The following is a 60948-nucleotide window of genomic DNA, read 5'->3' on the forward strand; positions in this document are numbered from 1 at the left end:
GACGGCAAGCTTCTGTTCCTTGATATGCTGATTGAAAGAAAGGGGCCTACTTTGTCGTTCGCAGTTTTCAGAAAGCCAACTCACACAGGACGCTACTTGCATTTCGGCTCCTTGCAACCTGCTTCTCACAAAAGGCAGTGGTTTCGACACTTGTACGACGCGTGGAGAAAATCTGCACGAGACAAGAAGACTACGCAGCCGACGTAAGCGTGGTACGGCGGGAACTATCAGCCTGTGGTTACCCGTGCTCTTTCTTGAATGCTGTCGAACGACAAATGGCACGTCCGCAGTTACCCTATGCTGCCTCTAGTCAAAAGCGCGCCGGAATACCATATAGCCCGTCCACAAGTGAAGCTCTAAGCCGTATTCTGCGTTAATACAATGTTCAAGTGGCACACATTCCAAACCAGAAACTACGGCAATCACTCGTCAATGTTAAGGACAAATTACCAAAAGAGAAATTCCCAGGTGTTGTGTACGTTGTCCCACGCGCGGATTGCGACTACGTGTACATTGGCGAAACTGGTGACCTTGAAAGGCGTCTTAAACAGCACAAATATGACTTCAAAAAAGAAAACGTGAAATCCAGTGCTTTGGCTGCGCATGCCACTTCAAGCGGCCACGCAATCGACTGGGGAAAGGCACGTGTCCTTGCCAGGGAAAAAGGGCTATCTCGACGCCTTTATCTTGAGTCCCTCATGATTCAGACTACGCCACACACTCTGAACAGGAGCGATGGCAATCTGCCGTCAGTGTATGAGCGCTGCCTGCCTCACGTGTTCAAGACTATTTAAGCGAGCTGCTCGAGCACCTTTGTTTATTTTACCTGTGAACAAGGCTCCCGTGTGGGAGCCGAAACGACTTCTTTTCTTTTAAATCTTTATTTGGTCGGCGAAGTGCCCCGGGTTTTTGTTTACCTTCTAACCACGTAGGCAAAAATTGTTAAAGCTTACTTTAGTAACACTTTGCGTCCGTATGATGTGGAATGTCCAATATATTGGACACCAGGACTGAACTTGGAATCTTGCATCCAATGCTCCGGCAGTAACATCCTCCAAGATTTGCTAAGTGTTTGGTTCAAAATAAAGTTGATGCAAAGCACAGCATTAAAGCAGGCAGAACGTATTTATTTAGTGCACGATAAAGAACACAAAGGCCCTAGCAGCTATTGTGACAAAAATAGTTCGCCTTTGCGTTGGCGTGTTAGAACCACTACTTCCTCATGTGTGCACTCTCAAAACACCGTCTGTCTTTTGTGATGCAGAAAAAAAGATCGCACTTGATGCAAAAAAATTTTGTTTTTCTCTGACATCCTTGTAGCCTGCACCGAGCACCATTCGGAATGTCTGCCAACCTCGGCAAGTGCTTCATTGAATTTCTCATAGCCTTCATTGGCTCTAGAGGTTTTCGCTTCATTGGAGGGCTCCAGTTTTCTTCTTCCTCTGTTGATGCCTGCTCGGCCTGTGCAATGAGCATATGACCTACTTCACTGCAGAAGTCGAGAAACTTGAGGATGTCTGTAGGCTTCTTTTTCATGGCCTTCATATGCCTGGTGTATTGGATCCACGAGTTACTGAGCACAATATCAAATAAATGAAAAATGCACCTGACGGTCCATTTTTTAACGCGCGCTCTGAGGCGATAATAGCTAATCATTCGATCGGCCATATCTACACCACCCACGAAGGCATTGTATACTTGTACGATGTGAGGCCTTGGTACTTCTATGTACTTTTTTTTCTTTGGCAGACCATCTGCGGCATGAGTCCAGCGGCTGCGTTCCATGTTGTGACGACAGCAACGTGACTGCTTTGTTGTCGTACCACCTCACAGCAATTTGCCTGTCATCACTACGGATGCACATCTCCGAAGTACCCCGTCCAACTGCCTTCAGCTGTGCATCTGAGGACAACTTGACACCTTTTGGAAGGCGATTGTTCATGATAGGGCCTGTAGCTCCAATTCCCTTTTCAACGAGTCTATCCAGCAGAGATGATGATGTAAAGTAGCGATCAAAGAAGAGCTTTGTGCCTGGACTAAGACTTTGGGAAAGCTTCAAGACTGTTGACTCACCTATTCCAGAACAGCCTGGGAGCAACAAGGTCTTCTTTCCCTGGTAAATCTCGAAATCGAGAATAAGACCATCTGGAGCTGCCAAGACAAAATTTTTAAGTCCTATTGGATTCGTTTTTCTTCAAACAAACTGTTTTAACTGCGTCGTTCCGGTAAACGGGATCATTTGCTCATCGATGCTGAGAAATTCCTCTTGCGGAAGTTTGCGACATCCTTCCAGCACCTTTTCAGTTAACGGTCGGATCCTCCACAGCCTATCATCCTCTTTGTCCTTAGGAAGTACTAAAAGGTCGTTGACGACCTTCAATCGTGACCTAAGCTGAAAAAACCTGTCTCTCGTCATACTATTCGCTATGATTGGCACTCGTGTATTCTTCATCCAATACATCTTGATCTGTGGATACCCAAGGCCTGACATAACAATTTACATGCCAAAAAACATTTTCAATTCATCAGCTGACGTGTTGAGACTCCTCCCTGTCTCAGCTACGTATTTTGTGTTCATTGCCAGGGCCATGTGTTCATACACTTCGTTGTCAATGTACGTCTCAAAGTGTTTAGCTGGATTCCACGAGGCTCGCTCATCGGCGTCATCCGGCATGACTTGAAACTGCGGCACCCAGGACGGTACTGACCTGTAATTACAAAACAAAAACAATTGTTTCGCCTTCCTGTACACGAACAAAATGCTTATTAGCGGATCCTGCAAAGTAAAAAACAAATGTAATCTGCAGCAGTCATCGTAATCTGTTCCTTTGACCAATAAGTGCAGGCCAAGTCTCACCTATCAGCTACCTTCCATAACAAAGGCCTTTTGTTAGTGGACGCTACATGGGTTTCTTCTACATCGCCATCGCTGTCATCCTCTGAACTGAGTTCCGTGCTGAGATCCGTAGCGGGAATAGGAGGAACATACTCAATGGTGTCATCATCACTGTCCGAAAGGTCAGACAATTCTGACGTGTCCTCTTCTGCAATTTTCTCCAAAACACGGTTCGTGGTCGCATCGCTTATCCTTGGTCGGTCTCCTGAATCGAGAAATAAAAGGCTATAGGCTATAGGCTATAATATTCACGAGAAATAAGCAACTTATCGATTTATGCAAAGCAGCGCACGCACACATCCAAGTGCCACTTTTGGCAGGGAAACACGAGCCGCGTTCTGTTGTCCAATATAATGGACGCAACAAATATGCGCTCGCCAAACTAAAATAAATGAAGGCACCTTGGCGAAACACTCATTAAAATGTGCCTGTAGTACTTAAGATTAATAAGCAAGTTAAAAAACTACACAAGTACACGCTATATATTTTAAATAACACTTACTTTGACGGGTGGTGCTGTAGAACACGCCACTGGTGAACGCTGCCATTTTGGACTTGCCTTACAGGCGCGTCGATGCACTGATTTTGCCCATACTTGATAGAGGGCGCTAGTAGATGTTTAAAAAAACTAAAAAGTTGTTTTCAACGGCAAATAGTGGGCGCTGCGTTCGGAGCAGACGACGACGTGTTGTCCAAAATATTGGACAATTCCCCATAGCCGGGACTCAAGAGATAACAATAAGCTTAACTCAGTGGACTCGATAGTTGCCAGCAGTGGCCACGCATCAGTAAGTCTACAGGCTAGCGTACCTGTTAAGGCTGTTAAGGCTGTTAAGCTGTAATAAAAGTTCATGTATGTTATCCTAAACTTTCTTAAGCGATGGTGCTAAGCGTTGTGTGTTTTGTGCATGACGCTGCTCATATGAGTGATGGTCTATACTCTATACAGGGCAAGAGATGTCTAACCCGTCATACACCAACATCTGCGTTGACAACAGCGTCATCAACGTGGCTAGGAACATCATCCAACAACAGGTAAAAGCAAACAAATGTGACATCATTTTTCGGAGTATTATTGCTAAGTATATTATGGTTCATCCCAGGTAGTTTGTGGTATGGTTTCTGACCTCTTCAATAAAAAATAAATGAACGTGTCCGATTGTGGGATCGAAACTCTGCCCCCTAGCACAACAGCCCGGTGTTTTAAGCAATTACATTACACTTTTTACAGCGAAGCTGTATATAGCCTACGCGTCGCGTCGAGACGAAAAAAATTTTCGTCTCCAGTTTCTCGCGAATGCTATGTAGCTCTCAATCTAATGTAGGTGTCTTGGAACAAAATCATACTGAAATCGGCCGCTAAGACGACTCTATCATTATGCCGAGTTTCTTTTACTTATCGTAATTAGTTTGTTGACAGTGAATTTGTAAACGTTACAGAATTCCCGTCTTCTGTCAAGACATGGCCGCCTAAAGAGGGAGTATGGTTACAAAAAACGGCTGTAACTCTTGTTTTATGAAAACTACCCCGAAACAAATTATGCGACAATTAGCCGCTAAGACGACTGTGACAGTACGCCGAGTTTCATCTACTTTTCACAATTATGTAGTTCCCAGTGAAGTTGTAAATATTGTGGAATTCCCGTCGGCCATGCGGTGGTACTTGCACATGTCGCTACTTCATAAGAAAATAATAATCAATCGCTCCACAGTCAAAAGATGTATTATTTGTCCTTGTCCTTCAATAATAATAATAATAATAATAATAATAATACTTATATTAATGGTGTCCCAGCTAACTTTAGCCAGTCTTAAAATATGCGAATGCCACGTAGCTGGACAGAACCAAGATAATGTTCCTTGCCATCGCTTGGAGATACTCAAATTATATGTTTCATTCTTTCTAATTAGATAATTAGCCTTGCTTAATTAATCAACTTCTGAAATATTATAATTCGATGAAAAGTGTCAGTGAGAAAATTGTAGAACGACATGAAAAACTCCCGTACAACTGCACCAGGTATTTACAGATAATATGCTATAGCATTTTGCATACACAGGATGTGATCGATATAGGACGATAATTTTCGGCACTTGATCTATCTCCAGATTTATGTATCCGTACAACGCTTGCCAACTGAAATTCACTCGGCACAGCACATTCATCCAACGAAAGCGAAAATATCTTAACCAAAAACAATTAAATTCATTCGCAGTACCTCTTTAAAAATTCGTTTGGAATCCTGTCTGGTCCTGCGGACTTCTTGCTATCTAAGTTTAAGAGCAGGGAGATAACGCCTTCTTTTGATACAAATACATTGCTATCACAGTGCATCCGACATGGCGTTTCTGCCGATGCTCTATCAAGTTTCGGTGTAAATACAGAGGCAAAGAAACGATTGAATTCTTGGGCTATCTCTAGTGGATTGTTACAGATATTTCCATTTACTGTAATACTGCTTACAGTAGAATTATAACCAAATACCTCCAAATTTTTTCCAGAGAATTCTGTAAGTATTCAGTCAGTGCTGTGGAAAAAAAATTCTTCTCGCGTTTTTTAACTCTTTTAGGACTTGAGTACTAAGAGTGGCTAGCAGTGTTGTATTCCTAGGGAACCTTTGCCGTGCGCGTCGTAGGTGTCGTTTTAGATGGATTATATTTCGGCTGACCCAAGGATTACGTTTCCCTAATCTCTTTTCTTTCTGTGGAACAAATCGGGACAAACATTCTTTCACGATGACTGTAAAGTAATTCCACATTTTATTTATGTCTCTATCTAAAAGCATTTTATCGAGAGAGAGTTCCAAGTAGTCTAGAATAGACGTGTCACCAGCGTGGTTAAAGTCATAAACTTTAACGGTTTTGTTTTTAGTTATATATTTCTTGCTGAATGGCAACGATGGCCTTGTGATCTGAAATTCCTTCTTCTATTGCGACTTCATAATCAAACATGTCATCGCATATAAGTAACAAATCCAGAACTGTTGAGCAGTTTTCTTCTATTCTCGTTGGCTCCCGAACAATCTGAATAAGGACATGTGTAGCCATCGTTTCTAACATACTATCAGCATGACGCCTATCTAACGGCCCTGGGATCCTTGCCTCCCAGTCTACGCCTGGCAGATTAAAATCGCCCAAAATGACTACTCGGCTTCTGGTATTCACGACGGTCATAAGATATTCGCCAATTTTTGGCATAAACTCGATCGGACTTGATGGCGGCCTATACGGTACGCCACCTGTTAGTGTTGTCTCATCAAGAGATAGCTTGTACCATATACTTTCATGATCATCAATCAGAGGTGGTTATTCATATTTCAGAGATTTCTTTATGAGTAATGCTACGCCGCCACCTTTCGCCATCCGGTCTCTCCGAAGAACGTCATATGCAATGGGAAAAATTTCACTGTTTTGAATCTCGGAATGTAACCGAGTTTCTGTTATACCGATGATATGAGGGTCATGAATAATTGATAAATATTCAAGTTCTTCTGTTTTATTAATAATGCTCCGAGCATTCACATTTATTAGCCTTAGTTCTTGTGATTGCTTAAGTCACTCAGTCTCTCAGGGAATCTGCTGTTCACTGTTGGAGAACTTTACGCGAGCGTTTGTGTGCGGTAAACGTTTCAAGTTTCTCTTCCATGTCAGTAAATCTAGATTCTAACTGGGTTTGTTTTTCTAGAATGAGCTGAAGTAGTTCTTCTGTAGTTGGACCTGAATTGGTTTCCACAGCTCCAGAAAGCAGAACAAAACGGGACAACACACTCAAGAGTTCCACATATGGAGATTTCACTTATACTCGGCAAGAGCTCAGTGAGAGCTCGGATTAGAAGCACATTCCGTCGCCACTGTTTTAAAGGGCGCAACACTCTACGGTGATTTAGCTTGAGGAATGTCCCGAGCCTGGCACCGATCAAATTCAGGAAAGTATGGCTGCAGCCACACTCAAACGACGACTCGTTTCCGGTCGCTCCAAGTGGCACAAGATGAACGAATCAAAGAACATCATTAACGGTAATTAATAGCTATCGTGTCTTTCTTTTATTGCTTTCAGTATAAATAAAACGTTATATTTCTTTAGAATGCCATTTTTGCCATTGTATGTTATGCTTGCGCAATGAAATTTATATGCTGGGACGCAAGACAGGCGTTGTTTCTTGCCGACTATATTTCAGACCGCGATTTGAATTTCCAATTATATTTAGCGGCGTTCCTAACTTTGCATTGCATCTTTCATCGGTTTCTAAAGCTTCAACTTGCGGGCGATCTCGTATTCAGTTGGCAGCGCTAACAAGTGGTGCGTCAGTACTAAAATATAAATCTTTCTCTTTTACACAAAATCTTGTTACAACAGTTACTGCGTATCTATTCGCCTGACATCGTTCTTTATGATACGACCTCACCGTAACATTCCGCAGCTTCACCAGCTGCTTCCGATGCCTGGAAGTCATTCGTCAGGACGACACCGGACGCAAAATTACTGCTGTGTATCATTCCATGATTGAGGCTCTCCAGTTTACAACCGGTATTCCGGTGTGAACGGCCATGTGTAAAGCACATGGAAACAGTTGCCAAAGCTCAAACATCGCAACGGCATACAAAAAGACACCTACAAAGTACGAAACATACGATAATTATGGTACGATCACACAGTTCTTTGTTCGTAATTACTCCACTCTTACTAACAATTATACAGTAAAAGATTTTTGTGAACATAGGCCCTGGTGTACAGTAGAAATCGTGCCGTGCGTGCATGCATGTGTGTGTGTGTGTGTGTGTGTGTGTGTGTGTGTGCGTGTGTGTGTGTCTGTGTGTGTGTGTGTGTGTGTGTGTGTGTGTGTGTGTGTGTGTGTGCGTGTGTGTGTGTCTGTGTGTGTGTGTGTGTGTGTGTGTGTGTGTGTGTGTGTGTGTGTGTGTGTGTGTGTGTGTGTGTGTGTGTGTGTGTGTGTGTGTGTGTGTGTGTGTGTGTGTGTGTGTGTGTGTGTGTGCACGTGCGTGCGTGCGTGCGTGCGTGTGCGCGTGTGTGTGTGTGTGTGTGTGTGTGTGTGTGTGTGTGTGTGTGTGTGTGTGTGTGTGTGTGTGTGTGTGTGTGTGTGTGTGTGTGTGTGTGTGTGTGTGTGTGTGTGTGTGTGTGTGTGTGTAAAGTTTCTCATTAACTAGACCGCCAATTATTTGCTCTACGCATCACATGGCTTTCCCAACTCCACTTTTTCATCGTAATCCTAACTACAATACCAGCTTCATCCGTTCGCTCTCTATAATCCATACCGCTGGCTCACTGTCTCCTAACGTCACGCCTATCATTTTTCGTTCCATGGCTTGCTGTGCGGTCCTAAGCTTCTGCTTGAGTTTCTTCATTATCAGCCATGTTTTAGTCACATAGGTATGTCCAACAGTACTCCCTGATAGTACTTATCATCGAGGGGCCGTCGTACTAGCAATGGTCGCTCCTCAGTCATAACTTCATTAGATGCAACACGGGCTGTATATAGTTTCCAAATATATGGTTAAGTGTTTGTTCATGACTCAATGTCAAGAGTCCTGCCAGTTCTCCATAATCATTGAGAATTGAGAATAAAATGTCTCGTTTCTTCATTCGGTTGTTTCTATACATTGGAATCCCTTGCCTATTTTCTGTACTGACGCCTTATCCTGAACTGCGGCCTTTGAAGTTATTTCATTAACTTCTCATTCATTATCTCCATGCTCTTCCAGTAATGGAATTTGCTTACTGTAATAAATATTACGGAAATAAATATGCATGTGCTTAAAAAATTAAATTGTGGGGTTTTACGTGCCAAAACCACTTTCTGATTATGAGGCACGCCGTAGTGGGGGGACTCCGGAAATTTAGACCACCTGGGGTTCTTTAACGTGCACCTAAATCTAAGTACACGGATGTTTTCGCATTTCGCCCCCATCGAAATGCGGCCGCCGTGGCCGGGATTCGATCCCGCGACCTCGTGCTCAGCAGCCCAACACCATAGCCACTGAGCAACCACGGCGGGTGTGCATGTGCTTGTCGAGCCTTTATTTTATGGGAGAGAAAATTCTTAAGTTCTAAACCTATTGCTGTGCTCCTGAGCTTCCATCTTTTACAAATATTTTATTGTCAGCATGGCACGATGATGATTCATGTTTAGAGAACTACCACCGCCTCCGGCAACGACATATTATACCGCGTGCTACGATGACGCTGGAAATGCTGCAGGAAATTTCCTATAACAGTTGTAAAAGGCCCAAACCGCCTTGTTGCGCTCACCGCGCAAACTGCACTTCTTCAGTGATCGCCGCCGAATTTTTTCATACAGGCATGTCAGTAAGAATCACAATGATGAAAGAAATGTGCCTGATGTGAAGCTGCATTTATGAAAGTACAGATTCTTGATCAATGCGACCACATGAGCGCGAGTTTTCCTCACTGCTAGTTTGTAACGTTTCGTGGTTTTACAACTGTTGATGAGCTGGTGGTCTGGCGATAATTTCCAAACGTATAGCGCTAGGGAAGCAGAAAATTCTGTCAATTCCTTTACGACCCCTAAGCACACATACGAAGATTAGGTGGCACGCGTAATCAGCGAAGGGCTCGGAGGACAACGGACCGGATATTTCTCTGCTTGCTTCGTCCTTTGTACGTAAGTGACATGTGACAATGACGAAGTGCTGACATCAAATACATGTCCAAGTTTCGTCTATACTTCAAATTGGTTGCCCTAGTGGATTTGGGACAGCAGCAGCTGCGGTGCTGCGTAAGTACTATATGACTGGTAATATAAGAGCGCATATGCGCGTAAACGCCAGCGATAAGAACAACGCTACTTTATGGTCTCTGCAGATGTGGGGTCAGTGACTATAAAAACCGAGCAGATGTTTTTGACTGGCATAGACAGCGCCGTTTCAGCCACCATGAGCAACCTACAACAAAAGGCACCGTTAACGAAAACACAGCAGTGTGACCAGTGGTTTCGTTGTAAACATCACAAAAACTTATCTGGCTTTCTATATGGAACAACCCCCTCCCCCGTTTCCAAAGGCTGTATGCAAATCCCACAACTATCATTCTATTATTATTCTATATTAACTACTATTCGCTTCGACTTTCCTTCGAACGAAAAAAATTCATATTCGCACAAGACCACCTGTAATATTGTAATCGACACCGCAGTTTCTGCTCAAATGTTGTTGTCGTTTTCTGTGTGCGAAAATGCCTCTAACTTTGGACCCTTAGTCATAGGCTCCCGTATTTTAAAGTTCAACACTCAATCTGGAACTGCTATTTTGCCGCGAAAATAGATAATTCCACTCACGTGGAATGTAGGACTACCGTATATAATAGATACCGTACATATCGTTTTAAGTGATGGCCTTTGCGATTAGTTATTATCAACAAATGACGCTTTCCCATTGAAACCACGCCTGTTTCCAGCTCGCGGCCGCTGGACACGCTGACTGTCAATGTCCCTGATAACGCGAAGATGTAGGAGAAGGTTTTTAGATGAAGATGACTCGGTGCATAGCGTGTGGAAATGGTGCACAAGGCAGTGAGCATTCTCTTAGAATGTTACAGTATCCATCCAGCGATAAATGTGGAAGTAGTCAGCCCGACGCCTAGTGCTTTACGGACAATATATCGGCGAAACGTGAATGAATGTGCGGTGGAAAGTATAGCACGAAACGGCTGGAAGATTGGTGCACGCGAAAGGGAATACAATAAATACGCGAAAATGAAACAAACTTTCCATTTAGAATATATAGCTTAGTGTATAAATGTATTTAAATACTTAGACACACCAGGAAGGTTTCTAAAACAAGCTCTGTGACGTGCGTCAACACCACAATTCAAAGGAAGTGCTGGAATCGTCGTCAACAGCAGCCTAATTTGTCGTCTTATATCTTTTTTCAACGATTACTAGTATTTATCTCTCCAGAAATTCCGACAGTCCTTGTGGTAGCAGTGGTGCTCTGAAACACTTAGTGCACCGTGACCCACTGTAACTGATCTGTTCCTGTCATAAGTTCTGTGAACTTAAGCCCAGGGGGAAAGATGGAACTGAATGACGCAAGCTACCTTTTTGAAGCATATATCCCATATTTGAAGGCATCATTCTCAAAATGAAATTATATTATAAAATTGCACTTTACACATGCCAAACGCATACGAAAGTGCACTAAGAGCGAAAGACGAAAAGAGAAAGGCAGGGAAGTTAACCAAACAGATAATCAGTCCGGTTTGCTACTCTATACATTGAGAAACGGGGGAGGTAGATGTAGAAATATAAGAAGAAATTGGGTAGGGACAGGGAGCGCAGACACACAATCACAGCCGGTCACGATCTTCGCACACTATCACGGCACAGAACCACGCGCAGCACAACGAAAAGCAAGTCAGGCTACAGCCGCTTGTGCAGGTCTGTTGTTGAAAACTGCAGCGGAGCCTTCGTCTCCCTCAGCTGCGACGGCTTACGAGGTCGGCATTCCAGCGGGGTTTGCTCTGATAATGGTCTGTCATTAAAGCGAGCTACCGCAGTTGTGAACAATCTTCTCCGTACACTTTAGCGAGGACAGTCACACAGAACGTGTTAAATCATCCCCTCGCGACCACAGTAATCACATGTAGCATTGTCGGCTATTACAAAGCAAAAAGCAAAAGGCTTCGTAAAAGCCGCTCCTAGGCATAACCGACAAAGCAAGGTGGCCTCGCGTCGGCAGAGTGCACATGACAAGGGAAAGCGGAGCTAAGATTCCAGGTGGTGTGGCAGGTTGTCCTGAAAAATTAAGATGCCCACATTGAGAACGCGATGCTTCGTGCAAGCATTCGAAGTTTTCTAGCTGCATCTGACCTTGATAACGGTATATATTCATGTTTGCTGTCATGAAAGGCTGAGCAAGCGACGTTATCGGCGTGCTCGTTACGTTTGACACCACTGTGACTTGGAAGCATCCGAAATGCGTCGTGGATCCCTTTGTCAGCCAAGGCATGGATAAGTTCTCTAACTTATAACAGCAGTCGTTCATGTGCTCTGCGTCGCACGGCTGGTAGCAAAGATTGCAACGCTGCCGTCAAGTCGCTGAATATCTACCACCTCCAACGGTTGTTCATGGTTGACGAGACGAAACGCTGCAAGTTCCGCAGCCGTCGATGTCGTCGTGTGAAATGTCTTAAAACTGGCGGTGGTGGCTCTCTTTGGGCTCCGGACGAACACTGGTGAGTTGCCGAGCCATAAGTATAAATAAGTACGTGGTTGGCGCACCGCTTTTGCAAAATAAGCAGAGCGGTTGTTTAAGAAGAGGACATGACAGCTCAGGTTTACTTTTCTTATTAGTGGTGCGGTACACTCTAAGAAAAAAAGGAGTGAACCTTGCTCCATTAAGGGAGAAACAGCGATGTCCCCTATGTTCGCCTTGAAATGGAGCAACTTTCCTCCTTCATTCATGGGAGGAACGGCTTCTCCCTTCCAAAACCAACATGGCCGACTCCGGGCAAGGGAACCGAAGCGATGGATGCGACTAGGCCTACCAACTGTGCTAGTTCGCAGCTGGAAAAGAACGTACACGTCATAAGCACAGTGTACGTTACTGATATTTGAAATAAAGATCTCGCTATAGCTTTCTTTGGCACATACAACGAATCAGGTGCAAGTACGACACGATATTGTGTCGTTGCCTTCTGCTCGTCTGCCACTGACCCCCCCGTTCACGGCCAGCTGATCATGCTAATAACGCGAGCGGAGCGTCGGTCTAACCACTGAAGAAGCGCGAAAAGGAATGGCATCGCTAGAACATCGCGGCCTTGAACTTACGTAAACGTAGGGATATCCATACATCAATCCGTCGCGCACACACGTACACACACACGCACACACACATGCACACGCACACACACAAACACACACGCATGCTTCTGTGAATGGATGGATGGATGGATGGATGGATGGATGGATGGATGGATGGATGGATGGATGGATGGATGGATGGATGGTTGGATGGACGGATGGATGTATGCTGTGAGCGTCTCCTTTGGAACGGGGCGGTGGGTTGTACCACCAAGCTCTTGCTATTATACTGCCTAACGCCCTACCTAGGTTAAAAAAGACAAAAAGAAAAAAAAACACTATGAACTCCTACAACCAAATTTTCTGATCCCCTATTGCAAACCTTGCTTTTGTACGTCTCCGTTTTTTTTTTTTTTTTTTGTAAACAACGCGCTTAGCGCCACCTGAAGAGGCTTCAAATTACTAAACAATTTAGGTTTGTAATTTAGTATTAGAAAATCAGGTGTTATGGTATTCAGTGAAAACAGTGAACAGACAGTGGCAATACAGGGCCAGGAAATACCTCGAGTAAAAGAATATAAATACCTTGGTATATGGATAAACGAAGGCAGTAGATATATGGAAACACAGGAAGAAACAATAACAATGAAGGTGGAGATAAATGGCAGCCATAAGGAAGCACAGAGCGCTATGGGGATACAATAGGTACGAGGTATGTGGAAAGGTGTAATGGTTCCAGGACTTACTTTTGGAAATGCGGTTGTTTGCTTTAAATCAGGGGTACAATCAGGACTCGATGGGAACCTAAGGTCAGTGGGTCGCCTCGCATTGGGCGCTCACGAGAAGACTGCAAATGAAGCTGTGCAGGGTGATATGGGCTGGACTAGTTTTGAAGTGAGGGACGCTCGCAGTAAAATTGAGTGTGAATAACGGCTGAGGAATATGGAAGAAAGTAAATGGGCTGGGAGAGTGTTCAGGTATCTATACAGGAAAAACATTGATTCACAGTGGAGGAAAAGAACTAGGAAGCTTACCAGCAAGTATGCGGCCTGTAGGGTGGGTAACACAGCAACAAAGAACGTCAAGCGGAAAGTCAGACAGGCTGAAATAATCTCATGGGTGGCGGCAATGGAAAGGAAACGTGCCATGAGTAACTACTTAAGAGGAAAAAACGAAATCAGGAAAGAAACCATTTATGATAACTCAAAGGGAGGCTCATTACTTTTCGAAGCGAGATCGGGATGCCTTAGAACACGCACCTATAAAGCGAGATATAAGAAGGAAGACGAAGCATGTGCTTGCTGCGGGAAAGCTAGGGAAACTATGGAGCATGTTTTATTAGAATGTGAAGACGTCTACCCAGCGGTCGATTTAGGCACCACTGGCCTCCTTGAAGCCCTTGGGTTCAGCGAGAGCAGTGGAAAAGTAAACATGTCCGCAATAGGAAGTAAGAGGTGATTGGAGGACTGGTGGAAGAAAAGTAGGGAAACGACAAAAAACGGAGACGTACAAAAGCACAGTTCGCAATAGGGGATCAGAAAATTTAGTTCTGGGAGTTCACCGTGTTTTTTTTTTTTGAACCTAGGTAGGACATTAGGTAGTATAATAGCAAGAGCTTGATGGCGCAATCCACCGCCCCGTTCCAAAGGGGACGCTCATAACATCCATCCATCCATAAAACCAGGGCTTTTTAGTTCTAACACGACAAGGTCACGACTTGTTCACGAGAGAGCAACACACAACACCTCACGCACATAATATGCACGACAGAGCAGAACTTCCCCACATACTATACACAAAAGAGCAACTACAACACAGAAACACACAGCGCATACACAAACACTGCTCGGACTGCTTACATCCCTATGGCTTGGAGCCTTCTTATATAGCCATGATGTTTCGACCTGCATTGCAAGGCCAGTGAGTGACTCTCAGTTATACGTAATTCAGCAATAAATTTGGAGAAAATACTTGTTTGGGTATAATCACCTGGAAGGCACGCCAAATCCCCACAGATCTGTTAATATGAAACCGCGTTATATTGACTGCTTTTCACTAGCGACTTTCAGTTATGAACACTGTGGCGACGGCGATCTAAGCCTTTCACTTCGAAGCCGTAGCGGATGGCGCTTCAAGAACCGCTGACGTTTACAAAATGCATTCTGTTGAGATAGCTTCAACGTTTTCTCGCCTAACTTTATTCTGAAATGGCAAGCAATCTGCTATTCGCGGCGTCCGTACGCCGCTGCAAAGTGGGTGCGTGCGAGCCGGCGCGCTGTGTGCCGGCGGCCGGACTTGAGGCCGGGCGTATAGCGCAGGGATGAATCTGACCGGGCGCTGAAGCCACCGCTTTCGAGCAAGCCTTCGAAATCATGTTTTGCGTTCCTGTCCACCGACCAAAAGTATCCGGCTACGTCGAGGGCGTCGTTCGCTGCTACACGCTGCGCAGCTGCGTGTGACTTGTAAGAATATAGCGGTTGGATGAGAGCGGAATGTAAATACTAGCATAACTTCCAAGAAGGCTATGATACAAGTTACTCGCCGCATTTTCAGGGTGCTACTTCATACGAGAACTAAACATTACTCACCGCGATTGTCGTGACTGGCCCCGCTCACCACTGACGATATCAGAAGGCTAACTGCTGGTGTCTGTCGTGCTGTATCTACCTACAGGAGAGTCGTGGTAACAAAGATTGTTGCGATACAGTCTACTAGGCTACAGCTACTACAACCATAGCGTAAATTCATCGGCGGAAGCGTAACCGTCGCGACAAGTGACCGGGAAAGATAGCTCCGACTTTGGAGTATGCTGTCTCTCTCCGAGCGCCTCTACTGCAAAGCCGCGTCTGCGCCATGCTAGCCGTGCTTTCTGCTAGAGAGAGGGTGGTTTCGCTTCGTACCGACGTTCGAGTTGGACAGTGCTCCGCAGTTTTCTAGAAACCCGGCACTCGAAACAATGCACAGTGGTGCCGTCACCATGTGTGTCTCGTTTAGCTTGGTCTCCCGTTCACGTCAGGGCATATCCGTTTGTCCCGTACCGTTGTTCCTTTGATTAGGCTTTTCCTACTTTGTAGTTTCAATTGTCAGTCTACATGTTATCTCCGAGAGTGACTCCTTTTCTTCGCAGACGCCGACAGCTGTATGTGCTAAGTTGCCAAGGGGAAGTCAGTAAGAGCTTCTTTTTTTTCTAATTTATTTTCTGGATACTTTTTGTTGGTACGTTTGCTTTTACCGAGCTTTTTAGGAAAGACATCTTCTATTGTTGGTCGGAACTTCCCGTATCTGTAGTGCCGTGCGCGCTACGCGATGCATCACGGAGAAGCCGCCGCTGGCAGGCGGAGCCGCAGACGAACCGGCACACAAGTGACGCTGGATAGGCAGCTGTATATCTGGTTGCATGGTACGCTCATGCGCCTCCTTGCTCTGGCGGCCAGGTTTGTGTACCATCTGTGGATTTGGAGGCTTAGCTTGCGGCGGTGATACGCTCACACCGCTCGGCTACGTGGCGACGGCGCCAGCGAACGTATTTTGCTTTCGCTTCGAAGCCGTCGAGGATGGCGCTTCAAAACGACCACAAATGCATACATTGGACATGATTTAACCTTCTCCTCATCCTAATTTCAAGCATGAAAACAAGAAAGGCTGGCTGATATTTGCGGCGCCTAGGCCGACATGCCTGAGTACGGGCTCGTCTCGCTGTGCGTCAGCAGCCGGACGCTGCTTTCGAGTTGAACTATTTTCGTATCGCAGCTCCCCTTTGAGCTATATGTTTGACACTGGTGGTCCCGTGTCATGAAAGGTTTAGACCTCAGCTTATGCCACTTAGCATTGCTTTCCGTCGAAAAGAAGTTATTGTAGTCGATGTTCGGGTCACCGGCGGCGGCGACGCAAGATACGCGCACAAAGGAGAAGCGTTCCTCCCCTTTTGATTGCCGCGAGAGGGTGCAACATGTGAAGTGTGTGTGAAGGAGGAACTCACCGGCCTGAAGGAGGAAAGCGGCTGGTTCCTCTTTATTTCGCTCTCTTTTTTTTAGGAGTGTAAGGTACACTCCAAGTTGCACACCAAGAAAGAACCGATGGCTTCGCAGCGAGAGTGAAGCCTAATAAAGGCTGGTGTCAGGCACGTACCCAAGGGAGGGCCCAGGAGGGCCCGGGCCCCCGCCCACGCCACCAATCCTCACACACATTCCTAAAGCGCCGCCAAATCAATGTTGAGATTTCACAGCTATTTCACTGTCAACATTTTGCTGCCTTTTTCACTCCTTTTGGATGGCGGTAGTTATCGGCATCTCCTGGGATGTGAAGGCCAGTTCTCTCACAGATTCGGCGCCAGCGCAATTAACTCGAGATGCGTTCAGCAGTGGCCACCTATTCAACGGTCACGCGCATTGCTGTGACGATCCTCACGGATTCCCAGCAGGCCTGCCGCAACTTCCTACAGGGTAGAATTGGAAGACCTGCTGCACAAGTCCTAGCCGGAATACTCAAGGAGGACTCTGAGGACTTCACCACCCAAACCATCATCTGGATACCGGGCCACACTGGCATCACGGGCAACCTGCAAGCCGACAGAGCAGCTCGAGGATTCGTACATAACCGAGCGCTCATCACGCCGGCTGCAGAAGACCTGGACCCTGTCGACCTCGAGTATTCAGCCATCGTGAACTACCACAGAGGGCGTCGCTTGCGATATCCACCACCCCATCGAAACCTAAAGACAGAAGATGCCGCTGCCTGGCGTAGGCTCCAGACAGGCACTTACACGAACCTGCACATATTACATCGGATACACCCCACAGCCTACAGGGACGAATGCCCATGGTGTGGGGCCACACCAACCCTATATTACATTACGTGGGAGTGTACACTACACAACATAGAACACCCAGACACGAACACAACGAGGGAGCAATGGGAGGCACTGCTGTCCAGCTCGGCCCTCCACGACCAGCTCAAGCTGATTAAGAGAGCTGAGAAGATGGCAAGAGCCAGCGGAGCCGTGGACTAAGGGCCCCGACCATTAGCGGTTTTTCTGATTATTCTTTTAATAAAGTTTATCTATCTATCTAGTTGCTTCGTTAGTTCAACCTTTTTTGTTTAGACAGATCCAGGGACCAGGAAAGAGATTCCGTTCGTAGTGAGCTGGTCTGTATGCGCGATAAACGAGTTGCGGCCTGACAAAACGCCAGTCCCGTTTAACTTCTCCTTTTGCTTCATTATTTCCTCGAGTGACGGCTCGCCGCTACGGTGGCAGATCCTCTGAACCATATACCCGCGATATGGGTTAGATAAGGTGAAAAATAAAACAATGCGAAACAGCGTCCATCAACAAACCCTGCAATAACCCTTAAGAGGAAGCTTTAGCTCGGGCCCAACTCCAATGTGGCCTATTCAAACAGATGTAAAACGCAAAAACGCGTTTCTGAGATAACCCCTGGACCGATTTTAATGAAATTTGTTGCATTGAGAGAGAAGGTAAATTATAGTAACTGTTGGATGCGGAATTTCGATTTATGGGGTGAATTCTGTGAAAAAGATTTTCAGAAATTCGAAAAGAATAGACGCACGAAGTTTATAAATTAATACTTCTGCATCAAAAAGAGATACCGCGGTTCTGTAAACGGCATCCATTAGATCATTCAAAGCGGACAAACTCGATACGTCAATTTATATATTACGTTAGTTTGTTACATTGTGTACAAGGGTTCTGCAAGAGCTGTATTTCTATATTACTGATTTTTTTTTTAGATTCATGTGTAACATATCGATGTTGTCCCCTTTAGATGTAACATCAGGTGCAATTCACAGAATTGTCATATTATTTTTCCTTGCTGAATTAGGGAGTTGTAAACGTGATAGTTTGGCTCAAAGTAGGTCACTGCGGGCTTCATGAAAGCTCTCTATCAATGATTACGTTAAGAAATCTGTGAATCTTATCATACAGAAATGATCTAACCGTTGAGTGTAAGGTATCATTGCTTTGCGAATGAATGCCACCATTGAAAATTTGTCTGAGATTTTGAGACCAAGGTCGCGGTGGTTCACCATTGTCAAAGTAGCCTCCCTTTGAAGTTTTGCGCGCATTTGAGAACGTGTCAGACCCAAAGTCCAGACAGATGTGTCGTCTGAATACATTGATACCTTCATCGCAGTTGGCAGAAGCTAAACGAGGCCAATGAGTGTGAGGTTTAATAGAGTGGGGCTTAGTACTTCGCCTTCAAGAACGTCGCGACTGTTGTAGTGTCGTGTGGTTGAGTCATCTTCGGTACACACACGGAATGATCTCATAAGCAGATAATCAGAAATTCATTGAAAGACTCAACCCCTAAGGGCAACCATATCAAGAGCATCGACAATAGCCTCAGGAGATAGGCTATCGTTTCCCCCTTGACATCTAGAAACAAAGAGGTAGATAATCGTTTACGTATTTTTTTAATGCTTGACATACATAGCCATATCAACACCACTGCCTCTTGATGAATGGTCTCGTCGAAAACCAGCCATGGAGTTTGGATAACGTAGTGGTGTTCTAGATACAACTCCAAAAGGGAAAGAATCGTCCTTTTCATTATCTACGTGCCAAGTAAAACCTTGATGAACCATCCCAATCAGTTCCAATTTCACCTTAAGCTAAATTTGCTCGTGAAAATATGAGAAAGAGCTTATGGAGCAAACAGGCAAACTGATTAACTAGCTAACCTCCCTGTCTTTCTGTTTCTTCCTGCTTCCTTCCTCCTCCTGATTAGCTTACGCGCAAACGTGATATATACGTCGCGTCCAGAGCATGCGACAATCAAGCGTTAAACTTTAGTGTTTGCGGGTGTTCATCTTCTACCACTCACGCCATCTCCTGTCTGATTCAGGCGACCTGCGAAGCCTTCTTCATCTGCGACGTCAGGGACCTGGAGTACAAAGTGCAATTATGGAGACGCGAAATGCCGAATGTGACGCCTTTCTTTGGTGAGTGTTTAACGAAGCCTTCATTTGTACACAACTCAAGTTTGCGAGTCTTACCTACTAATATTCTGCACTAAAACAAACGTGCAAGCAAACTAGGCTTTTCAGCACCGTACAGGCTCTCACATTATCAGAGCTTGCTGTAGTGTTTCTGTTTCCTTCTGTGTCTAACTGGGAGACATCTGTCCGTCGCCGGCAGTGGTGCAAGCTTGGACATTGCTCGACTTTCTCCACACTTGGCTTTGCGTTAGGGGGAACCATTGTAGAAGCAAAACGGTCGACTGTGTGATACCGCCAGTGACAGCGCGGAACTCTGTTCGGACAGTAGGGAATACTCTGAGGAAAGCTTCAATTTCGTGCTAAGCCACAACGCGAAGCGGATGAGTCTCAGGACGTCTTTGCCTACTAGTACATCTACAGAGTACAACGCGAATTGTGCCCGGGTACTGGCCATAGTCTTCATGCCCGTGATTCCCTCGGACAATCTGCGGCATCTGAATAGGCAAACTATCTACGCCTTCCATCAAAAATTAGTTCCAATGAAATGAAATAACCGATACAAGAATTAATACTCGCAAGAACGTTTTCGTCGTAGATGTCATCCATTCAACTGCATTTGACACCTTGCATACAGTGACCGATTTCAGCGGGATAACAGTGCCCACATTCCAGTCGGCAAGAATACAGCATATGGCGCCATCTACAACGTAGACGTTGCACTACGAATGAACGAGAAGAAAGGGCTTAAACGAGGGGCTCGATTTTTATAAAGCATGTCATGCGTAGAGCATCGCACGCGTAATGCGAAGACGTGGGATCGTTGCCCACCTGCCGCAAGTTGTTTTTCATCCACTTTCATTTCCATTTATTTATAATTTCTTTAATTCATTTAGCAAATTACAAGTAATTTCCCCTATGTTGTGCTTGGTGTCAATGTTTGTTGACTACCGAATGAAGACTTACCTAGCCTAGTCAAGAAAGTCACTCATGATGCTACCATTACTCTCCTTGGCACTACACGGTGCGTGAAGATTGTCTTTAAGGGCGGCAACATACCATCTAATGTCAAGGCTGGCCACTTTCGTCACCCCGTAAGGCCATTCGGAAACATCTGCAATTTCACAAGTGTTTTCTGTTGAGGCACGCCAGGTGTGTTTGCAATAACCCGGAAGTGTGTGCACGCTGCGCTCAGTCCCACACCCCGCAATCCTGCCAAGCAACTGTATTTTTGTGCAGAAACTGTAAAGCATGGCATGAAGCCACTTCCGGAAATTTCCCCTCAATCAAGCAGCAGTGGAGTATCATCAAGCATACGTTAAGGGAAGGCTCCACACACCAGGAAGCCGGTGATTCCGTGAAAAAACGACGATCACACTGCCGACGATGCTCCAAGATCTGCAAAGGCCCCTCACAGCACTAACCTAGCCCAGCGGCGTCACCATCTCGTATTCTGAAACAACAGTTTCCGAGCGAGACCAGATGCAATATTTTGCATGGCAAAAAAAAGCCCATAAAAGTGTTTTTGTTGTTGCCTTACCTACAATGCCGAATGTAAGCCACCCTGGCTAAGTATGAGAAGCATACATCGCCATCATCAACCCTACATCCTACTGATTACAAGTTGCCTGAACAGATTTGCGAGCGGTTCTTATTCTAAAGACAATGATGGTTGCGATTAGCACACTTCTGGGTAACGTGGAGACTTCGACTGCACGGTGCGCTTTGCAAGTGCTGGATGCTCTCGCTCCTGTGCTTGAAAGCATTTGAAACATGGCTCGCCTACTTCTGTAGAATAGACCCTTTCATGTGAAAGTCAAGAGTATCTCAGTTATTCAGTGGGATGCGTGAGGCCGCAAGTAACTCATTTCCTCTGTTTGTCAATTTCTTTATTTTCATCGCTTTCCGGTTCTGGTCATCTGTGAGCCAAACTTGTCAAATATCAGCAGGTTATCAGGAAACGAAGGTTTTGTTTCCGCCACGTGTGACAAAAGTAGCAAGGTCCTGGTTTATGTTACAAGGGAGCTCACCTACGTAACCCAGGCCTTGCCTCCCCATGATGACAACCAGTATGTGGGCCTTAGTATAGACAAAGATAGCCTATCCTTCGCACTCATCACCAGCTACATTTCCCCATCAAGTCGTTTAGACTGTGAAATGTTTTCATATCTTCTGACAACGACCTCCGGCCCCTGGATAACCACAGGAGATTTCAATGTTCATCACCTACTTTGGGATGTACAAAAACCTGTTTAAGCCTCTGCCTCTTGAACGATGGCAGCTCGACAAAATTGAGAGGAACGTCGAACAGCAGCTGCCTAGATCTTTATTTGGTGTCACAATGCCTTACTTGAAAGCGTTCACTGATTTACTGACTTAACGATATTTCCCACTTACGTTGCTATCAACGCTCCAGGCAGTAAGTCATCACCCACGGTCTCTCTACGAGTTAAATTGTCAGCATTTCAAACCTCTATGGAAGCCGAATTCAAGGACGGCTTTGCACGTAGCATAGAATTTGTGATTGAGGACTCAATGCATTCTCGTTGTTAGCTAATTGCAAGGACAATGAACTATAAAGGTTTCGTTCTAGTAGATCGGCGCGCTGAGAAGAGATACAGACACGTAAAGTAACTTACCAACCTTGGAGAAGCAGGGGCGCACGTAGAAGAAAATACATCATCGCATGCACAAAGTAGAAAATGAACGATGGAAATTGGTAACTCACTAGTCCCCCGCAAACCGCTCTCTCATATGCAGAGTCTCCAGGACTTTCGCTCTTCTCCCCACCAATGCAATCCTTTTAAGGCGCTGGCTCTGCACCAAAGCCGTCGAGAAGTGGATGTTGGAGAAGATTTTTGTGAGATCATCGCAGGTGACATAGTGTTACTAAATGATTTGGAATTGTACGAAGTCCCCTTCATGCAATGTTCTGCAATCAACGAACCTCTCTTTATGGAGTAAGTGGAGGGTGCTCTGGCAAGTTGCCGGCGTTCACCACCAGGGCCCGACGATGGTAGGTACGCCGCCTTATGCTAACTTGACCACGAAGCACGGGAGATCCTGCTGCACCATCTCAACGCCTCGTGGAGCGACGATTTTGTTCCCTCTGAATGGAAGCGTACCCGTCTTGTCCCAATCCCAAAGAAATAAAGTCACCGCTTCGACTAACATCATATATCGGCCTATTGCTATCGCCAGCTGTGTTGGCAAGTTAAAGAAAAGAATGATCCTCACGCGCGTTAAGTGATTTCTTGTGTTTACTCAAACGTGATGATAGCCTTTCGACGTGGTCGGTCGTTCGTCGGTCGACAGCGTCGTCGATCTTGTGTCTTCGATTCAGCGACAGAAATCAGTCAAATATCAGTGTGTAGAGCTAGTTTTAGACGTGGACGACGCTTATAATAATGTTTATCATGAAACCATTCTAGACGCCCTCGTGCCTGCTTTCATAGTGGGCTTCACTTTTTCATGAATGTGACCCGAAGAAGCGTCTTTAGAATCCGCCGAAGATGGCCAAATTACTGACCACTACACGATCCACAGCGTCCCACAAGGTGGCGTTTTGAGCCCCGTTTTGTTCAACCTGGTTTTGCTTGGGCTAGTGGAATCACTGCCACAGCAGATCAGTCTGTCAATTTACGCAGATGGCATTAGCATTTGGGCTTCGAGAGTAACTCGTCCGCAGGTACGCACAAGATAACAAAAGGCGGTAACACTGACGTATGCCTATCTTCAGAAACAAGGCTTTGAGGTCTCAGCAGAAAAATGACCAGCCTATTTTCAACAATGCAACCCTTCAATGTTGAGAGGGTCACTGTCGACCATGACATCTCCTGGAGCCCATGTGTGGCTTACCTGAGGAAGAGTCTCATCTGGATCAGTCGCCTTTTTCAAAGTCATCGCTGAAAGAAGACGAGGACGGTCGGTGTGTTCTAAGCTCCACCTGTACAAAGCGTTCTTCAAGGGCTTTTCGCGTTACAGCTCACCAGTACTATCAAGCACGCAGAAGTCAAACCTCAGAGTGCTTGAGAGCATGCAAGCCCACGTGCTCAGAACCTGTCCTGGTCTCCTACTATGCGCCTTAACAGCTATAACAATTGTGATCGCCAGGGATCATCCCATCAGTACGTATATCGCCACTAACACGCTTAAAAATAATATTTGGCACCTTTCCGGGCTCCGTTCTCGACGCCTTGCTTCTCTTTCGGAAAGTAGATCCAAGGCGACATTTCTTAGCATTCTAGTCTCCTCTCTTCCATCCGGTTTCCCGCCTGCAACAAGATCAATGTGTCCTTTGTGGTGTCTCCGGCACCCACAAGTGCTCATCTCCATTCTAGGATTTGGAAAGAAATCCAACTTGCCGACGTTTGACAGTACTTCGATCAAGCTCATATTTATACAGACGGCTTTTCGACTCTAACCAGCTCCACCGGTGCGGCGGTTACGTCGACCACCGTCGACGTCAAGTTACAAGAAGTTTAAGGTAGCTCAAGTCACAACATCCGCATGGTCCGAACCTGTCGCCCTCTGTAACGCAGTTATTTATCTGAATCAACAGTCCCCGAATTTCTGGGCTAAAGTGGAAGCTTGGGAGAGTTGCTATAACGTACTTGGGATTCTAAAACAGCGCAACAAGACAGGACACCGGATGAGGCGCAGTGCTGCGTCTGTGTCTTTCTTCCTAAAACGTTTTTTTGGGCGAGTTGGTTCATAACTAAGAAGGAAAAATAGTAGCGCGAAAGAAACAAAGACGAGACAAGTACACAGGGAAGCCCCAGTCCTGTATGCTGTACTCGTCCTTGTTTATTTCATGCTACTGTTTTACCGTCTCTGTCTTTCTTCGTCTGGCGTCTCGTCTTGTTGCGCTGTTCTAGAATCCCAAGTATGTGTACGCTAAATTCTGTAATTGAAACGCAGCTCTGCAATCTATCCTGACAGCTCTGCATCACGGCCAACATGAACCATTGGGGCCAGAGATACGATTACACTGCCATCAGGTGGTTGACAGCGGCCATGACATAGTATTTATTGGCTGTCGAGGCACTGCAACATCATTGGCACTAAAACTAACAAAACGAAATACACAGGAATTCGCAGAGTGGCGCATGTATTCCATGGACCCATATATAAAATTACAAATTTTACCCAGTTTTACTCGACGCGAAGAAACATGACTAAGCCGCCTGCGACTACTAGTTTATTTTACAAATACCTACACATTCCAAATGGGAATGGTGTACAGTGCCAATTGCAACACCTGTGGCGTAAAAGAAACCATGGAACATCTCCTATGTGACTGCCCAGCATACCATGATGAGAGACTTGCCCTTCGGATAGCTTTAGGACACTTAGATGACAGGCCTTTTACAGAAGATGTTGGGAGCGTGGTGTCGCGGCGTTTGCGATGTACAAAACCACAAAAGTGCTGCTGAGCTTCTTGAGATGCAGCTGCCTTTATGACCGCGTGTGATAAATTGAACGATGAACACTTCATTGCGTGTGTGCCCGTGCCAAATGTCAACTACTCTCCTCCTTCTCATCTTTGAGTAGCATTCTTCTTATCCCAGTGCAGGGGGGCCAACCGGGCTTAGCCTTTTTGTAGCCCTGCCTTTGCCTCATGACCTCTCTCTAGCTCTATCTCTTTCTGCTGCTGCTGCTAACCATGCACTCATGAAAAGTTCGAAACAATATAACAGGAAACAGCAGTGCATACATGGTGGGTGCCCAGCTGCACAAACACATCGCATTCGATATTCTTATGGAGAAACTGAGGCACATCTGCACAATCGCCGATGCCCTATGCTTTTCTGGCGTTTATGGCAGAGCACGTTGCATGAACTGCTTTGTGCAGGCAGGTTCGGAGTGCTCGCGGTTTCACAAAAATGCAAGTTGGCGCTATTCCTATTTACAAACCTGAGTTAATCTATTTTTAGACAACGAAGACATAATACGGGAACAAGAGGCACAGCGGTGAAGTGATGAAGAAAAAGTACCTCCTATTGTGGTTTCGTATGTCATATTGCCTGCAATGGTCATCACTGCGCAACGTGCTTTAGGCAAACTCTAATAAAATGAGGGTATGTGCAATAAGCGTTGCACAATGTGCAAGTTTAAAGTTAAACTAAGCCGACAACTAACTCTGCAGAGTGCTGTTAACCTTGCAATGCTGTTTCTTCCCCCCAGTTCGTATCGTAGAAAGAAAATGCTCCCTTCAATTGCCGTCAACTTTCTAAGCAAAAGAATACAAAACCATAACTAGCGAGGATTTTATCAACAACACAGAAAGAATAGAGCAAGCCACAATTGTTTACCGTGTAAAGGCACAATGCCATATACTGTTGGTCACTTTCAGCCGTCAAGTGCTGCACAGACCTGGTAGTGCTGCGCACGCTCAACTCTCTAGGAGTTAACTTCGACTGTTCCAACAAGGCAAGTACTGCAGTTCTACAGAAGCTGCCCTTTCATACAGTGCGTTGCTCACTGACTTCACTCACCTTCTATACTAGGCCGTGTCGCCGTTTGGTAGCGTATCTTACAGGAAATCATACGTGACTGCAATTTTAGCTGCAAGACGTTTCCAACGCGTCAAACTAATTTTCGTTAAGGTAGTGAGCCCGTAGCATAAAACGTTATCACATTAGAATTAATCTTAAAAACATCTTCCAGCCAATCGGGATGTTAGACATATTGTTAGCTAAGGCAGACGGCTAATCACTAAGAGCATTTACGAACAAAAAGTTTTGAGAAGTCAGCCCCTAATGTTGCTATAATAAAGTTTGCTAAGCAAACACAGCAGTGCCTAATTCGGCCCGATCGCAACTTATGCCAGCACACCATCGCAACTGTGATTATCATTAATATTATTAGTAGTAGTGCTAGTAGTAGTAGTAGTAGTAGTAGTAGTAGTAGTAGTAGTAGTAGTAGTAGTAGTAGTAGTAGTAGTAGATGATATGAAAACACGCACACAAAGGAAAATAGGGAGGGAGCAGGCTGGCAACTGCCATCGAGAGGAGCACAAAGCTTGCCTACTCTTTAGGAAGGAGGGGATTTAAAAGGAAGTTGAAGACAAGGAGAAAGGAAAAAATTATAGGGTTTTACGTGCCAAAACCACTTTCTGATTATGAGGCACGTCGTAGTGGGGGACTTCGGAAATTTGGACCACCTGAAGTTCTTTAACGTGAACCTAAATCTAAGTACACGGGTGTTTTCGCATTTCGCCCCCATCGAAATGCAGCCGCCGTGGCCGCGATTCGTTCCCGCGACTTCGTGCTCAGCAGCCCAACACCATAGCCACTAAGCAACCACGGCGGGTCAGGAGGAAGGAAGTACAGAAGAAAGAAACAGCAAGATGACAGGCCACAAAGACGACAGTAAAGCAAGGCGTAGAGTGAGCAAGTAGGAACAGAAGCATACACGCAGGAGCAAAAAAAAAGCAAACAGGTCGCACTAATTACAGAAGGATGTAAAAATACAACAAAGTTAGCAAAAAACTGTTCGTTCCTTCCAAAGTCTCTCACAAACGAGAAGCCAAGCCAATTTCTTCTATAAAAGTGAGCAGGGTGCAATGAGCCTGATCACGCCGAGAAGCACAGCCACTCGAATATAGATAATGATCAAGGGTCGTACACAGCAGGCCAAGTAGGCTATAGTTCCTTAGTATACCGACGCCCACTGCGAAAGAAAAGCAGGGTGCTCTAATATAATATGTTCGAGTGTCTCGCTGCAACCGCAAGAAGCACACGATGTACTATCTACATGTAGCCATGTCAAGGTGGTGCTTTCCGCCCCTAAGAAGCTAGGGAAACTTTGCCAAATGACTAATCCTTTCCAGAAAAAGGAAGAGCCTTGCACAATCAAGCATCGTGATCCTTTTGTAACATGTTTCTGGAGTGGTATATGAAGTTCCCTTATCGTGTGGTTCCAATTATATCGGTCGGACTGGAAGGTGTCTGAATGAAAGACTTCTAGAACACAGGAGGAAAGTGGAAAATTACCGCGATGGGAATCTTTCTGTGCATTGTCATGAGTGTGGGATAAATAAAAAGAAACCGTGTAAACTCTTGTTCAACATGTGTAGGGTAGTAGCCAAAAATAAGAACCAGGAAGTTAGGGACATAATTGAAGCAGATTGCATTAGAAAGGCGGGTGTGTCCTGTGTCAGCTCGCGTTCTGTTTTTATGTCGTCTAAAGAAACAAAGTTTTTGATCATGGCCACCTAATGTCGCCATTTCGGACTTGTGACGTAATAAATAAAAGTGTTTATTTGATGAAATTTCGTGAATAAAGGATCAGCTGGAACTAAGCGCTTGTGTTGTCCGCGCCTCGCTCTGTTCTTGTTTGTGTGCGCTTGACCGTGATCTGCTATGTCTACTCCAGCCCAATGAAGCAAGCCTCGACCACAAACACGGGTAGGAAAGGATCCTTTAGTAACACGCTGGTCTGGGTGCTGCTTGAGGAGGTATCTTCGAATCAACAGACGTGCAACGGGAAGACTACATAAAAGTTCCGGACAGTCACATTCGTTCTGAGCACACGAAGAAATGAGTCGATCGGCCTCTTCATTTCAGTGATACCTATGTGCGAAGGTCAACGAGGGATACTCTACGAGATGTAATTCTGATGGCAGACTGCTACGCAGAACTGGGCGATCAGCGTCACTTTTCTATAGTCTACTGAGGGCAGCGCGGAATTCCGTAAGAATGACAACCTTCCTTTGTGCTTAACTCCTCGGAGCTGTGGAAAGAAACAAAAACCAACACATACGAATAAAAAAAGATTGAAAAAAAAAACCCTCCGCACCTGCAGAAATAGAAGACGGATTCATAACGTTGGCTACTTTCTCTCTCGCATGAGCAATGAGGATATAGGAATCATTAAAAATGATTAGAAATTAGATATTAAACCTACAGCAGTGACAAGAAATGAACATGAAGCAGTTGCCAAGTCAAGCTTGAATGCGAGCTTAAATGAAGAGAAAGGCCTTAAATAACGTACTGAATTCTACAAGTTGTACCCACTTACACCTACACTGTCAGCTTTATTTATTTATTTATTTATTTATTTAAAGTCAACTTCCAAACGGAACACAAGACGAGGGATGTTGCTGTGCCAGACATTTTAATTATTTTTAACCATGGGATATTCTTTCGAGTGCATATACATCTAGGCACACCAGCTTTCTGTATACTGCCTACATCGGAACACGTTCGTCATTGCAGGAAATTAAACCCGCTACATCGTGCTCAACAGCAGAAACACTATCATTCTTTATAATTTAGGTGTACAGAAGTGCACTGTTCTGCAGAGGGCTCGCAACGCATTTTTTCTAATGTCGGAAAAAGGAGAATGTTCAACAATGTAGTATTTCAAGAGAGTCATGCACTCTTCAAGTACTTTCGTTCACGGCAATTGGAATCCACATGTGACCACTAGAACCAAGTACAGTAGTTCATTTTGGCGCATAGAGGCCCCGACGGCTGCGCTCAATAACAGCTCAATGTGTTCATTGCCAGGTTCAGCCTCAGGAAATTCCCAATGTGACTCCAGCCGAGTTTTTACGTCAACGTTACTCTTGTCCAGCGAGGCTTAGGTACACAAACCTGATCTGCTGTGAAATTCGCTGCATGAATTATATCACGGTCAAAAACAAAAACCCGTTAAGTTGTCGTAAAGGACATGTTCGCTCCAAGGTAATGGAATGAGCTTCGAATATCAGCCTTCATGCTCTGATTTCGCAGCAGATGCTCTGTACACAGCAGACAGTGGACGCGACGCGCCTGCTTTGAAAATGCACTGTCATAAACGAAATCTGAACAATCCTTTCTCCACGAGGACTCATCTCACCCACTGACACAAATGCCCTTCAGTCGTGTGCTCAATGTTTACATTTTAATTCACTCACTTATATCTTAGACCTTGGCCTAAATTCCCTGGTGCAGGAGATGAAGGCCAACTGACGTCCGGAAGCCAATATTTCAGTTTTTGAAGACATTCGTTCCACCGCTACCCATGCCAAAATAGCTTAATGTACAGCAAGGACTGCGACATGAACCAGTACGAATAAACTAGAACGGTTTCTCTCGCACTCTCTCTCTTTCGGTTCCACGTTAACAAGCGTGCATACATCGCTTGCGTGATCCTTTCTCGCTCGCAAAGTTTCCGGCTAAAACGTGTCAAGCGCCCAGCAGTGCACAGACACCCTATCGCGCTTTCATCTAATCAGGGTTGACAGGTGTTCTCGACTATCATTTTCCGTCAGAATTTCAGCTGTAGGCTGATAAAGCTGTCGAACTGCAAGGGATGACACCTGGCACTCCCAGCGACGGCCGCGCTATTCTTGCGTCAAGCACGTCATTGCGGTTGGTCGGGCACTTTCGCTAATCGTATGTCGTACAATTAACTGCACCTACTCTGAAGAAAATGTCTAGCGTTAAAAATTTCTTTTGTGAACACGGGCCGCGGACTTATCGCGGCGGACGTGTTGTGCTTACTTTGTTGCTGTCTTCCCATGCAGTGCAGAATTTTCCCCATACGAGCCTTCTATGACCTACTTCTCGTCCAAACACGTCCCTGTGAGGTGGTAGAACATCTACATCCACTTAATTTCCATTGGAATAGCTTACGTCATCTATTCTGTTTTCACGGTTCCGCCAACTCGGTACCCTTTAATCACCTGTAATAACAGAGTACAAAAGTGGAGACCCTGAGGAAACGATGTTCATATGGCACCTTAGAAGCATTGCGATACGATGTCTTCCTGGAACTCTATAAAATCAGACGCATTATGATTTACTTCTCACAAAAACTTTTTCTGTCTTGCTGCTTTTCCCTCCGTCTTCCTTAATTATGCTGCTTTAACATACTTTAGAAGTGAAAGAACTAGTCAAAATCAAGCCGTTCCTTCTTCCAGTTACGCTTCAATCACAACTCGCTTGTTCTCACTGGCAATCGCTTCTGAACCACTTTTCGTCCTAACCTTCGTGACCTATGTGAATTCACCTTGCTTGCGCTGTAGTTTTCGTATAACTAAGTGTGGCCCATAATGTTGAACATTTCGAAATTTAAAAATGTTAACTCAAAATGTTGATTTCCAACATCCTGTTGCTCACATTCATATTTCGTTACTGGTTCCAAATGCCGCACCGAATTCCGCGAACCGCTGCGCTTCTATTCGTAAAGCAGCAGTGTTCAATGCCATCAATGCCCGTGTTTCGCAGTGTGATACAAAAATTAGCCTGTTCGAGCCTTGATTCAAGGCAACAGTCTTTCCACACTGAAGAAAACAATAAAACTATGGTTTATAGCAGAGCATATTTTCCCAAAACGTTGTATTTATGGCACGTTGCACGCTTGGCAATTTGTGATAGGCAATGTCAACAATAACGGTAATGAATCAAAGTACCATTCGTTTCGTAAACGGAAGAAAAAGAATGAGTCTCAACACTGTTGACCAATTACGTCACGCACGCAGGTCGAGATCGAAACCGTGATGCAGCTCGGCGTGTCTCCGGAGCGAATTATTTTTGCCCATCCCGTCAAGAGCGTAGAGCACCTCGATTACGCCAAGCGGAACAACGTCACTCTCATGACCTTCGACTCCGCCGACGAACTCGACAAAATCAAGGACAAGAATGCCAGGTATATACGAGTCTACTTAAAATAGAACTCAATGCTTGCTAAAGAAGCCAGCAGAAACTTTATGAAACAATCTGCGCCACGCGAACACGTTTAGCACTGACATGAAACTTTCCCAGTGCTGCTACTGCGCGCAGCTCGAGCGCATATTTATGTTTTATCTATAGCGTGGAAAGTGAAACGTGGAAACTCCGAAAACGGCGTCCAATAAGCCGAAGATTGTGCTGATGTTCACGATCGGGACATTATTATTCTGTCAACAACAAAAATCTGTAGAGCATTCCGTTCAAGTCAGCAAAGTTCGCAGCTGGATGCAGCGGAAACCTTGCATGAGCACGTCATAGCGGATTAAAACGTGATCGGTTTCAAAACCACTTTCAAGCGAAGCCATCTTGTGCTGCAGTAGTGGCGTTCTGTGGTCTCTCCAGCAGTCCTTAACGCTGACAGCTGTTATGTACTCTCGACAGTTTTCAACAGCAACCATTTGCCGCACCTCCCTCCTAATCCCTCTTGCCGTCTCAAGCCGTGCTCAACGAAGCACGACGAACAACGTGCATCCCCGAAGATAGGCAACTTATTCAGCTATGCCGGGAAATGTAAAAGAAAATGTGGACCCAGTAGTCACACCTGACTCCAGCGCCCTTGAGGGCGCTGGAAGGTGTGATGAGAGAATAAATATGCGTTAAGCGTGAATCGAATTTCTACTGTGTTGAATCACAACGGTTGTTATACAGCTACCACATGCATTTTCTTCCATTGCAGGTTACTTCTCCGCATTCAAGGCAGCAGCATAGGCTGCGGCATCACTATGAACCATAAATTCGGCTGCAGCCTCGCCGACGCCTGCAAGGTGCTCAGGAAAGCCCGATGCCTCAATCTGAACATCGTCGGCGTGTCGTAAGCTTACTACTGTGCTTGAAAAACTTGGTGACTTTTGTACGAATTTGCCGCTAACACGCATGTATTGCTGCGAAATCTGCGCGTGAAATTATTTTGACTGGTTTATCTTCTCTTCCTGGAACTAAAAAAAAAGCGAAATGTTCAAAAAGTCTACCGCCTACAGTCCCAGACTGCAGCTTCATTGTGTCTGTAATTGACTTCCTCGTCGTTGTCTTCTTTCTTTTTAACTCCCCCACCAACGTCTCCAAAAAAGTTGTTTGCACAAGAATTTTGCCATGCATTGAGAGGCTGACATGTTGAAAAGTACTTTGACAGATGCAATGTCTAAGAAAAGTAAGAACTACGTGACATCGCCAGGCGACAGTAAGATATCAGTCATCGTTTCTGTACATAACTATGCTCGTTTGTACGTGAAGAAGCGGTAAGCCTGGTATGTCGGAAGGACTGACATATAAATGATATGAGATAAAAAGAAATATGGAGTTTTACGTGCCAAAACCATGACCTGATTGTGAGGCACGCCGTAGTGGAAGACTCCAGAAATTTGGACCGTCTGGGGTTTTTCACCATGCACTTAAATCTAAGTACACGGGTGTTTTCGCCCCCTTCTAAATGCGGCCGCCGTGGCCGGGACTCGACCACGCGACCTCGTGCTTCACAGCCCAACACCATAGCTACTAAGCAACCACGGCGGGTGATATGAGATGAAGGGTTTCTATAGTGGTGGGCGGAAGGTAGCATCTCTTTATTTGGAGACAGATAAGCTTGAATATTCCTCCGAGTGGTATTCCTTTCATTCGCTATACTCATTTCACCCGCAGCAGAAAATGAAAACGTACGTGCTAACGACACGGGACGTTAAGATGCACGCAAAAAACGGTGGTAGTGTGAGAGACAGGCAGTCTTCATCCAAGAAGTCTTTCACAGAACGCTTTACTCAGACGGAAATTTTAATTTAAACGCAACATTTTCTCATTTTAAATATACCGGTTGTTGATGGCTTTTCGCCCACGTTCTTGGAAAGTTGAATAATATTCCCCTAAATATGCACATTAGTCCGTAGATATGACTTTCGAAGTCGCATACGCTGTCCCGCCAAATAAATCACGCTTAAAAAAAAGCTTTAAGGTCAACTAGTCACACCAAATGATATTTAGATAAACATGAATGCTAAACAATTTTTTAAGTAGCAGAAACGAAAGATCCGAACATAATCAGCCTTACAACTCATAATCCTAATCATAATCTCCCATAATCATAATCAGCATTATTTACTCATAACTTCTCGCTTTCTTGCTCTCAACAGAACACAATTTAACGAGTTTAGTGAGTTATTGTGAGTTTCGTAAGTTATTGGACTATACTTTAGCGCAGTTTCCTTCGTCCTCCGCGAGATGTTGGCGCAACAACAAAGCGTCCACAACAGGTGGGTTTTATTTTCCGAATAGGCTGAGTACACCGGGCGCCTTTCTTTTCTCTCTTTCTTGCCTTTCTTTTTTTATTTTTTGTTTGTTTGTTTGTTTGTTTTGTTTCTGTGTGTGTGTTTTTTTTTCTTTAAGGGAACTTGTGACACATAACTCTGTTCTGCATCTTCAGTGTAATTTTTCGAAGAAGCATAAATAACCTCCCCGATAAATTGCAATGTCCAGATAGCGAGTTAAAACGATTCACTAATGAACTTTTCGTTCTTCACTCCAAGGCACATGTTGTAACTGGGAAACTGAAGCATGGTAAGTGATATATCCTTAGCAGAAATCCTAAGACGAGCATGATTTCGTGATATGCGTCCCCAATGTCTGCTAAAAGTTACATTGGCATCCTACTTAAAATCGTGCCTGACCGCTAGAGGGAAACGTTTTGGAAGCTGTAAACTAAAACGCCAATGTATTTCTTAACGCATTCTAAGGGCGGGTATCTGAAAAATGGTGGTAGTGATAGCATTTATTCTGTACTGGTCGGCATCATTCGCAATTGCAACAAGTGCCCTGACGTTAATTGGTGAATATTTTATTTAGGTCTCCAGTGGACATTCCAATTTGTCGTGCAGGTAATTCTCGCATATTGCAAAAATTAACCTGAGAAGTCGGAACAGCGGTGTCTGTCACAGGTTATATTTTAAAAATATGTTGGAACTGAGGAACAAAAAAAAATTAAGAAGATAGGTGATGTGCTTTTCTCTCGTTACCTTGCTTCAAGAAAGCCAGCTGGAACGCGGAGGGAGAAAACAAATTGACAGTCACTTGTGCATACGCCAAAGAGGGTGCAGGCGTTTGCCTGCGCGCTCTAGAGACATTCATTAAGTTACTCACTTAAATAATTACATTTAATTACGTTCTCATTCGGCGTTGTTACTTCTTATTACTTATTTTCTCCCACCAAAGGTCGTGGGTCCGAGTACCTTAATTTAATTCGCCCTAATTAACACAAAAAGTCGTGGGTTCAAGTGTTTTAATTAAAGCTGTATTAATCAAGTGTGTCTCAATTAACTTTGCCTTAACACCAAAGGCCCTGGGTTTGAGTGCTTGATTTAACTCTATTTCACTTAACTGCGCTTCTTTTTTTTGGTATGGTGAGCGACATCGGAGCGAGAAGACGACGACGAACGCGCGAGAGCAGTGGCACGGGCGCGTGTCTGCGCGAACCGAGCTCGCGTGACTCTCCGCACCGCACGCCGTGTTTTCAAGGCCACCGTGTGATGGGGCCCATTCGGAGCTTTCGCCTCAAAGACAAACTGACAGGTGACACCGGCAAATATGCGGCACGTGCTTACCGCAAGGGAGACTGGACCGCGAAACAGAGCGCACAGACATTTGCTTCCTATAACAGCAAACGCAACGCACAATGCACACAGGGACAACGTGTACCACAAACAGGCCGTTAGAAAGGGGGTTAACCGAGGTGCCCGATTTTTATTAATCGTATCATAAGAAGCCAACAAACAAAGACACCAAGGACAACATAGGGGAAATTACTTGTACTTACTAATTGAATTAAAGAAATAATAAGTTAATGGCAATGAAATGGGATGAAAAAACAACTTGCCGCAGGTGGGGAACGATCCCACGTCTTCGCACTACGCGTGCGATGCTCTAACCAATTGAGCTACGCCGGCGCCGTTTCCCCATTCACTTTCTTGGGTATTTATGTGTTGCTACTAGAACTAACCTTGGGAGTGTTAGCTAGCGCCACAACTCGCAAACCTTAGCGGCGGATGTGGAACATCCTTACTAGCTCAAGCGTCACGAGTACGTGATCTTTCTGGGTGAAGGCAACCGGTCAATAAACCCGCACATGCAACCTAAAGGCATCAATGTTGCCGGATTCGAGACTCTCGTTATGTAATAACGAGAAGAAAGGGGGTTAACCGAGGGTGCCCGATTTTTATTAATCGTATCATGAGAAGTCAACAAACAAAGACACCAAGGACAACATAGGGGAAAATTACTTGTACTTCATGATAGAATAAAGAAATGACAAGTTAATGGCAATGAAAGTGGATGAAAAAACAACTTACCGCAGATGTGGAACGATCCCACGTCTTTGCATTACGCATGTGAAAATGCCCACCCCCACGTCGCTGATTCAGTCAACAGAAAACTGGCAAAGTTCAAGTAGGAAACGCTGCAACATCCGCTACACAGCCCAGACCTGTCGCCTTGCGACTTCCACATTTTGGGGCATTTGAAAGAACAGCTCAAGGGAACCTGATTCGTTTCGGACGATGACGTGAAAGAGCCAGTTACAGACTTTTTGAAGCAGGAACCCAAGGAGCTTTAGGAGACGGGAATGACGCGACTCGTTAGTCAGTGATACAAGTGTCTAAATTCTCATGGAGGCTACTTTTAAATGAAGTACGCCATTTGTCATATATTCGCCGTGGCTCACTTTCATTTTCCTCGCCCTCGTATATTTTGCAGAACTTCTGCTTTCAATATATTCTCTCTGTTGGGGCTATAATTTCGGTGCAATTACAATACACGACCGGTGACAGATGCTCCTGCGCAATACATTGGAACAAAGGACAGCGTCATTGAGATTTTTCCTTGGCCATTGCACATGTACAAAATGTAAACACTGTTCTTGAATAACAGTTTCATTAAAATATTTGCCCTCAACTTGTTCATTCCATGGCCTTTACATTTTTTATATCAGCAGTGTGCACTGTTTTGCTGGTTTTGAACTGATATATTTCATAAGTTCGCGTGATATTTTCTTTACTTATTAAATAAAGGGGAAAAAAACAAGGCAGCATTTATATCAGTTATTTCGGGCGCAATTTTTGGGACATACGAGTATATTCTTCTATGAAAAAATGCATATTTTACTTGTCCTGACTGTGTAGCGTTCAAGAATTCTTTTGCAGCATCTTTGGTAATGGCAATGCAGTTATTCATGTTTTCGATTCCTCGATAAATTCTATAAGAAGGAGGCCGAAATGCAACGAGAGCCCCCCTACACCCCCCCCCCCTACCCCTCCCACTGCGAACGCAATTTCTGGCTACGCCACTGTTTGGCACGTGTGTCTTCTAACAGGTGTGCACAGCTTGACGCACGTTACTTGCAAGTACACTTCTATAGACGTTTATCGTTTTAATGATAAACGCTCGTACAAAGGCAGTTTATTTCTTCACAGTCAGCTCGTATTGTATATAGTCGCGCTCTTGTATAGCGGGGGTTTTTTTTCGATACAGAGCTGTTTTTTTAGTGCGACTGTGGGTTCCGTATATAAGGCATCTCTTTAAAGAACATTTCACGTGCTGCAGTCGAAGCGAAAGAAATCGACGCACTCGCACGCATCGCATTGCGAGTTTTTGGTAGCGCTTTTCACGTATCTGCGATTCCAACGGTGCAACGCTCATGGCTGCTCTCTGCCAGAGCAAGTGTCACGTGTTAAGTTTTCAAGGATGACGCAAAGCCAACATTCCTCTCTTTTGTTTAACAAATGGTAATTATATGCGCGTACCGTAACTTAACGTAGAACGCCATAGGACATATGAGTGCGCATTAGCGATTGGCCAGGTGAAGCAATAAAATCGACCAATATAAAAAAATCGGCCTACCATCGCGTACTCGGCCGGGCGAAATGTAGTACAATGAATGACGCTCTTAAAGTTTAAAAGTACGACTCTGGGTATAGCAACGCGGAATCCTTAACGATAGTGTCGTCTAACTATGCTTTCAAGCCCTATAGGGTATGTGAGTGTTTTTACACATACTATGGTGCTATGGATACTATGGTGTGTCCCTTTGCATGTGTGGACAATTTTGTTCACACTGTAAACTAACGTACACCCTAAGGATGCATAAGGGTGTAAATTCGTCTATAACTCACGCCTTTACACTTGCGGGCGTGAGCACTTGAGTTATGACCGATTCACACCCTTTTGCACCCTTAAGCGCGTGAAGCAGCTTCAGTGCATGTTGTGTCGTGGTTGCTTCATAAACGCCCTTTGGCCCTTGGAAGCATGGAAAAAAAATAATTTTTGCGCTTTTTCATACGACACCAGCGAAGCGGAATTGTGATATTTTGCCCGAGATGCATTTATATGTTATATATAGCCAGTAAAAAATAAACAGTATATGTATTGTATGGTCAATTGTGCAAAGAACGGGAAAAAAAACGCGTTCGCGTTTTTAACGTCGCCACGTGAGAATGCTACGCTTCCCATTCGCATCCCGGCCTGAAAAGTGCCTGTTTTGTTTTTACGCTTTGACTTTTGGTACATTTTGCTCAACAGTTTCGTTTTACGCTACTCTCGTCTCCGACGACTATAGAAAGAGCCACGCATGCCGTGCCCCGAAACACTGCGCTCGTGCCTGCCGCTCACAATGTCTCGCTATTCTTGTTGACAGTGAACTGACGTAGGCCTCGCTCCGTGTCACGAACATTGCGAGCGATTGGCATGCGCGCAAAGCACGCGCTCCAAGTCCGAAGCGCCCAAGGCCTATGCGCTCTTTAAGTGCGGTTCTTAGCCGTTCTTGAGCGACGCCTCTGCCGTATCGGGAAAGGTCGCTTTGGAAAATGGGGGCTTGCTTCGTTTCTTACCGCCTCCCCCCTTGGATGCTGATCCTTCGAAAACTACGACATACTTTTTTCAACGTCGGAAGCGCGTTGTAGAAACTACTGGCAATGCAGCGCTCGTCGCGTCCTGCAGGGGGCAAGCATCCATCTCCGTAATTTTGGTGCGTCCCACGGCAAATAAAGAAGCGTCTTCATATTTTTTTTTTTAGCTCTCCAGGAGAAGCACGTAAGAGCTTGATATTATTCGCTCACTTCCTCTCTTTTATATATAAAAAGGAACATATATACTGAGAAAGAAAACCAGCGCTATCGCCGTCATACAGGAACTTTTTTTTATTATACTTCTGCAGCTATTTTCTATGGTTTTCTCACTCCTTCTTTACTCAAACCAAAGTGTACGCGACATATCTTGCTGTCTCCTTTCCACTCCGATAGTAAGGTATGGTCGTTTAGGGAAAGCGGTTGCTAAGATTCTACTACCGACAGTCACCTGCTGTTTCTATACCTATACGTAATTATCATCCTAGTATCCTATGAGGCCCATCAAGGCTCGTTTCTGGGCCGGAGGTAGTTCAGTTTTTAATTCATGTTAATGATTTCACTCTTAACGTTTCTTCTGTCATTCATTTTAGTGCCGATGATTGAGTTATATATATGTAAAGTAATTATCTCTCCTAGTGACCATCGGCGCATTAGTAATTTCTTTGTCTCGTTTTACACTTGCCGCTCCACTTGGCAAATACGTAGTCATTTTAACAAACGTTTCTGACGTCATTCACTAACAGACATAATTTTGACTTACCCTGTTAACGGTTCACCTTTTAACAGGGCCTTCCAGTACCAGTTCCTCGGAGCGACTTTTACGCATACTTTGTCATGGTCTGTACACATTACATACAACAAGCACGAAAACGTTGAAGCAACTTGGATACATGCGCCTTATTTTACCTATAATGCCTACAGGAACATGCGATGTACAAAATGCTTTAAACAATGATGGCGTCGTCGAAGGCAGTATGCAGCTGCTGCTTGGCCGTCAAGTATTGCGTCACACGAGGAGTCGTCCATGTCACTGGAGGCAGGACCAACATGTTTGTCAGAAACGTCTTGCGTAATGAACATCATTGTTAACGCATATCGGTGAAGAATGCGGCAGGTACCTTTCTTGTTTTATATTTTTATTTTCGCTTCTATAGACTACATAGGCTGTATCCGCACTTTTGCCAAGTATTGCAGTGTCAAAAATATTATCAAAGATGGCTCGCCTGCGAAGGTCAGGAGGGGAGGCTGAAACTCTGCATCTTCTGCTTCGGGTGGGCATAGGGAACTGTCCATCAAGAATCACTTCTCGTTCCCCATGACCAGTGCAAGTTCAAGTTGAGTTCAGGAGGGTTAGCAAATGAGAAAAAGTCACGATAGATGATCGAACTGGGAACCCCTCAACCGGCTCTCAACCACGAGCGGGGCGCCGATATTGTGGGCGGGCACTCGGAGCAGCTCTATAGAGCTGTATTCAAAGCGAAGCTTTCTTTGTTAAGCCCGAGACCACCAACCCCTCCCTCCCCTTTACAGCTGCTAGCTGCTATCTCGCTCAATCGGCCGCTCCAGGAAATAGTGCAAGTTCTCCCTAACATAGTGGAAACCGGTCCCGGAGGTGGTGGAAACCGAGGCGGCCCGGTGCACTGTCCGTAGACGCGGGCTCCAACACAAACAAAACGGGGCCGAAGTGTGCAGTGAGGGCGAAGACGGAAGTGGCGTCCAGCGGACCACGAACGCCTTCGATAAGTAGCGAAGGGTGGTTTATGCATTCTGGCTCGTAAACGCGAAGTGAATCAGCGTAAGCTGCGGCGATGAGATCCGAGGAGCGAGGTGAATATTTCACCTAGAAACGCGAAGTGGAGGAGCGCCGATACGAAATGAGGAAATGCAGTGCATACGCCCACAACGGGAGAACTTTAATTTAGCCACACGTACGAAAGGCAGGCGGTTAAAGTGTTTCAGTACATATGTTGGTGATGGAACATGAAGCACCGCATTCAATCCCCGGTATATACGGGACGGATGGTCATATGAGCGCCATTTGCTAGCTCATTCTACAGATCTCTTTTTTTGTCGTCACAAACTTATAATTACCCTTTCGTTGTTCTTTCGTTCTTTCTTTCGTAATTGTTACGTTACATTAGCCGTACACTACTCATGTATTAAACAGGCGATATTGACCATCTGCAAGCAAGATAGAGAAGGTAAAAAACCGTCTGTGCACCGCTATTTTTTCCATAGATGCCTTTCTTTTACTAGAGCACTGTATTCCACAGCAATTCGCACCTTCGTACAGCTGCTCCAACTAATCGAACCCTTGCTTGCACCCTTTTCCTCCCACAGGTTCCACATCGGAGCAGCGTTTAAGCACCCGACTGTATTTCAGCGAACTATCGAAGACGCCAAAGCCGTGTTCGACGTTGGCCGCGAGTTAGGCTTCAAAATGGACACGCTCGATATTGGCGGCGGCTTCCCTGGAGGCGCACGAAAGCTAGAGTCTTTCGTCGAGGTATTTTCTTCCTCCTTGTCTTCACCGCGCTGCCATTTGTGTCGCGCTAAAACGTGGCACATGTGCAAACGTTACACCACGAAAACAAAACAGGATCATCATGGCGATCACCATCATAACGTGGTACTTGGTTAGTTAGTTCAATGTTGTTAATATAAATAGTGCGCAGAAGTAGAAGACGGCGAGTACAACGAACTTGAAGATGGTTTCACTGCGCACATCCCGCCTTATCTGTTATGTCTTATCTGGTCCCGTGCTATTTTTTTTTCAGCTTATTGCATTTGTTGTCTAATATCAGGTCACAGTTCATCAATAAAAACTGCGTATGCCATCTCTGAGGCTGGTTTTATTTAAAGCTGGAGACGGTTGCTCAGAAATCTTTCATATTTTTTTGCCTTCGTCGTTCGTCATGTAGCTTGCGTTGCATGGCGACAAACGCGCCTATTGGTAAGTAGCTAACTGCGTTAGCTGGCTTATTACGCACAGGCTTTTTCTCGTTCTCATCCCTTATTGAGAGTGTGGGAGAGTGAGCTGCGCTTATATAAAAACGCCGCAAAATTGCCACGCGACTGGCCACTCGAGGCACTTTGCGTGTATTCACGGGCTTCCTTCACGCTCGCAAAGACACTTTTCTGCAGCACGTATTGAGCAGCAGAAAGCTGTATCGGGAGTTTCTCATGTTGCTCTACAATTTCTCATTGACACTTTTAATCTAATTATAGTGTTTGAGAAATTGATTAGCTAATTAAGACAAATGTAGTTAGGCAGGATGCAAAAAAAGTCTGAGTATCTCCAAGCGACGGCAAACAAAGCCACCTCGCCAGCCTGTGCCTCCTGTGGTGAACAAGAGACACTGGAGCACCTCCTACTGGCCTGCCCTGCTCACCTGCAGCACCGCGGCCGACTTCTGCAAGAGTTCCACCGCCTGGGGCTCCCATGTTCACGACAGGAAGATATCCTCTTCCCCTGTCGTAATCAGCTACCAGCCTTCCTAAGTGTCGTCGAGTACCTCGACTCGTCGGGGCTCTCGGCGAGACTATCGGACATTTCTACAAAGACGGATGACCTAACAGCCATCCCACCACCTCGGGCTTCCTGATCCGCCACTACTTCGCTTCCATCTCTACGACCCTCTACCTTTCTCCCTCCTACCCTCTCTCTCTTTTAATCCCATCTCCTCCACCCTGCTGGCGCTGAGCCGTGCTCCCGCATGGGTTGCAGAAAATAGTGCTAGCCTTCCCTCCTTCCCCACAAGAACCACTTCTCTCTACCTCGGTTCTATCCGGCTGCGTGGCATTTGCATATATTTTAAATCTTGGTTTAAATAGTTGGGACATCCTGTATAAAACAGAAAAGAATGAAATCAAAACAGAGTAGTTTGGTTGTGACTATTCTGTGTGCATAACTACTGTTTGAAACCACGATGAGAACACGGTGTTCTAGGAGAAAATTTGTTTAAGGCGGCTATACATGCGTAGAAGCGGCTTTTTCACGAGTAAATCACCTGCAAAATAACAAGCGGTAATTTCTTCCACACAAAAGAACTGTTGAGCCCTCATTCATGTTAGGCCTGCAGGCACGAAAGCAGTGATAGCCTCTTCCGGATGGCGCCTGCTTCCTGCAAGCAGCGGCTGGTCAGCGGAGTAGCATGGCATCGCCCTGGACCATGTGAGGACTCGGCAACGTATATGCACGACGGCTAAAATAGTAAAAAAGGGTTTAACTGGTGTAACCTGGCTTACAGCGCCATGGAGTCCGAGGCCCTAGGCTTTCAGGATAATAGAAGAAAGGTTAATGAATCTGGCGGTGAAGAATGGCAATAGGCGGCTGGAGTATTAGTGCCGCATATAAGCAGCGAACATGCGGAATAGATTTGAGGGCAGTAAATTTCTATCAGGTTCGATGGCTTGTTAACACAAACCAGGCGTTTTAAGGGAGGATAATAAACTCGAAGGAAAGGTAACAATAGAGAGCTTGGTGGCACCCGTAACCGGTATTTGTTTCAAAAGGAATTAATCGACATCCATCCATTCATCATAGCTGTCGCACAAGGTTATAGAATATATGATGGACTGCTTTGAACTTGCAAACTGTGGAAATTTTTTTTATACTTTGCTTATAGATCTTTAGGCTCTCTTTCCTCAATATGCAATTTTTTTTTCTTTTTAGCTGTGTCGCGTCATCAGAGAAGCCATTGATACCAACTTCCCGCCATCCAGTTGCATAAACATCATCGCCGAACCGGGACAGTTCTTCGTTATGTCTGCATACACACTCATCACCAAAGTTGTTGGCATCAAAAAAAACTTTGTGACCGTCGAAGGTAAACAAATCCTGTGTTCTTTACAAATAGTTGTGTGCATTATTTCGCATAAAGAGGCACCAGAGCAGACGTCCTCAAAAGTTCTTGGGTAGCCCGACTAGACTAGATTACATTCGATGTTTTAGAACAAGCGAAATGATATAATGCAGTTGAAATATGTAGGTACCAGCCTACATTCTTATCATGGTGACATTGACTAAACCGGCGCAAGCAACAGTTTAAAAATATGCAATGACATTCCTTTTGAAGTTCATGTACAAAACTAACGTTCCCGGGAGTTCACAAAATATAAATGTTCCTGGGCAGGTGCATGTAAGTATACTTTTCGTTAAACGCACGCATAAGAAGAAACCTCACAGAGCGCCTTGCTATATACCAAAAAAAAATTTGCAGGAACAAGTGGCAATCGAATTGAAGATGGTAATGTCCGTGGTAATATTAAATTGGCCAGCGAACCTGTTTGCCCCATTTAAAAATTGATTCTCGCCATAACAGCGAAATGAGCAAAACGAGAACAAGATGAAAGCAGGCGCCAACGTTTCGACAAGTGAACTTGTCGAAGCGTTGGCTCCTGCTTTCATCTTGTTCTCGTTTTGCTTATCGTCACTTGTCGAAACGTTGGCTCATACTTTCATCTTGTTCTCGTTTTGCTCCATCGTCTTGAATTTCCATCTCCCACATTCCCCGTGTTTTCCCAGAACAGGGAGAGCAAGATGAAGAGAAACAGGAGCAGGATGAAAGCTAGGCAAGTTCTAAATTGCGCCCGGTTGGCTACCCAGCGCAGGGAAAGAGGGGAAGAAAGATCCAATAAGAAGGGAGAAGACAAATAGAAAGGGATTGCGCACACGCATAGCCGACAACAACGCAGTAAAAAGCGGTTACACAGTCCACTGGCCTTTAAAAATCGCAGCAGTGCTCAAATAACTTTCCGCGCAAACAATGGCTCATGAAGCCAAGTTCCTGAAATACTTTTGCCCCGTGGATCGTCGGTCGTCTAGTTGACTTGGGCTAAAACTTCGAGAAGCTGTTTGGTCTGAAGGGCAGGGACAAAGTAGGTGTTCATCCCATCCATCAGCGAGCTAGGCATACCACCAGGCAAACCCCTCCAGGATTTATCGAAGAGCCTATCTATCTTTCTCTCTACCTATAATCCCCTCAATATCGCAAGAGCGGCGCACGGCATCGTAAACCATCACTATAAAAAATAATAGCCGTTTGTGAATTCGACGCCCGGCCGTAAGCAACTGAATAAGGTTTGTTTGTAAAGTTTGACTGGCAGTCCAAGTCGTAAGTAAGCGTTGAGGGAGCACAAACAAGAAATGGTAAATTCCTGTGAGTTTCACTGCTGCAGCTTCATATATGTCAGAAGCAAGCGAAGGGCAACTCCGCCTCCATTCTTCACAACAGCCATATCTATAGCCTATTTGAATTGCAAGTGTGTTTCGATATTGAAAACTCCTTTTTCATGCTATAAACCATCTAGTTTAACGCTCGCCTAGCCGTGTAGGGTATTTGCTGGGAAAAAAAAGTATCCTTAAGTGCTGCCAGCGATGCAAACTCAGCTGAGGTATTACCGGACGGGGCCCGTCGTCCTGCTTTCTGACAGCAACTCAGCGCTATGTCAGTATGGTTCCAATGGCTCTCTCTTGCAAAATGTATGCAACTTTCACTACGCAGAGGGAAATAGTTGCCCAGGCTTGGCTTCATTGTTGATTTTCAGTGGCTATCCTGGTTTATCGGCACAGAGGACAATGACGCTGCTGCCAGTCTTACTCACTAAGCATTGGCATTAGGACCAGCGTCGAAAGCTCGCCGAGACTCCCATGTGTTCGTAATTCAAGTTGTCATAAGTCATTTCCCCTCGTTCTGATCTACGCCATACGAACACTTTGGAGGAGCTGACAGAATTGAAATAGCCTTGCTAATCACATCCGAACAGTTACAGTGCAAACTCCGACATGCGGTGCAAATTACAACGTTCCGCGTGCCACCATTACACGCGTTATATCAGGCATATTACTTGCTTGGATGTCTTATGGGGCTCGCTACCATTTGAATACGCTATTATAGACAGCACCGTATACCGTTAAGAGAGGAAAGTGTCTCGTTTCATCCTGAAGCTGACGGGCCAACGTAACTTGGTATGGTAGTGCTGAGGTGCATTGGATGGCACGAAAGCAGTCAGTCTCTTCTCTTTCTAGCACATTTATTCCAGTTGTTCTCGCGTGTCTGTCTAGTGTTGCGCCCCTGGAAAGGACTTACTTAGCTTCTTGATTCATTCAATTCTCAGCACCCTAATTATTTGAAGCGTGGCACTGAGGAGAAGTAATTGCCGGCAACTCTTAGAACGTTATCCATCCGCCATGTACCTCACATATTTTTCCTCCTCCTTTCATCGTTTTAATAATCGCAAAATACTCTTCCCATGCATGCCTTTGCTTATCTGATACAGATCTATCAGTACAAGTGTCCCTCTTTGATTTGTTTGCCATGTGCTGTGTCCGAAATATCTCGATATGTCTCTATAAGTGCCCGTGAGCAGGTATGGTGATGGCTACACCATCTATTTCAGGGAAATTCTGCGAGCACCGCGACGTATACATCAATGAAAGCAAGTGCAACACCATCAACCGAGACATATTCGAGCTCATGGACATCCATATAAGCCCTCTGGAGGTAAATGCGTGCGTCATCGTATAGCATCTGAAATCGAGATTTGAAAGTGTCATTTCTACTTCATAACGCCAGGAACGTAAAGCATATATGAGATCACTCTCCATTTTCTAAAGTTCACTTGGAAGCATATCATTCGCAGCAGCTTCCATAAAGAAACTCCGAATGTTATTGGCAACACGACGGAAATTAATTGAGTAGTGGCACAATAAAACACAAGTGGCCGGTACGGAAATGCTATAAGACGTCACCATGTAGAATGTCACGAACCTTGTTAACAGCTTGCCCCTAGCGCAAAAACAAAAAAAACGAGCGTCGGTCATATAATAGTGCTGTATCCATTATTTTGAACTCTTCACTGTGCACATAACACAACAATTAACTCAGTCATTCCCCGTAAACGTGTCAATAAACGTTAACAGTTCTCGCTCACATGCAACTGGCAAGCCGCAGGTTTACAACGGCTACAGAGGCATAGTTCAAATCGGTCGAGCCAACTTGCTTAGTTGCGTTGTAAGGACCCGTCAAAAGAAAGTATGTAGTCCTTCAAACTTTATGTTATCGTGTCGGTTCAACTGGAAACCGATGATATGGCGAGACTCATGTCATCAAACCTCAGGCAGAAGCGATGCGCGCTACTCACTCTGCGACATCTTTGTTCTACGGTGACCAGATTTCCGTCGTGTAGCCCACTCTTCCTCTGTTGGCGCTCAACCATAGGTTAATTTGACCGTTAGGTCAGTCACGTCCGGAACCCAGCGCCCGTACGGGCTAATTGCCAGCAAACAATGCAATGGTTGTCCTGACAACCGCCGGGGTTGTTTTTGTCTGTGTTGCTATGTCGGGGTACGTGCGGCCAATGAAGTTTCCATTAGTGGTGCCGCGCCAGGTGCCGGGAGACAGGGTTCCGAGCAACGTTTTAAGAAAATGAAGAAAAAAGGAAATATATTCGAAAAGGTTACATGATTGAGATTACAAACCAGCTTCAACTATTGGAGCACACTATGGTAGCGTCTTAGCATGTCCGAGTCACACACTGTTTCCGAGCGTCCCCTCTCAGCCATCCGGATCCGCTTTTTATGCCTGCGTCGTCATTGTTCCTGGTTTCCACCAATGCCGGCGTCGGTGAGCTGGTTGCCCCTTTCGGTGCCCCCGGTCGGAAACGCATGCCACTCCCTGGGCATCAAGAAGGAAAGTAGGAGGAACACGCTGACTCCGATCCACGCTCGCTGACTCCGATCCACGGCGTGGTCATGCCAATTTGGGCTGTTGACAGGCGTGCAAAGTCGTAGCCTTGCACCGACCTTCACTCCGGCGTAGACAGACCAATTTGGGCTGTTGACAGGTGTGACGAATGGAGGCGTGACGACTGCATGTCGCAGGTGTAGCATCTTCCCCGATCTGTAGGGCCGCCGGGCACAATACTGCCCACAGCCAATATCAGATTCGATGTTCATCTCAACGTCCCGAGGCAACGCGGTGGCAGCGTGTCCCGTAGATTGTCACTTCAGCTCGAAATGCATGGCGAAGAATTGTACGCATTATTTCTGAGACCCACAATGACCAAGCGGCACACTGAACACGCTGAGAGCGCGACCGTTACACTCACTCACTGTAGGGACGCAAAACGAATTTTCCCGGACGCGGCATACTAACAAGAGTGTCTAGCACGAGGCTAAATGCTCAGCATACTAATGCATGGCTGCTCCAGCAAAGTCATAGATCATAGAGCGGGCGCATGAAATTGAGAGCCGCAAGAGGCAGCGAGTTAAAAAAAGTGCCCCCGCAAGTTAGCGTCTAGAAATACAAGAGCGCCAAGTGGTGCAAGTACGTGTCGGTCGAGTGCACATGCGCCACATTATTTATGGTTGAAAAAAAATGACTGCCCTCCCACTACTTTGAAGGTGTGAGGCTTTCATTTCGAGGAACCCGTATGGCTTTCCTTTGTAGCAATTGCTACGATTAGGTGGATGTCTCATTTCCCCTTAAATAATTACTTCTCTCCACCTTGCGGGTTTCCGCAGAACTATTACGTCAAACCCTTGCCTTTGCTTCGAGTTGTTGACAGATTCGAGTTAGCTCTGCTATCTGCTAGCCGCCTGGTTAGCTCAGATGGTAGAGCGGCTGCCCCGCAAAGGCGGTGGTTCCGGGTTCGAGTCCCGGACTAGGACGAATTCTTCTTCAGCTGTGAGGCTTTTCTTTCGAGGAACCCGTATGGGTTTCCTTTGTAGCAGTTGCTACGATTAGGTCTCATTTTCCCTTAATTAATTACTGTGAAGAGGGGTGCAAGCGAAGCTCGGGATCCGCGGCTCTTCGTTGTCGTAACGCCTCGGCTTCGCGCTCCCTCACGGCGAGGTCGGCACGTCGACGACGAGACCTTTCTCGAGCGAATTCCCGGCGGCGTCCATGAAACGCCGCCTGTTCTTCGGCCGAACGCACGACGCGGCCCGCTGCCGTTTCTTCCGTCATTATACACGCATTCGTTGCACCCACGCCGCACCACCGTCGTCCTTCTCGCGGGAGGAAGCAGTGGCATTACGCCAGTTACAAACCGCAACTTTTCCAAACCTTGTCTGTCTCAATAAATTTTACTCACACTGTTATGCAGATCGTTGCCCTGGCTGTGGCAGCTCGCCCAGAATCTTCCACGTCACGATTGAATGCACTGCAAACCTCTTTCCTCCCTTGCCAACTCTCCTTTACCCCCTACGCAACAAAGAGCTGCGGGACGATGCCCTCCGCGACGGACCTCCCGAGGTCCTCCGAGCTGTGATACAAGGGGCTCGAAAAATCGCCGGAATCATCTTAGGGATCCTGGACTGAGGGTTCCTCCCACACTGCTCTCGCCATTCAAATATTATTAATAAAGATGTTTTACTCTCTCTCTCTCTCAACGCCGCGTGCTCTTCGGCAGAACGAACCAAGCGCGGCCTCCCCATGCCTCCCCATCTGACTGCCGGGCCTGAACTGGCGGGAAACGGCGGGCGCGAGGCGAGCGAACGCGCGATCACACCCTTTCCCGCCTCGGGACGCCTGTGATTGGCTCGCGCCTTGCGCTGCGTCTACTTCTCCAAGCATATAAAGCCCTGCTGTAAAGGACGCGTGCGATGAACCGACAGTGGCTGAAGCGGCTAGCGTGTTGGTATCGCAACGCGGGCTTCGGTGGTTTGAATCCGCATCCCGACCAGCAAAGTTTATTTCCGCGGCCTATACATTTTTTCGTAAGGCAACACTGACGCCGACACGAGTGAGGCAATACTAGCTTGACTTGAAATTTACTTTTCCGCGATAGCCCGTTCCTATTCGCGTGATCTTGAGTTGTCCTGTGTTGCCTGTTAGAAGTAAAAAGAAATTTGACTCCTGCATTTTGAGCGTGCGTGCTCGCGCGTGTCGCTGAAACTGTAGTGTGATCCAATTCTTTTTTTCTTCTGCTTTCCTGTTGATACCTAGCCTCCGGTCAACCGACCTCGGGACATCCTGACAACAATCTGGGGCGCCACGTGCCACCCCTGGGACATGATTATGGGCCGCTCGCACTTCTTTGCCGTCTCCGATGGGGAGTGGCTTGTGCTTGACAACATGGGCGCCTACACGCTTGTCCACGCATCGGGTTTCAACGGCTTCGGCTTCCCGCGTGTCCACTACATCGCCTCGGCTGCCTGCTTGCCGCTCGTGGAGCTCGCAGTCGTTTCGACGCGAGTGCGAAGTGGCTACGGGCATCTTGAACGAGCGCTCGAGCCGCGTCCGCTCTAAGCATCCGGCTCGCCACGCACATACTTGAACTAGTCACTGCCTTGCGCTGCAAGGCTCAACCCAAGGCTGATGATCGCAAGTACTGCTCTAGCTAATCTTCAAGAAACAAAATGAAGCAAAGAACCACAACGAGTGAAATGAAGAACACTGTGCCTCGTTTCGTTACATGTGTCTCAAGCAGAGGCAACGGCAACAGCAAGCTGTCCCTACATGTGCACCTACGCACGTCATAATGCTCAAAGGGAACCTCGGTGTTGGGCCCTATAGCATGCTATAAAAGCCCCTTGCTTCGGCTCGAAGGCATATACAGACTGTTTCGAGCACGGTTCAATCTTTATCATATTAAGTCACTGCATATTTTTCCCGTATCTGTATTCGTTTCTCAACATATGCTCCATAAGGTCTATTCACAGGTGGAAATTACTTCCACGACTCATCAAATGCATAATTAAGTCATTATAATTTCAATAATTAAGCTCCTTGCTAATTAATTTACAGCACACATTGGAATTTACGAATATCACCTAGTGAATTCGCAAGACATATCAACTTAAACCACATTTTAAGGATGGTATATACCGGTTGCGAGGCTTGCGCCGTCAAGCTTGCAGTGAAAATGCCAGGTTGTTCCACTTACTTACTTTTCAAAGAAAACGCTGTTTTATGCATTGTAGCACAAACGTAAGGGGTACGCCAGTGTATTTGGTCGCACATCTTTAAAATTAATATCTTGAAACTGGTGTCACCTTCAGAATTCGTTCCAAGTGGATATTGCTTGCGAACTCGCTGGCTATAATTTGTAATATGTGCCGTAAATTAATTAATGAAAAGTTAATTAGTGAAACATCTTTAGTTCGCCGATCACGCATTTTGATTTCACGTGGAAGGAATGTCGGCCTCATCGAGTGACTTAGTTCAGAGGTTAGTATTGTGCTATCTGCCACAGGCGATTTTAAGTAATTTGGCGCAGCTTAAGAAAGCGCCTGGTATATATACAGGGTTTCTCCCGTAACTTGAGCGAAGGATTTCAAAAAAGTGGTTAACCGCAGCTGGCTGAAACGAACGACATATCGTTTGCTGTCATGTGGCGCTCTTCAAGATATTTCTTATATTCCGCTTAATGAGATAATCAACTTATATTAATTATTCAAAATATTTAGTATTCCTGGTAGGGCCAAGTGGCTCCCGTTACGTTGTAGAGGGGGTTCAGAAACGATCGATCCAATTTTTTGTGACAACGTGCACGCTGCGTGGTGATCTATATATATATATATATATATATATATATATATATATATATATATATATATATGGCGTTTAAAGAAAGCCCGCGAAATATGAAATAAAACCATGTGACTGTGCTTATGCGCTGTCGTATTGCAGCGCTCTCAACCGTGCTTTGAACCTATCGCTTATCATGGACGACGGCGCTTTCCTTTCCGAGTGCCACCGTCAGACGATGACGCACTGTGAAGCCGATACCTAGAGCCGCGGCCGCTCACTTCGCCATGGTTCGCGCGCACGGTTCTTTCCCAAGAACCGCGATTGAAAGCGCTGCAACACGATAGTGCATGAGCGCAGTCACGTGGTTTTATTTCATATTTCGCGGGCTTTCTTTAAACGTGGGGAAAAAAACGCGCATCATGTACGTTGCCACAAAAAAAAATGGTCTCCGATCCACGCTGTGAAGGTGGTTGAGAGCGAAGCTGTAAACGACAGCTAGAACGATTACCCATTGCGACGCACGTTGAAATTATTCACGTGGCGACATTCCCATGCACTTTGCCTAATTATCAGCCTAAGGCGTTTCTACGGCCTGAGATTTGACTTGAACCGCTACTTCGTGTAACTATAGAAAGAGTGGACCGCAGAGAAGAGAAATTCGCCTCGCCTAGAGTGTGCACGCTCCTCTTCAGGAGTCCTCACTATATGTGGCCTTCCCACAGCACTGTCACAACACAAATCAGATGCTAGGCGGGTTCTCCTTTTACGTACGAAAGTCTAGCACGTCACTCCCTATTCCGTATGCTATAGTCAAGCTGCCGCCGCCGCGGCAGCTTGCGCAATAGTAATCTTTACCAGGAAGCGTATGAGGGGAGCACTACGTGCTGTGCATTGCATCTACACGCAGGAGCACCTTGTCATCAATTATTTGGTCCGGATTCTTGTTCTGAGCTTGTTCTTAACTGAAATGTATGCTGCTCTGTATATTGTATGCGTGATTCGAAGGAATGTATGCACTGTTCGCTTCACTTTTCTGAGTGCTTGTAGCCTCTGCCTTACGAGGGTATGAGCCATTGCATTTCGAGGTATGAGCCATTGATGATGGCAGTTTTTTGTCGACGTAGCACCACGAGGAAATTCCGCCATCCTAGCCATAGACAGCTTCGCTGTAAAATTGGATCGGTCGTTTCTGAATCCCTTCTACATCGTTGCACGCAAATTGCTGCGCGACTGGCCCCTCGAGGCACTTTGCGTGTAATCGCGGGCTGCTTTCACGCTCGGAAAAACACTTTTATGTAGCGCGTATTGGGCAACAGAGAGCTGCATCGGGAGTTTTTCATGTCGTTCTACAATTTTCTCATTGACACTTTTCATCTAATTATAAAATTGGAAATGTTTATTAATTAATTACGACTAATTGCGTAATTAGGTAGAATAAAAATATAATCTGAGTATCTCCGAGCGGCAGCAAACATTACCTTTGCTCTGTCCAGCTACGTCGTGAGATTTGCATATTTTTAAGCTCTGGCTAAAATTAGCTGGAACACCCTGTATGTCTCTCGCTCTCTCTCTCTCTCTCTATACATATATATATATATATATATATATATATATATATATATATATATATATATATATATATATATATATATATAAACGAGAAGAAAGGGGGTTAACCGAGGGGCACGATTTTTCATTAATCATATCATAAGAAGTCAGTAAACGATGACACCAAGGACACCATAGGGGAAATTACTTGTGCTTACTAATTGAATTCAAGAAACGATAAATTAATGGAAATGAAAGTGGACGAAAAAACTACTCACCGCAGGTGAGATACGAACCCACGTCTTCGCACTACGCGTGCGATGCTCTTACCAATTGACATTAATTTATCATTTCTAAATTTATCTACATTTCCAGTGCGACAAAGAGTAGCCAGCATCTGATGGAGTCATGTCAGTTAATAAATAATTTACTATATGATATTGTAAATGTTAAGAACTTTCGTTGTCGGTTTTCTTTTTCTTTTTTCATAACATTGTAGTGTCAGATTAATATACAAAAATGCTATAAGGAAGTAAGCAAACAAGACACACGCACACAACACACATAACGAAGGTGAATTTTAGAGGTTCATAGTGATTTATAGTGACTGAAGCTGAAGGCTGCGCGCCCTAGAGTCCCTTGAGCAACCTTGAACACATGAGGATATTACATGCATTAACGCCTGGCCGTTCAAGTGGGATGAAAGTTAGGGTGCGTTCCCCTAAGTACACACGTAGTTTTGCCAGCAAGCGCCTGCGTTCGGTTACGCATACCCATAGCTTAATGTTACAATCTGTTCATTTCCATGTCAACTTCATTTACGGTCTTGCGGTGCGTCAGTTTTCGCCGGTGCACACGGGCCGTTCGAGCAAGCCGACCGCAGTGCATTTCACGCTCTGCAGTAGGGAATGGCACCCGCTCGTAGCATGGTTAAAGAAGAATAAAACTAAACACCGACGTCTGCACTTTTTCTCAGAGGTCAGACAGTACAAACTATAGTTATGATTGGGAGGCCTACTCCTGCGGTGAGTTCAGATTGGTTCCGAAATCAGAGCAACGCTTTGCTACAAGAAATAACGGGCCGCAATTCAATTCAAGTTTACTTGCAGCTATACATGTACAGATGACAGAAGTACAGACAAAAAGCCAAATGAATACGGCTTGACGGGGTCTCTACCCCCTACAGAAATGGCACTGTGCACAATAAAGAGAACACAAACATACAATAAGGGATAAACGAGAGAAAAAAAGTGAACATTAGTCAACGTTGTATAACAGAAATGCATACGGGTAAAAAAATCAACAATAGAATGCTGCAAGAAATTATATCACAGAAAGCGAATAGCATAAAATGATACAAATAATAGTCTTGAAATTCACATCTATAAATAATAAGTAATTTACAAGCAGAGAAAATTGGTTAAGCATTCATGGCGTCAATGTATCCCAGAGCAAATAAAAAAACGGAATCCACAATGAGCCCATTAAAAGGAGAGATAAGTGTCTAATGAGTTTCTAATGAGTTTAACAAAGATGGCAGTGCGTGGCGTAACAATTGTTGACCGCAGTTAGTGCGCGCTTTAGGAACGTACCATGTTTCTCTGTGACGTGTGTCGCTTAAGCCATCGAAAAAACTTGCTTCGTCTTACTCGTAAAACATAGAACGACGTAGTGTGACAATCAGCAGCACTTAAATTTACAAGCCAATTGTCAATGGTAGCTTCCAGGGGCACCGAAACTACAGCTGCACTGGAACGTGTTTTGGACGAATGAGCTGAAATATCTAAGAACAGCAACAGTAATGTGTATCGGGCAGTTTATATTCAAAATAAAATTTCAACGTATCTGGCCCATCCCCGGAGTCAGCCCATAGAGCAGCTAATATTGGGCCTGCGTGTAATGTAAAGGTTCCTTTCGCACGATTTTCCAGTCTGTTCCATTATCATCCGCAGCTAACGACCGCGTGATCCTGGTGGCAACCTTGGTGGAGTGCAGCTAGGAACACTGACGATGCATGGAAAATAGAATCGAAATATAACTGCTACATTATCGCGGCTTCACTTTGATGTAGCCAGTTCAAGCGGGAAATCCCGTTGGAAGCACACTTCACGCCGAGAAACGCAGCAGGTGCGTCGTGGAATAAGAGATCCAGTTCTCCGCGCTCGTCCCTCTCATTATCTGGCCCGAGAAGGCCTCCAGCTGCTCTGATACATGTCAGATGGGGCCGTAAGAAGCATATGACGACGCCAGAGCGGCAGCAGTGGGTATAGCAGCTGTGCGTGCTGATTAACTCAAGCTGTCGGTACCGTCGGTCATGGCTCGAGCCGCGTTTAGAGCATATGCTTCAGCGGCAGCTGCCGGACCGTAGCGGCAGAGGCAGTAACGGCTCTCGTGTCTTCGGTACAGGCAGGTCAGCGATGAGCGTCTCCTGTGGCGATGGTTATCGCGCTCACATCAGCGTTTGATCGACGATTGTCTCTCGTTATCAGGAACACAGCATTAGAGACGCAATTACATTTTCTTTTGCTGGGCAATATTTTCAGTAAGAGCGGTCAAAAGAAATATTCCTGACGGGCTATTTGGTAGCCTAGTTAACTAAGATTTACAAATAACTTTCAATTACCACTGTCCGGCTGTCAATGCCAATTGGAATATTGCAGTTGTGATTCCGAGCTCATAATAGATGAGCATTTAAAAATAATGAAATGCCCCTCTTGAAAGTATGTTGGCACGAATAGTTGCGCCCCAAATTCGCGCGAATCCGCGACCGCCCATGTCAGGAGCGAGCGCGGTGAGCTGCGTGTGACATGTGCCATCCCATGGTGCGCCGGCCGAAGCGCCAAGCACATTCACTCGGGGCCATCTCGGACCTGCGCTTGGTTCGTGCTTGTCGCGCGAATGAAAGAAACGAACAATCACTGGCGCTGGTCGATAGCAGATTCTCATGGCTGTGCATAGCGAGGGCCGCAGGGCTTCGCTTTCAGCTAATGACAGCTAGTCGCCGCAAGGTTTTCCTGTTGCAACAGAACTGCTTGTTGGCCTATAGTTGGTGCTTGCTAAAAGACATGTTTTTTGCCGCAAGTTAAAATACACACAAAAGGAAGACAAATAAAGAGAGCACGGGCGGCGTTTCTTGGCGTTGCTTTCCCCAAGGAGGTTGAAGAAAAACTGCTGGAGTGGAAACGATGTCCCGAAGGTGAATCCCCACAGAAGGGGCACGATAAAACTATAAATAAAGGATAAAAAATAGTGCAGGAGCGCTTTTCGCGCACTTCCCATGAGTTAACCTCCTTGGTTAATCGCGGCTTATTTTACAACACACATGCTTATCTACGTGTATCTCTGTATAACTGGTTTTAGTGTGAAATCTGAATATCCTGGCATATTGCATTGAAAATAACGTCATAGATATTCAGAAGAAGTTATTGTTCTCGTTGAGAACAACTAGCTTTTATATTCTAATTAGCCTAGCATTACAATAACAGAGCCAAATCACTTAATCTCTAAGCGGAGATCACCAGCCAAGACTCTATTCCAGGTGAAGGAGGGGCAAGCATTGACTTCACCTTTCCCGATAAAAAGCTGCGAGAGCTTCCGCTCAAGTAGTTTTTCATCAACTTCCTTGGGCTTTCCGGACGTACGCAACTTTAAGGCGGGTTCACGCGTGCTCCTGACGCGCCCGGTTTAGGTTGCGCGCGCAAATGGGGCGGAACCCTTCATGCTAACATGCCACGAGGGTCTTTTATTACTTTCAAATGCTGAGTCGTTAGCAGCTATTAATCAGCTACAAGCGTCCAACTGGCATTTGCATAACTAACATTTCTAATGAAAAGTTCATTTGCACTCCCCCCCCCATCTTAATTACACTACTAAAATATACTTTTGTCTGGCGCATCTGTAAATCTTGGAAAGCAAAAAAAAAATGTCTCTGTGCCTGGAATGCCCCACTTTAAATACTTAGAGGCAGTCATTCAAGAAAGACCCGGTATATCACTCATAGTCCGTTCCGCATGTTTTCAGAAGTCAAATTGTACAGAATTATTTGAGGCACACCTCCCATCAGCATCGCTTCGTGGAAATCGTTTCGTGGCAGTCGAAAGTGGTTGCCATGGAGCCTCGGGATAATTCTAACTCTTACTGAAACTTCCAAGTTTTTTTTTTTGTTTCTTTTTTAAGGATATAATGTATTTTAGTCACTAACTTAAAAGTGCGTCAATGTTTTTTTCTAGAACGTCGGCCGCTGTGCTTATACCTAGAATGAATGTTATGAGACCCCTCTTGTATCTTGTTTCCTTTCGTTTTAACTAAATTATCGTAGTCCTGAAGAGCGTTGTGAATTCTTAGTGGAAATACCTCATCAGTATTCCCGAACTTATAGCAGCTTATTCTTCGCAAGAGAGGATAACAATTATTGCACAATTATGATACAGATGGCTTTTTTCCCCAAGAAAACAAGAAAGATGTGTTTCACCGAAGAAGTGAATGACGCTTTATATATTAGGCGACTGCGGAATCATTTGTAACGAGGAAGTTACAATTAAAAAATTCTTCTACTAGCGAATCATGGGCGCTGAACTGACAGGTACAGCATCAAATGTAAGTGCTGACTGCAGAGTGCACCCATTCATTCCAATTTGTATACTTTTCGGCGCAAGTAAATCCAGATATTTTTTCGTATCTCTCGCATAAAGAAATGCTTATCGGTATTTCTAATACACGCACGACACTGCGTGATTTGTAGTGTGACATGAGATATGCGCATGATGGTAGTCGCAATACAAAAACGTAAACTTACAGGCGCTGTCTGCTTAGTTGCGCAATGATAGAGAATATAAGCCGTAATGGAAGAGACGAGGGGGAACGAGCTTCTACGTTAGTGACACAACCGATGTGTCCTTTCTGTTCCCCTAGGGCGAATTGATCATTGATTTGCCGATGATCAATAGCGGGACGAGAGATAATTAATGCCACGGCCGCGATTACATTAATTGCCCCCACCCGCCAGCCTAACTAGGGAAGAGGCAGTAACCCTCAGGAAATTGCAAACGTGCACGGTATCCTAGTGCACCGAATCTGACCTACTGAGCATTCATACATGACTGCACGTACTGTGATGTCCCAGACACCCTATGCCATATGGTACGGGGATGTGTCACAAAAAATGGCACTGTAGACATCCAAACACTAACCGAAAAGCAGTGGGAAGGCAAGCTATCAGACCCAGACCCGAAGAAACAGCGCAGCCTCATCGAACGGGCGCGGGAGATGGCCATGGCCCGCGGCTACTTGACATAAGGAGGCCGCCCACCTAGGGAGCAGTTTGCGCTTGCTCAGAATAAAGGTTTATTCTCTCTCTCTCTCTCTCTCTCTCTCTCTCTCTCTCTCTCTCTCTCTCTCTCTCTCTCTCTCTCTCTCTCTCTCTCTCTCTCTCTCCTTTCTTTTACGATCGTTATTCTGATTTTGTACGCTATAGCAATAACAGAGAGGTTGTAGACTAGCACCACATACCACCGCACAGTGATATTTTCAACGCGACAAGTATAACAAGAAATATTAAGCTGGATGGGCGGATGGAACGAAAAACTGGTAGTGACGTCATCTTGCAATTTCCGAAGCTGGCCCTCTTGACCTTTCGACCGCGCCTGCTCTGCGTTAATTGTTTATCGACGCAGTATAGGCTCGATATGGCAACTTCAGAAACTTTCCCTCCAAGAAAACGGTTGAAATACCCCAAAATACGGTGAAATCCGTGACGTCAGATTAATGGGGTAGTTGCTTAGGTTGTGCGCTTGTGATTCAACAAGGTAAGTATTGCCTTCTCTTTCTCCGCTAATGATCAACGTGTCATCTCTATAAGATGGGGTCGGCAAGCGTTATGCGTACACGGTAACTGTCAATAATTCCTGTTCAAAACGACATTTTGTGCGTTAGTAACCTTCATGTAGCGAACTTAAGGTGACAAAGCGACGAACGAGGCTAGAGACAAAAGCTAGCTTATAAGCTGGACTTCTTTTTTTTTCTGATAAGGAAACTTAAGGAAACTTAAAGACTGGAGACCAATAAACTGTAGTGGACCAGTTTGTTGCAACTAGCTCTAAAAAAAAGGAAAATTGGGCATTGCACAACAGGCTAGCTAGGAACCATATTTTCATGTCACTATAGTGGTGAGTGCCAAACATTCTGCGCAACAAAAAGCATTTCTGAAACTTTAAGCAATGCCAAATGGTAATGGAATAAATTTGTATACGGACTTTCATAAGAGAACCCGAGAGCAGGTTCGGTCCCGTGCAGGCAATCCAAAAGAACTGGACTTATTGAAACGTTGGCGATGGCCTAAGCTTCTTCCTTTTTATTCTCTTCTATAGTACCCCTGTTCTTCACGTTACATTCTCCCAGCACGCTCAGCGGCGAGGTAAAATCTTTCGAGCCGTGTCGGTAGCGCGTGGCGTGGTATTTCCGCCATGAAAAGATCAATATGAAACGCTAAAGCCCAGCAACGCAGCATGGAGCCCTTACAACGGCGCACGCTGCAGGTGTCACCAGTAAAGGACGTCAGGACATGGAGAACATCAGACGGTTGCTTTCAGGCTCGTGGGAAGCGGCACGACAACTCGGCGCCGTAGCGCGGCACAGGTCTGGTTGCGGCGGGCCGCGGCTTGTATCGCCTTACCACGCCACTGAGTCGCGGTGCTGCTTCTGCTGTCGCCACTCCGCAAGCCCTCGTATACGAGATGCGAGCGACCAGGAAGCCGGCAGGCAAGAGTGGGGAGGGGTAAGGAAGAATGTGATAGACTCACTTCGCCCTGCTCGCCCCATGCAGTCGCCTTTTCGACCAAAAAAATGCTGCTGCACAACCCCGAGCATTTCGCCCGGCGATTGCGTGCTCCAGCATCTTCTATGACCACATTTCCGCGTGACACTTGAGGCAAAGTTGGAAAATAAAATTCGCGCCACTGAACTTCACAATGAACGCGCTGCTTCTTCATTCCCGAAAGAGCGCGTTAGCGACCTCTCCCACAGCCCCTCCTCTTAATATATCGCGACTCGAAAATTATCGGAAGAATAAGTAAAGCGGGAGGAGCTCATTGCGCATTGTATAGGCGAATGAGGTTGTTGCCGTATACTACATAGTTAAGGATGTGTCGTAGGGTGTGCAAGAAATGAGCGCTTCAAACAGGAATAACTTTATTTCGAAAAACCATGCAAGAAAATGGAGCCAGTGTGTGCGCGTAGCCGGAACAGTGGGAATATCTCCACTATATACCTGGCTTTTGGGTCACTTTTGCTTCGGTTCCTGTGTAAAGAACTGCTTTGTCTTAATGCAAATGAAGTACTTCTGAGTTTTGTCGCATACACCAAGTCTTTGAGCAGAAGTTATATTTCTTAAAATTATTGCTGTGGCGATAGGTTCTTATTCAACGTGTAAATTTTTTGCGCTGGGAGAAATTCTTATTATTATTACTTAAACGTATTATCAGACTATGGCATGGTATCTGTCGTTAACGAAGCCACTAGACAAGAAGTCACCTTATGTCCTCGAGCCTCGACCACGTTTTAGTTCTTTCAATTGATTCTTTGACCGTTAAATGCATTAGAATAACAAACAAGCTGGCTGATCATTACTATACCGGGTGCCAGATCTCATCTCCTGGCGCTTATGCAGGCGAAAGCAAGGCGGCACAATATATAGAAATGTTTTATTACGTTAGACTTGACAGGCTTGTCTCCCAATATGACTGGTACACGCTCTTAGCACATAGTTGTGCTACGAGTGCGCATAAAAAGTTTGTCGCTGCTTTTACCGAGCTTAAGCGAGGGTGCAAAAAATCCGTTTTGGTACGCAAGCCAAAAGCACACTTACATTGGATAAATAATTGAATATTAAAAGCTATTCCAGAACTTTCGAAGCAATCTCGGAAGCACCCAGAAGACGAAGCTTTGAAGAGCATTTACGGAAACGGACGAAACAACGTTACAGCATTAATGCGCTGTTCCAAGAGAAGCTACTTTCACCGTCAATTTTCTTTTTCACGCAACCAACAAGCAAAAATGTGGTCGTTAGTGAATGAACTTAGGGGAACCAAGCCAAGTTTCTACTTAGATCTCATATTGAAAGGTTCCGGTGCTCCGTCGCAAGCCGTGGCTAATTGCTTCAACGGCTCATTTATTCAGTGGCGACAGATATGGGAACGCCCTTTAATCTGCAGAGGCTTATGGCAGCAAGTAGTTCGGTATCAGATTCGGCGCCCTCGATGGCGGAAGACGAATTGTTTCGACTGCTGTGCCGGTGACGAAAGAGTCGTCCTCAAGGTTTATATGGAATATCAGCTGGAGATATAATACGTAATATCAGTCTGCTAGCTGGACCGATTCTTTTTATTTTGAACGTATTCTAGACACGTGTGTTGTACCCGATGAAATGAAGAGAACACGTGTTATTCCGATATTTAAAAGCGGAGATGCGTCAAAACCAGAAAACTACCGCCCCATATCAGTAGTTCCTTTCTTAGAACAATTACTGGAAAGGCTTGTTCTTGAAGCTATGGACAGCTTTGTTCTTAACCACAACATTTTATCAGCTTCCCAGTACGGCTTTGCTCAAGGCAGCGGTACACAGAAACTTTTGAAACTTTGTTAGATTTCTTACACGAAACTTAAGAACGAAACCAAGTGGCCTGTGGACTCTTTTTTGGG

At 45.4% G+C, this 60948-nt stretch overlaps 1 protein-coding gene and 1 non-coding gene across 2 annotated transcripts; both read left to right on the forward strand.

Annotated features, from left to right (window-relative positions):
- The first annotated feature begins 3853 nt into the window (after positions 1–3853).
- LOC142589904 (ornithine decarboxylase-like) lies at positions 3854–49686 on the forward strand. Its single transcript, XM_075701630.1, has 9 exons — positions 3854–3931; positions 19536–19632; positions 25982–26058; positions 31100–31266; positions 32026–32160; positions 40568–40733; positions 42903–43056; positions 45629–45732; positions 49180–49686. The coding sequence occupies exons 1-9, from the start codon at positions 3854–3856 to the stop codon at positions 49480–49482; spliced, it is 1281 nt and encodes a 426-aa protein (XP_075557745.1). The 3' UTR covers positions 49483–49686.
- On the forward strand, positions 47827–47901 carry TRNAC-GCA (transfer RNA cysteine (anticodon GCA)). Its single transcript has one exon. It is a non-coding gene; the product is annotated as a tRNA-Cys (tRNA).
- Positions 49687–60948: the final 11262 nt, after the last annotated feature.

This window comes from Dermacentor variabilis, chromosome 1 (assembly GCF_050947875.1).
Source record: "Dermacentor variabilis isolate Ectoservices chromosome 1, ASM5094787v1, whole genome shotgun sequence".
Taxonomy (NCBI): domain Eukaryota; kingdom Metazoa; phylum Arthropoda; class Arachnida; order Ixodida; family Ixodidae; genus Dermacentor; species Dermacentor variabilis.

What these genes read in the sequence shown, in the direction of transcription:
- LOC142589904 (XM_075701630.1), top strand. Translation starts at nt 3,854, where the DNA reads ATGTCTAACCCGTCATACACCAACATCTGCGTTGACAACAGCGTCATC. An exon ending in ATCAAGGACAAGAATGCCAG is followed by an intron (nt 31,267 to 32,025) that starts GTATATACGAGT and finishes CTTCCATTGCAG; the next exon opens with GTTACTTCTCCGCATTCAAG. An exon ending in TCCATATAAGCCCTCTGGAG is followed by an intron (nt 45,733 to 49,179) that starts GTAAATGCGTGC and finishes GTTGATACCTAG; the next exon opens with CCTCCGGTCAACCGACCTCG.